The sequence below is a fragment of the Emys orbicularis genome, chromosome 6 (assembly GCF_028017835.1).
Source record: "Emys orbicularis isolate rEmyOrb1 chromosome 6, rEmyOrb1.hap1, whole genome shotgun sequence".
Classification (NCBI taxonomy): domain Eukaryota; kingdom Metazoa; phylum Chordata; order Testudines; family Emydidae; genus Emys; species Emys orbicularis.
Window position 1 is genome coordinate 120,272,500 of NC_088688.1, and position 72,089 is coordinate 120,344,588.

The following is a 72,089-nucleotide window of genomic DNA, read 5'->3' on the forward strand; positions in this document are numbered from 1 at the left end:
GGCATTTAAATGGTCAAACTAATAAGACATTAGGCTAATTTGCTCCTCCTTTCCTAACTGAGAGCCCGCGTGTGTGGATTTATGAATTAAACCCCTGTTGTGTTATGTTTTACTTGACCATTTCAATAGCCAGACTTTTTTTTTAAAACAAGACTGTTTTTATAGATAGCATTTGCTTGACTGAAATTAACAATTGTAATGGCCACTGTCAAATTTTAGTGTCTTTGCATACCATGCCTGCTGATGAATGATACAGGGAAAAAATATTGAGGAAGACGTGACTCATGATCATTTTTCACTAGAGCACAGTAGTCTGGCAATAGCATTGCTGTCAATATTGATTGTCACTGACTTGGCTCCACCAGTTGGAACTGAAGATAACGTGTCTAGAAAAATGTGCTTTGCTGATAAATGTGACTCTTAAAGCATCAGACTTGTCTTCTTGATCTTTGGTCAAATTCTCCATAGGAAGCAAAAGCAGTAGTTCTCTTTTCTGCAACAAAATCAAGTAACTTTGAATGAGTAATGTCAGATGCAGGATACAATCATTCTATATGGATAGTTAGCTGATAATGACTACCAGCACAAAGTGGGGAAAGGGAATTATTGGAGCTGTTCAGCTCAGCATACGGAAATATTTTTACCCATTTGGGAATGTGAATTCCTGGCAAGTGCTCTACTCTTGAAACTTTCATCCCTTGAAGGAACTCTCATTCTTAATACTGCAACTTAGAAACATGTTAGCCTTGCTTCACTAAAAAGCTGGTAACTAGCAGCTAAATCCTGACATCCTTATTCTGGCAAAACTCTCATTGAACAATGGGAATCTTGCCCGAGTGAGGGCTGAAGCACTGGGAGTTTTGCTACTAACTTCAGTGGGAATGGGATTTGACCCTAAATAAGACTGTAGGGTTTGGATCTACAATAACTCAGGTCTATTAATTAACAGATCTAATAAATACTTATTTCTTCTGTGCCTGCTGAAGACGTTTATCTTAAAACAGAGGCCTTTGGTATTCTAAAATCTTCTGATACTGCTTGGATTGTGCTGCCACTGCTCATACTCTTCACCATTTTTATTTAAGCTATCATTCTGGAAAGTATATCAGACAGCATTGTGAGTCACTTCATCTGATGAAGTGAGCTGTAGCCCACAAAAGCTTATGCTCAAATAAATTTGTTCGTCTCTAAGGTGCCACAAGTACTCCTGTTCTTTTTGTGGATACAGACTAACACGGCTGCTACTCTGAAACTGTTCACACTGCCAGACATGCTGAGTAAGTTCTGATGGTCAGCTGAATTCAGTGAAGTGTCCATTTAAGACATCAGCCTGGTCATATGTCAGCTAGTGGAGATTTGGTGTGTGCCAAAGCTGGCAGCCTGTGCCAAGAAGTTATGTCTGCATTGTCTAGCTTCTGTACATTTGTGTCACCCCTTTATTATTTAACACTGGGCTTTCTTTTGGTAATTGTTCTGCAGAGCTGCAATGTGTGTCAAACACCAGCAGTGAGGAAAAGATGGAACAGGCAATAGATTGCTTCCCCCTTCCTTAGCAAAGAAATAGGGATGATTGTGCAAATAAACAATGGCTATTCCTAAACACCCTTTACCAACAAGGGTAGGATTTCGACGGAACCAATTTCTGAGGCCAGCCAAGGCCAAAATGATCTCACCTGGCCAAAAGGAGTCATGAATCGTCCCTGCTGATGTAGCTTTGGGTGCTCAGAGATGGCTATGCGTTAGTCACCCTGCACGCCGCAGGGGCCCAAAGCAGCTCTCATATCAGTACGGTACCTTTCAATGACTATTTACTTGGCCTGATTGTCCTCTAACACCAGTTTGACACTACTGTATCTGCATTGACTTCCACAGGCTCACTCCTGATTGACTATGATGTAAGAGAAGAATCTGGCCCTGGCACACTGTCCTGAGAAGAAACAACATAGAAATCCCAGACTGGATTATCTACACACTAGTGAGGGAAAATGCTCATGTTCTTTTTTTTTTTTTAACCCAGAAGCTCATTTGCAAAGAGAGCTAAAGGCACAGGAAAAAGTGACCTGTTTCCTCCCTCTCTCCCCATACTGGGTATATTGCACCATCCTGTGAGAAAGCCCATCAATGCACTAATCAAGAATAGACCATTATAATATAGACGTCTCACCCTGTGCACTCTTACAGTCCAGCGTGCCATCTGTTCCATACTGTAGTGAGGAGCCTGGTCAGCATTGCAATATGGACGTGGACTGATTGGATTATTTGTATTCTAGGTGTTAGCAGGGTCATCTCATTGTATAGAAAGGTGTAACCCAGAGGTCGGCAACCTGCGGCAAAAGCAGCACACGAGCCGATTTTTACTGGCACGCTGCTGCTAGCCGGGGTCCCGGACACCGGCCCCACTCAGCCTGCTGCCAGCCTAAGTGAATGGAACCTCCGGCCGGCAGCGGCTGAGCAGGCCGGCGGCCGGGACCCCAGCTAGCAGGAGCTGGCAGCCGGAACCCCAGACCGGCAGTGGGCTTAGCCACTCAGCCTGCTGCCAGTCTGGGGTTCCAGCCGCTGGCCCCTTGCCAGCCGGGGTCCTGGCCCCCAGCCCCACTCAGCCCGCTGCCGGCCTGAGTGAATGGAACCCCCGGCCGGCAGCGGAATGGAAATGAATGTGTGACAAACGGGATTATGATTTCAGGTGTGAGATTAGGAGCAGATGAACTGTTATATCCTGATCCTTATCTGCGTATTACTAAAAAATGGAATAATCTCTGAGTTTAAGGGCTACAGTTTAGCCTTTAGTCTTTGATGTAGCTTTACACAGGATCCAAAGGTGTTAAATAATATTCCATATTTGTGCTTGAACCTGCCTCACTCTTCGTATCTGAAACTCAAAGGAGTAGATGGGAAACTAATTTCTTAGGTATAAATTATTCCAAATGCACAGCATAATAAACAATGCACAAAGTCTCAGAAAGTCAGCAGGGAGTTGTCTGCCTATATGTCCTTCTTATATGTTTGCCAGCTAACTCGAAGATTCACATGCAAAATTCCGTGTTCAGGGAGACTGAGCAAAATCCAGACATGCTGTAAGTGGGTGCAACTCCCATGGAAGTTTCTTGCCCAAACTGTGCAGTGCCATAAATGGTGATATGAACTATGTGTCGGGTATTAATGGTAAAGAAATATGATTTGCATTGAATTGGCATTTAATGAGTAAAGGATTGCCAACTTTCTAATCGCACAAACCTAAACACCCTTGCCCTGTCCTTTCTCTGAGGTCACGCCCCCGCTCACTCCATCCCCCCTCCCTCTTTTGCTCGCTCTCCCCCACCCTCACTCACTTTCACTAGGCTGGGGCAGTGGGTTGGGGTGTGGGAGGGGGTGAGGGCTCCGGCTGGGGATGCGGGCTCCGGGATGGGGCCAGAAATGAGGGGTTCAGAGTGTGGGAAGGGCCCGGGGTGGGGCCAAGGGGTTCGGAGCGCAGGAGGGGGCTCAGGGCTGGGACAGGGGGTTGGGGTGTGGGAGGGGATGAGGGGTGCGAGCTCTGGGGGAGAGTTTGGGTGTGAGAGGGGGCTCAGGGCTGAGGGGCGGGAGGCAGTGAAGGGTGCTGGCTCCGGCCAGGTGGCACTTACCTCGGGAAGCTCCTGGAAGTGGTTGGCATGTCCAGTTCAGGGGCAGCTAGGTGGCTCCGCATGCTGCCACTGCCTGCAGGCACCGCCCCCGCAGCGGTGGAGTCAGCACTCGGGGCAGGGTGCAAGGGCAGTGTGCAGAGACTCCTTGGCCGCCCCTGTGCCTAGGAACCGGACATGCCAGCTGCTTCCAGAAGCCACGCAGAGCCAGGGCAGATAGGGAGCCTGCCCCAGCCCCGCTGCATCGCCAACCGGACTTTTGGCCTATTAAAATCTCCCTGATTGCTTTTAATAGTCACCAGGAGATTGAGGCCGATTCCGGTAGACTCCCAGCCAATCTGGGAGGGTTGGTAACCCTAAATGAGTATGTAGAAATAGGCAGGCAGACAGGGGCAACTCTCAGGAAGCTGTAAGTTAAGGCATGATAAGTGTTTAGTTACACCACACAATCAAAAATTACAAAATATGAGAAAGGGATTGTAGAATTTCATGGTATATTAATTGTCATCCAGTGGCCTTTTGGATATTGCATACCATGTTGCAATGACAATAAAGAGAGAAAACATTTTTATTGTTAAAACTAACCTAATGCTGTGTCCAAGGGACACATTAATAGGAGGTCTCGAACTGTTACCAACAGATGCACCAGAGCAGCATGTTTGAACAACAGTATCTCTTTCTCACTATTTTTATCTATACAAAGGAAAAAAAGTTTTTTTTTAATATATATATATATATATATATATATATATGGTTTGTATAGAAACCTCAGGAGCTATACTGCATACATGAAGTCATATAAAGGGTCCTGGCATCTCAGAACATTAGACTCCCACAATGAAATATAGATATAAATATAAACACATCATTGCTGTGGATCTCAGCAAGGCAAACACTGACTGTACATGAAGGAAAGCAGAAATTTTGCCTACCTGTTTATTTTATTTCTTTGAGCTCTTCTATACTGGTCTAAGTTATTTGGGTGATGTATCCTCTCATACAGCAGATGGAGACAGATTACTAAATCTTTTGATGACATCATGCTTCTCTATAGAAAGGTCTAACCATCTTTCTGCAATTGACTATTTCAAAGCAGTTCCCAAGAAATCAAACTGACTCCATCCTTTGATAATCAGTAAAGAACTTTAATACAGTGATAACTCGAACTTGAATTTTCCAAAGAAACTTTGCATTAAACTTTGAACCGGGGTACTCAATTATTTTTTGGTCAAGGTCCAAATTTCTTGGTCAAGGTATAGTCAAGCTCCAGACTCCAGAAAAAAAAAAGATAATAAGTAAATAAAAAGATTTCAGGGTTTGTTCAAAAGCATCTGGTGGCCTGGATTTGGCCTGAGGTCTGCCTATTGACTACCCTTGCCTTGAACCATAAAAAAGACATTGTTTTTCACGGGAGATTATCTGGGCTAGTATATAATACCTTAAAGGAAGAAAATTAACAGAGAGGAAAAATGTCCTCTTTAGTCTTCTATACTATGCTGGCTACTTGAAACCTCCCAAAGCAGCTCACATAAAACTACAGGCGGGATGAGGATTTGACAGTCACCTACCACACTCTCCTGCCTCTATGGATACCTGCACATCTATAATGCTTGGCAAAGGTGTAAGCTGGTGCCCAGGTGTCTGTCTGCCTTACAAATCTCTATTAAAAACAGATTCCTCACTTTCTGTCCATAACAATCGTACTAAATGTGCTTTAAATGTTTCTGATAACATCTTCCCTATAATAAAGTAAGTTTTCCTGCTTAGTACCTTAGTCCACTTTGAGGCAATAGATTTGGAGTCTGATTGTTTTCTAATTTGGCCCTTGGTTCAAAATAAATAGTCTCTGTGATCCATTGACCTCTGCGAGCCGCTCTATGTAAATTTGCCTTTGAATGTCCTGGTAATGAAGTCTTCTTTCCTTCAGATACTTTGGATTAGGAAAGTTTGTTAATAAGGTAAATCTGCTATGAAGAAACAATGCCTGAGGAATCTTAGGCTTGAATTTAGGCAGAGCTCTTGTGAAAAATCAATTACAGCTCTTTTCAAGAGAGCACTTGCAGCTTTCCCACTATTCTAGCCAAACATATTGCTGTAAGTGCCCATTGCTTGGGCACTGTCTGGGCCCACTCATGACTGTTGTTTCTCAGGCCTGGTCTACACTATGAGTTTAATTCGAATTTAGCAGCGTTAAATCGAATTAACCCTGCACCCGTCCACACAACGAAGACCCGACGGTCTGGGGTTGTGTCTGCCGGCCCCACTCAGCCTGCTGACGGTCTGGAGTTCCGGCTGCCGGCCCCTTGCCAGCTGGGGTCTCGGCCGCCAGCCCCGCTCAGCCTGCTGCCAGCTTGAGTGAATGGAACCTCCGGCCGGCAGCGGCTGAGCGGGGCCGGCGGCCGGGACCCCGGCTGGCAGGAGCCAGCAGACGGAACCCAAGTCCGGCAGCGGGCTGAGCGGCTCAGCCCGCTGCTGGTCTGAGGTTCCGGCTGCCGGCCCCTTGCCAGTCCGGGTCCCAGTCATTGGCCCCGCTCAGCCTGCTGCCAGCCTGGGATACCAGCCGCTGGCCCCGCTCACCTCGCTGCTGGTCTGGGGTTCCAGCTGCCCAGCCCCCTGCCAGCTGGAGTCCGGGCCTCCGGCCCTGCTCAGCCCTCCTGCCAGCCTGGGGTACCGGCAGCCAGCCCAGGGCTCTGCTCCTGGCATGGTCCCAGCACTCTGCAGCCCTTATCAAAAATTACACTACAATTAGCTTAAAAACTTGAAAACTTAAAAACTTTGTTTGTATATTACAGTAATCGTTAAAACATGTATAATGTTAATAAATACATAGGTTTGATGAAACAAAGTAGTTGTATTTACGTGCCTGTGCTTAATTTGTGTTTTCGATGATTTACCTTCTAAAAAAATCTCGCATGTCTCGCACCCCCAGAAAGGGCATCTCGCACCCCCAGGGGTTGCATGCACCCCAGGTTAAGAACCACTGCACTAAACTGATAAGATCTGCATTTTAATTTAATTTTAAATGAAGCTTCTTAAACATTTTAAAAACCTTGTTTACTTTACATACAACAATAGTTTAGTTATATAATATAGACTTATAGAGAGATACCTTCTAAAAAAGTTAAAATGTATTACCGGCATGCGAAACCTTAAATTAGAGTGAATAAATGAAGTCTCGGCACACCACTTCTGGAAGGTTGCCGACCCCTGGTGTAACCAATATCCCATCACTTCGATTTAAATAACACATTCAGGTTGCTGATTGTGACGGGATTCGACTCACCACTGTGGCACCTCCTGCTGTCCGTCCTGGGAATTAGCTTGGGGATGCCAGTGCACGCTCCTCAGGTGGTGTTTAGCCCATCGTCACTCCTGTCTCTGCGTCCAGGACCCGCGTCGCTCCCCGGACCGTGTCGCCCTCTTCTGGACACAGCCCTCCAGCTGTGCCCCACTTTCCCCCCTTCCGGGGGATTGACAGTCCTCAATCCAGCCACTTGCCTCAGTGGCAATCTGCAGTCCAGGTTCTTTCCATTCGTCTCAGTGGCAGACTGCAGTCCTTGCACTGGTCACTCCCCACAGCGGCCAGTGGGGACAAAGGGGGGAGCCCGCGCCCACCCACTACTCCAGGCCCCAACCCAGGGACCCTATAGCCAGCAGCTAAGTACTGCCCCTCCTCCAACTCCGCCATCTCCTTCCTTGAGCTACTTCCCCCGCAGCCCCAGCACCTCCTCTGCCCTTGTATCAGAGCCTCAGTTTGGCAGTCGTCAGCCTGGAGCTTTCTCATACTCTGCTCTGTCCATGGGGCTCCAGCCCTCTAAGCAGCCAGTCCTCCTCCCTCAAACTCCAGGGAGTGACTGCCCCTGCTCTGCTCAGCAGCCCCTTCTTATATGGGCCAGCCTGGCCTTGATTGGCTCCTCCAGTAAACCTTCCCCGAATTGGCTGGCACTACAAGCTTTTTCCTTATTGGCTGCCTCCCACGCTGCCTCCCCAGGCTTGCTTTAACCCCTTAGATACCAGTGAGGGGCAGCCGCCCCATCACACTGATCCATATGAAATGAGTTGGTCATCTCAGTTTTCTAGAGGATAAGTGTCCACTTTACAAAAACAATCTTGTACAATCTCAGTAAAGGGGACTAGACCTCAGTGATTCTGGGCACTGAACTACTCTCTCATTCCCAGGTGGTGCTCCCATGATGTCATAGACAATCGACATTAGTGGAGGTGGTGGAGTTAGTGTAAGGAACTGCGCACTGTTGCTGCCCGTGCTTTATTTGTCTGAGTAAATCTGTAGAGGATTTTGGCTTCTACAGCTGTTCTTCTGAAATAACTCTCAGCTTTTTGAATGAATCTGAAAAGATGCAGCCCATTCTTTTTGGTGTTTTAATTCTGCTCAGTGGCAGCTTTCAGCGGTCTCATGGCTGGTGTTACTTGAACAGCTAGACATAATGCACTCTTTGAACTGACGCCACAATATAAAGAAATCCAGGTTATCCAGCATAGGATTATGTTTCCCACAAAAACGATCGTGTTATCTGATTTAAAATTGTCATCTGTTTAATTTAACCTTTTGTTTTGCAATACTGCCCATACCTCTAGTATTTCTCTGTTTGCTTTTCATCTGTGCCTAAGGAACACTTTGGATTAGATTGTATCAGCGCTGAATGAGTTATGTGTTAGGAGATTATTTATTAAACGATCCTGTGGCATTGGAGCATCTTCAAGCAGAATTGCCAAGTTTCCCGAGTAATAATAATAACCTCTGCGTTAAGGGGAAGATTGTATAAGTTATTGCCATAGAGCACTAAGACATTGGCACACAGCTATTGCTTTATCAAGGAAAAAAAGATGAATAAACATTCAGCCTTGAAACAAGAAGACTGAAGATTGCAAAGGAAAGCAAAGATCTCTGATAATAATTAATGAGGATGAGGTAGCTCAAGTGAGAGTCAGTGCCAAATGCAAACATTTGACGAATAAATCATTATGTTGCTGAACCTGACTTCATGAGGGAAAGCAATAAAACTAACTACCTGTTTGCTTTAAACAAAATGCCTTAAAGTTCAATTGGTAAGATTAGAAATTATAAAGGAAGATCAACAAATGGAAGGTTATAAGTAAGGCCTTACTTCACTTGAAATACTGCGGAAATTGTGGATCCTACATTATTAGGCTTCCACCACAGTTTTGATTTTAATTAGCTTTAGGGCTGTCGATTAATCGCAGTTAACTCACGCGATTAACTCAAAAAAATTAATTGCGATTAAAAAAATTAATCGGGATTAATCGCAGGGTTAAACAATAGAATACCAATTGAAATGTATTAAATATTTTTGGATGTTTTTCTACGATGTTTTCTATATTTTCAAATATATCGATTTCAGTTACAACACAGAATACAAAGTGTACAGTGATCACTTTATATTATCTTAGATTACAAATATTTGCACTGTAAAAATGATAAACAAAAGAAATGGTATTTTTCAATTCACCTCATACAAGTACCGTAGTGCAATCTCTTCATCATGAAAGTGCAATTTTCAAATGTAGGGTTTTTTTTACATAACTGCACTCAAAAACAAAATAATGTAAAACTTTAGAGCCTACAAGTCTACTCAGTCCTACTTCTTGTTCAGCCAATCGCTAAGAGAAACAAGTTTGTTTACATTTACAGGAGATCATGCTGCACACTTCTTAATTACAATATCACCTGAAAATGAGAACAGGTATTCGCATGGCACTGTTGTAGCCAGCATTGCAAGATATTTACATGTCAGATGCACTAAAGATTCATATATCTCTTCATGCTTCGGCCATCGTTCGAAAGGACATGCTTCCATGCTGATGACGCTCGTTAAAAAAAAATGTGTTAATTAAATTTGAGACTGAACTCCTTAGGGGAGAATTGTATTTCTCCTGCTCTGTTTTACCCGCATTCTGCTATATATTTCATGTTATAGCAGTCTCGGATGATGACCCAGCACATGTTGTTTGTTTTAAGAACACTTTCACTGCAAACCTGACAAAATGCAAAGAAGATACCAATGTGAAATTTCTAAAGATAGCTACAGCGCTCGACCCAAGATTTAAGAATCTGAAGTGCCTTCCAAAATCTGAGAGGCATGAGGTGTGGAGCATGCTTTCAGGAGTCTTAAAAGAGCAACACTCTGATGCGGAAACTACAGAACCCGAACCACCAAAAAAGAAAATCAACCTTCTGCTGGTGGCATCTGACTCAGATGATGAAAATGAACATGCGTCAGTATGCAGTGCTTTGGATCGTTATCAAGCAGAACCCATCATCAGCATGGACGCATGTCATCTGGAATGATGGTTGAAGCATCAAGAGACATATGAATCTTTAGCGCATCTGGCATGTAAATGTCTTGCGACGCCGGCTACAGTGGTCCCATGAGAACGCTTGTTCTCACTTTCAGGTGACATTGTAAACAAGAGGCAGGCAGCATTATCTCCTGCAAATGTAAACAAACTTGTTGGTTTGAGCGACTGGCTGAACAAGAAGTAGGACTGATCGGACTTATAGGCTCTAAAGTTTTACATTGTTTTATTTTTAAATGCAGGGATTTTTGTACATAATTGTACACTTGTAAGTTCAACTTTCATGATAAAGAAACTGCACTACAGTACTTGTATTAGGTGAATTGAAAAATACTATTTCTTTTGTTTTTTACAGTGCAAATATCTGTAATAAAATATAAATATAAAATGAGCATTGTACACTTTGTATTCTGTGTTGTAATTGAAATCAATATATTTGAAAATGTAGAAAACATCCAAAAATATTTAAATAAATGGTATTCTATTCATGTTTAACAGCACGATTAATTGTGATTAATTTTTTTAATTGCTTGGCAGCCCTAATTAGCTTACGTTGCACAGTCCACAATTCTGCATACATTTTGAGGTTTGCAGCACACTTTCCCCCCCCCATTAGTACTTCTGACTTTAATTACAGTAGCTTTGGCAATACAGTACACCCTCGGTATAATGCCCTTGGCAATAGTGAACCTTGGGCTATGCTGAATCCTGTCCCAGGATCCCACCTGGAGTGGGTGGGGGCAGAGAGGTCCTGCGACATTCTCTACCTTGGGAGAGCACCCTGTAACCCCCATATTCCTCATTTATATATAATTATGATCTTGCATATAAACATGCCATGTAAGGTATCAGGGGAAAGGTATGAGCTGGTGAAAGTCACTGTTCTATCTAAATATGTATAGCATTAGTGCATATGCAATTATGAGGTTGTGCTGTATGGTTGTCAGTAAAACATGCTGTAAGTTGGGGAATCGGCCAGATATTAGCTCCCCAGAGACAACAGCAAGGAAAGTAACCAACACCTGGGCGGGTATCGAACAACCATCAACAGCCATTGTCCGGCAAGGGAGCTACAATGCGACGACTCACTTGCACAAGGCCACACCAGGGGAATTGCTTAAACTTGACTGGTGACTCAGCAATACCCACCAGGCATGCCTGGACTTGTGTTCTCCAAGCACATGGACTAAGGGTATAAAACAGAATACAGTGGCCCCAGGCTTGGCCTTTTCTCCTCTCCCCACCTACGCTGCAAGCAACAAGAACATTCAGAAAACTGAAGGCTCCAACAGAGGAGACTGGCCCAGGTTTGAACTGCAATATCCAGTGGGGTGAGAAAAACTGCTTCATCTAGATGTTACCCTAATAGGATTGAGAGTTTAGACTGTGTGCTTACATTTTCTTTTCTTTTGGTAACCACTCTGACTTTTTGTCTATCACTTATAATCACTTTAAATCTATCTATTGTAGTCAATAAACTTGTTTTACTGTTTATCTTTACCAGTGAGTTTGCCTGAAGTGTTTGGTAAAGCTGCTCAGGTTTACAAAGGCTGGTGTATATCCACTTTCCATTGATGCAGTGGTGAACCAATTAATAAATTTGCACTGCTTGTCTTGAGCAGTGCAAGACAGGTTATTCCTGGGGTACAGTGCTGGGGGGATTTGGCTGGTGTCTTTCTCTGTGTGGTTCATGAGTGGCTCTGGGAGCATTCATGCAATCTAGCTGGATGTGGGGCTCCACGTGCTGTTGTGCTGAGTGATCACAGCGCCTGGAGGGGTTTGCTGCTTGTCACTAGCAAAGCATTGTGAGAGACACCCCAGGCTGGAGAGTTAAGGGAACACAGTGGTCCCACAGTCCCAGGCTGCACCCCAGGGATCCTGTCACAGCGCCCACCATAGCCCAGGGGCTGGAGGAGCTGTTGCCCCCCCCCCCTTATGCTATAACAAGCCTGTGGGTATATCAAACAAATTTGAACCCTTGTTCAAATCCTTTCTTCCTATCAGGTTCGGCAGTAGTTTTGGGGAGTGCAGTGGTGCCAAAACAGAGACTTAGGTGCTTAAGTCCATTTGTAGATCTTGGCCTGGCACTGTGATTCTCAGCATTGCAACACCTAAGTCCCTTTGTGGATCCCACTGTTAATAATTAGTTAGGGTGTATGAAGAAATTTTACTGTCTGTTTCATTAGCAAACACCATAATATAAGGCAATAATCTCATTCTGAAAGAAAACAAACCCATCTGTACTCCTTGTAGTAGGGGTTTTGTGAAATGTTGTTGTTGATTCACAAGTGCTCCACTAGAGGCTGTCATTGTCACACATGTAAACAATCAGGTATATCATAGGACAACAGGTTAACTATTTCACTGGGCCGTAGTGGGAGTGACACAAGCTTCAGTCTATCCAAGCAAGGGTTCTTGCCACTGAGCTGACGAGGCAGCTTGGCTGTCAGAACATAAGAGGCTTTAGTTCCTGAAACTGGATAGGAGTCGAACAAAACAAATACTTGCTATGGAAACCAATTGGTATTGTAATAGTGGACCATCCTTAGCTAATCACCAGCAAAGTCAGTTTCCCTGATCACTGGGATAAAATATGAGCATTTTTATGGAGTTTGAGTTCCCCTTTGGAAAATACAGAGGGCAAATAATGCCAACTTCAGGCCAAGGGTGTTACTGTGCTACCATAGAAGCTCCATGAACTTTATTACACTCATCTGAACACTTCTTGGGTGCTGACAGTTACTAAGCTGCTAGCCTTATACCATCATGCCTCCAAGGCATGTGATAGTTACATCAAGTACCAATGGTGCATCTCTGTGAACATTATTGGTTGGTTATGAAGTGTCAGTGTGATCATCTTATTTATGCTTTGGTTTTGAATAATATTTTGGTCACAAGTGCCTCTCATATGCCCTTAAAAATATAAACATTAACTGGCTAATCAACTAAATATTAAGGGTGGGATTTTCAAAAGCACTCAGCATTGGCCTCTGTTCTCATAAAGCAGTGGTCCCCAAACTTTTGAGGTTTGTGCCCTGTCTGTCTGTGCCCCCTGCCCTCCTCCCAGAGCTGGGAGCGGGGCCATGGCTCCGGGGGAGGTGAGGGGAGGAATGCAGACGGGGGTTAGGGGGCCAAGGCTGGGGCCTGAGGTGGGGCTAGGAGCAGGGCTGCAGCTGGGCTGCTGTGGGGGCAGACAGCTGGGCCTGGGGCCAGGTGCAGCTCTGCTCCTGGCCTCGCCCCCAACCTCAGCCCCAGGCTGGAAACAGAGCCACAGCCAGTAGCTGAGGCTAGGGGCGGAGCCAGGTGTGGAGCCAGGAGGCTGGGGACACGGCTAGGGGTGGGGAGGGGCTAGGTGGTGCTCCCTCCCTACCCCGTGGGGGCTGTCCCAGGCCCCGCCACGCGCCCCTAAAGACTCCTCCATGCCCCCCTAGGGGAGGTGCGCCCCACAGTTCAGGGATCTCTCTGTCATGAAGGGAGCACTTTTGAAAATCCCATCTTCATTGTGCACTCAAAATTAAAAGCCATGGTGCCAAGAGAAAATGGTTCCAATCCTGCATCATGTTCTCAGGTAAGGAGCCCTGTTTACTTTAATGGGACTACTCATATAAGCAAGGACTGCAGGATTGGCCCTGATATTACTATCACAGAATGAAATCTTTGCAGGGGGAATAAAGGGGAAATTATTTTTCTTCCACTAATATTTGTACAATTGGAGTTTTAGTATATTTCATTTTATAATTGATCTAAGGCCATCTGGGGCATGTTAATACAGTATTACAACATACACTACTATGGTGGCTATGAAAACGTAGCTAAACTATAAGACAGAACTCAGATGATATTTGCACTACAGGCTAGGTTGGACCTGGTCTTTCTGTAGTTGTGAAAATGGATTCAGTTAAAAAGTAAGTGGCACATCAGGCTGGTAAATGTGAAACTCCAAATGTACTTTAGGAATATAATCAGGTGGGGGGGTAAAAGAAACATAACTATATAAGAAGGGTCTTGGCCAAAGACCTCAGTTCAGTGACTCTCCTAACTAAAGAAACAGCACACAAAAACATCAAGGTTCAAAGAATTGTTGTGTAAGGGCTTTGAGTACCAATCTTAAAACCTACTATTGCACAATACTGTACCTGCACATAGTTACAAACTCAACCCCCTATGTGCCATGGGTTAGTTTCTATTTCACTGTCTTCTGATAGATTTCCTCCCTCTAGCTAAACACTCCATCACCTGAGATACGCTCTCTCCTAGGAATCTACCCAGGCTCCAGGGCTACAGTAAAACAGTTCAAGTTTAGTTCTGCAAATGTGAAATGTTCATGTTTAAACAAAGTATGATACTTTGAAACGGGGAGCCAGATGCAGAGGAGATGTATAAGGTGATTAGGTTACACATCACTAAGGGAGTGTAAATGAATTGAAGGGACTCGTTTGTAAGTTGATGCTACATACATACCAAAGGACCAGAAGAGAGCAATATAGTAGAAGAAAACCAGCTAAGTGTGTGTGATAAGAGGTTAGCTAATTCAAGTCACCTTTTGGGCTGATGTGTAAATTACACCAAGTTGGACTCCTGTAGTCACTGACACTCACTTACTCCCAGTGAAATGATAAGCTACCTGTTGATGGCAGTGTTTGCTTTCTATGTCTTTGGTGTTGTTTGACTTGTGACATCTTCATTTACTTCCTTTGCCTACATACAGAGAGGTGCTAAAAGCTGAGAATTAATGAAACCATCAGTAACAGACAGGAGGGAGACTTTTCTTCTCAAGAGGCCTGAGTTCAAAACTGAGTTGAGCTTATAAATTAATTGGAGTTTTGGTGATTACTCATCCATAATAGATATTTGTGTACAATATAAAGTCACTGCACATTTGGACCCAAGTGATAGTCCCTTCTCAAGAGAGGTCTAGGACTAGAATAGCAGGCATTTTGCAGCTCAGGAACCTTGACAGTACTGTATGGAGAAGCTAGCACAGTACTTGAGCACTAGCCAGTGCTATGAATCCAATGATCTGGCCTGTCCTTCTTTCATGAGCAGTTGGTTGTGATTTATTATCCATCTCTTCAATGGAACAACAAAAGAAAATCCTCCTGAGGGGACCTTAAATATTTCTTGGTGACGACCGGGGCAGTAAATGTGACCCTAAGCAAAGCTATTAAACTTAAATATCGTATGTATCATTCTGGTCTAGTAAAAAGATTAGATTCTTTGCTTGTTGTTAATGTGAAGCTCTTTTCTCTCACCAAGCACTCTGGCACATAAAAGGAAGGCCCACATTTGGCTCTGTGGAGTCATATTTGGACAGCCTTCCCAATTGCGACCACATTTCTGTGTGCGCACATGGGCACAGATGCATTCGGCTATGTCATGAGTGCCACGTGCTTGTTTTGCATAAACAAAGAATGCACAAGCCAATTTGTCCCAAAGAGAAATATTTAAAACGTATATTTAAATACTGTATTTAGTTTAGAAGCAGTGCACAGAAAACAGAACAGAACAACATACCCGAGCATTCATCTTCATATCTGCTCACCTGCCATGGGTGTCAGCTTGTCAGTTCAGAGAGTGCACCAACTTCTCAGCTTAGTTCTCACACACTACAACTATGAAACATTTCAGACAAGCAGGGAACTGTGAGTAGTGCATCCATTGAGGTATAACTAAGTTGGGAGTTGCCCAGTGGAATCAAACTGGTGTTGTTTTAATCCAACCACTCAAATCCACTCTAAAAGGCTTGAGTGACATTTTGAACTGTGAGTTGATTTTAAATGCTTCTGAAGGTATTTGCGGGCCATGTACTGTACAAAGCCAATAACATAAGTAAAGCTAAGGGAGAAAGTTGCTGGGTCAACTTTTGTCCCTGGATATGTGCGTTCAGCTCATACAATTCCCACTGAAATCAATGGATGCTCATCTTATGGTAGAATTTGATTGACTTTTTATGAATAAATAACAAGGCCGGCATTCCATTGATTACTGTTTTATCTCTAGAGCACCCTAGATGTTCATAGAACTTTACAATCGCCTGGGGACTAAAGGAATAGAGGGGCAGGGTATTGACAGCAGAAGTTAGAGGAAACTGAGTTAGCATCTATGAAAAAGCCTGGATAAACAGGTTAGTTTTGCAGCACCTTCAGAATGTGGGCAGGCTGGGCTTTAGGCAAATAGCTAGTGGAAGTGAGTTCCAGAGGTGAGGACCTGTCGCTGAGAATTCCATCCCTCTGGAACGTTGGGGAGAATGTGGTTCTGTGTAGGTTGTGCAGTGATCAGAGACAGAAGTGATCCTTGAGGTGGGCTTTAGATAGCTTACTGGTAGGTAGTGCAGAGTTCAGGTGTAATATGTTCTTGTCAGCCAGCCCCATTCAGGAGGTGGGAAATGATGTTCTGCACTAGCTGAAATTTCCAGCTGACCCCTGCACTTATTCCACACTTTGCCACAGTCTATTTTTGATGTCACAAATGCATGGATGATGGAGGTGAGATTTTCACAGAAAGAAAAAGGGCGGGGGGGAACAGTCTTTTGGCTAGCCCAAAGGAGAGACAGGCATTTCTGGCTACTGCTGTTATGTGGGAGTCAGAGAGCACAGATCTAGTAAATCTCTGAGCTTGTGGACAGTTTTCATGATGGATGGACAGGTAACCTCTATAGTGTTGCCAGTTCTTCAGGGTGCTTCCACCTCCTAATCATTATCACCTTCAACTTGTTTGAGCAGATTTTAAGCCAACTGGCTTTTATCCAGGCTTCTCTTTCTGCCACACAGTGGGACAGCCAGGAAATTGCTTCTCCGAGGTCAGATGAGAAGGAGAGGTTGAGGGGACTTCCACTAGCCCGCTGACGATGTTGGAGCTTGTACTGCTTCATGCATTCCAATGGTGGGATTACACACGTTGAAAAAGACAGGTAACGAGTTTGAAACTTGAAGGACTCCACAGCTGAGAGTGGAATTGCCCGTTACTAACTTGGGAGATTGTTCATACAGGAATGAGTAGAACCATTTTAGGAGAACTCTATCTGCTCCTGCTACATGCATCAGCAGCACCTCATGCCTGACAGTAAGGAAGGCTGCAGCTGGATCTGGCAGAATTACAAGGAAATGAGGGAAATGACTGGCTCAGAAGAAACCTGTGGTCTGAAAACCCATTCCTGGAGAAGGAGAAGAGGGCTACGTACTTACCCTGCAGCCCAGAAGGATCCTATGATCCAGCACCCCATCCGTGGAACACAGGCAGGAGAAGGAGACTGGGCTTGGGTCCTGCAAGATGGCTGGACTTTGTGGTCAATGCAGAACCTGACCTTCTGTGGGATCGCCTTCCCCAAATTAGAGCTTTAGCTATCAGTAAAAACTTCAGTCTGCCCAGTGCTTGAGCCAATAAGGAGACACACTGTAGCTGCGAAATCATGATCTCAGTACCTCAACCTGGGAACATCTGGTTGTAAATTCCTTTTAGTTTTCATGGGCCTGATCACACACTGAACTGCTTCCCAAATGACACAATCTTGGCAGCCTGTCCTGGAGTCTGTAATCTAAGATCAATGCAGCTTTTGCAATGTATGTGACAAAAAGTATTAGGTAACACCCTAGGGGCTGAACTTTCAGTGCACCCGGCAGGGAACAGTGATTTCCACTTGCAGTGGCATATCCAGTCCTCCCCCGAGAGTCCTGCCCAGTAAGGTAACACCCTGATGGAGGTACTTGCTTTGGTTACTACCTATAAATCAGGGCTCTGTAACCAAACATTCCAGGACCTGGATTATCAATGGTGACAACGATCAGTGTTGATCTACTGCAGTCATGTCCCGACCGCAGCTATTCTAAGTTACTATCTAGCCATAGGCCTGCCAATTTTGGATCAGGATCAGAACTTTGCTAAATGTAAGGGGGCTGTTGTCCCCTTACTAAAACTCAGTGAGGGTGTTTTGGTTGGCTAGCTTGCAGTACCAAAAGAAAGGGGACGGGTAGATGGGAAATCAGGACCCTGAGACTGACAGTCCCCACGAACAGTGGGGAGAGGCCAATGCTCCAGGTCATCCTGATTGACAGGGCAGGCAGGGAGTCAGGGGGCCGGGGGGGTCCCTTCCTCCCTGTGAGTGGGAATTGCCTGGGCCAGACAGAGTGGGGCTGAGCTAAGGAGAAAGCAGAGGGCCAAGCTGAGCTGGGGAGCAGAGCCGTGCCAGCCAGAGGGGCCAGAAAAGCAGCCCAGGGAGCAGGTCAGAGCTGGGAGCAGAGTCACAGAAGCAGCCCACGAAGCAGACCTGTCCTGGGGGCAGAGCTGCAGCAACCAGAGCCAGAGAGGCCAGAGAAGCAGCCCAGGGAGCTGGAGGCAGAGCAGCAGCAGCGGCCGTGCTGAGGCAGAGTGCTGGAGCTGGAGCTGGAGCTGGAGCAGAGGTGAAAGTAAGCCGGTACGCCCCAGTTCGGCGTACCGGCAAGAGCCAGTGTGCCGTATCGGGGTGGCCCGGCTTCCCCAGGGGGCAATTTAAAGGGCCTGGGGCTCCCAGCAGGGGCTGGAGCCCCAGGCCCTTTAAATTGCCACCAGAGCCCCACTGCTGGAGCCCTGGGGTAGGGCTGCGGGGCTCTGGCTGCTATTTAAAAAGTCCGGGGCTCCCGCTGCTTCTACCGCCCCGGCCCTTTAAATAGCCACTGGAGCCCTGCTGCCAATACTCCAGGGCTCCGGCGGCTATTTAAAGGACCGGGGCGGTACAAGCAGGGGAGCCCCGGGCCCTTTAAATAGCCCCCAGAGCCCTGGGGTAGCGGGGGGCTCCGGGGGCTATTTAAAGGGCCCTTGACTCCAGTTGCCTCTGCTGCCCTGGTCCTTTAAATAGCCGCTGGAGCCCCACCGCTTCCCCAGGGCTCCGGCAGCTATTTAAAGGACCGGGGCGGTAGAAGCAGGGGAGCCCTGGCCCTTTAAATAGCTCCCGGAGCCCCGGGCTGCTGCTGCTACCCCGGTGGGGGAGGAGGAGGAGGCACTTACCTTACGGGGTGGGCTGGGGCTGGCTCTGACGCCCCCAGCCAAGAGGCCTTGCAGGCCAGACTTGGACAGGGATCATAACCCCGACGGGGCAGGGGCAATGCTGGGAAGAAGGGTCCTGCCACCTAGAGCTTGAGGGCTTGTGGCTGCCGCCAGAGCAAGTGTCCGACCCGCAGCATCCTTGCAGCACAGCCAGGGCCTGAGAAGGGGCCTGGAACTTGTGAGGAACAGACTGTGAACTGCCCTTACAGTACAGAGATAGTGGTTGTGATGTCCCTGTGCTACAGAGCGGGGTGATGTGTTTTCCTTTAACCTTTCCCATTTTTTCCTTATTTTTTTAAATTGCTGTTTAATAAATTGTATTTGCTTTGAACTGTATGTAATGATCAGTGGGTCAGGGAAGCATCTAGTGCAGAGAGAGGACCCCAGAGTGGGGACACCCTAGTGCCTGCCCTAAGTGGCCACGACAAGGTTGGGGTTCAAGCCCCCCAGGAATCCTGGGCCCCACCTTGTTGGGGTTACGAGGACTCTGCCACACAGGAGAGTGAAAGGGGAGCCCTTGACTTCAGGCAGGCCGCTGGGTAAAGGAAGGGAGAGCAAGGACTCAGATCCTTTCGCTAGTGCATTTCATTGGGGTAGTGTATAACCCAGAAAAGTTCCCCACAATAGCGAGACCATTCCCCTGCTTACATAATGTTCAGGAGACGTTCATAGGTACGTTCAGGACTTCCCCTATTCCTAACCTTGCCTTTGCTACACTCTAACAGGCCATTCTCTGTGTAGGGGAATGTGCAGTGAGAAAGCTTTACACACAGGGGTCAGGAAAGAATTTCTCTCTTCCCCTCCACCTTTCCCCCTCCATTGTCCAGCACTGCATTGCTAATCTAATGTATTACAGGCTTTTTCCTCACCTTCCTCTGTAAGCATTAAGTATTGGTCCCTGCTGGAAGCAGAGCATCAGCCTAGATGGGTCAATGGGTTGATCCAGGATGCTATATCCCAAGTTTCACATGACTCTCCAGCTATCATTCAAACCCTCTGGAAGTGGATAGCTTGGATTATTATTCTATCTGAGTTTAGCTTGCCACACCCTCAATGCTATATGGAGGGACTCTGGTTTGGGATTGACATAAAACTGCTGTGAAAGGTTAATCACAGAAGGGCTGATCTCATTTGTTTACTACATCACAGTATCACTGAAGCAGTAAATATTGTGGGTGAAACCCTGTCTCCAAGGAAGTCAATGGCAAAGCGCCCATTGACTTCAGCAGGGCCAGGATTTTACCCTATGTTGGTGAATTAAATTTAGCGGCGAGATTATTTTTACAATGTTTTGAGTTAACACACAGGAAATAGCCCTGAAGCCCGGACAGAGGTTAGGACAATGACAGTTCTGAGGAAGCTTTTGGATTCTCATGACAAGCCTGTGACTCTTTCGCGCCCACGCTGCTAGAATGACGCCTTATGCTCTTTGAGGGAGTAGCTTGTTTAATGCAATTAGAGGGACTGGTAATGTTAGCTAATGATCTTTGTTATTTGCCCAAGAGCCAGGGATGGTGCTAATGGTATAGAATGTGCTTTATTTTAGCCTTTCCTTGTTGTCTTGTCTTCTAATTCTAATCTCCACCACTAACTCACTGGGTGACCTTGGGCAAGTTGCTTGACCACTCAGTGTTTCAGACACCCCTCTGTACATTGGGGGTACTAATGCTCTGTGAAGTGCTTTGAGAGCTATGGATGAAAAGTGCTATATCATTGCAAAGGTTTAGTAGTACTGAGTCAGGTTTCTGTCGTGACATTCTGATGTCTTCCAAGGGCATTTCCCACTCAGTGCAGGTATTCTCTCTCCCTATCTTGCTTGCAGTTCTTGAGGGTGGTTGTTTGATCTTGCAGAAATGAATGAAACTATGTGGTGCTTAGGTTCCTGTTAAAGCATTACACAACAGCGTGGCCGCTGGGGGTGGGGGGAAAGCAACATGAGGTGACTGGTGTGTGTTTAAATATAACATGAAAAATCCCTGTTCAGCTCCCTCATCCCACCGCCCCCACACACTGCACATTTCTGTAGGAATTTGTAAGTGGTCCACATTATTTCTTGTTGTCTTCTAATTATATACGGGGGCCAGATTCTCAGCTGGTGTGAATGGGCAAAGCCACACTCATTTAAACGGAATCACACCCATTTATGTTAATTTAGCATCTTGCCCTATATGTTACAATAATCCTCTATACAACAGGTTTCTGAGTAGCAGCCGTGTTAGTCTGTATCCGCAAAAAGAACAGGAGTACTAGTGGCACCTTAGAGACTAACAAATTTATTTGAGCATAAGCTTTCGTGGGCTACAGCCCACTTCTTCGGATGCATAGAATGGAACATATATTGAGGAGATATATATACACATACACAGGGCCGGCTTTAAGCCGATTCGGCCGATTCCCCGGAATGGGGCCCCGTGCCAAAGAGGGCCCCGCAACGTCCGGGGCTGCCGGCGGAGCAAGAAAAAAAAAAAAAAAAGCCGCGTCCTGCTTCTCCCCCCTCCCTCCAGCGCTTGCGCCGCCATTCAGCTGATCAGCGCAAGCCTGGGAGAGAGGGGTGAGGAGGAAGAATGTGGCGTGCTTGGGGAAGACGCGGGGCCAGGGCGGGGATTTGGGGAGGGATCCAATGGGGCAGTGGGGGCGGGGCTGGGGGCGGGGCCAGGGCGGGGATTTGGGGAGGGATCCAATGGGGCAGGGAGGGGGCAGAGTCGGGGCGGGGCCGGGGCGGAGTTGGGGCGGGGGGGAGCGTGAGACAATTCGCGTCCCGGCGTGGGGCCCCGCACCTGCTAAAGCTGGCCCTGCTCATACAGAGAGCATGAAAAGGTGGGAGTTGTCTTACCAACTCAGAGAGGCCAATTAAGTAAGAGAAAAAAAACTTTTGAAGTGATAATCAAGATAGCCCAGTACAGACAGTTTGATAAGAAGTGTGAGAATACTTACATGGGGAGATAGATTCAATGTTTGTAATGGCTCAGCCATTCCCAGTCTCTATTCAAGCCTAAGTTGATTGTATCTAGTTTGCATATCAATTCCAGCTCAGCAGTTTCTCGTTGGAGTCTGTTTTTGACGCTTTTCTGTTGCAAAATTGCCACCTGCAGGTCTGTAATTGAATGACCAGACTGGTTAAAGTGTTCTCCTACTGGTTTTTGAATGTTATGATTCCTGATGTCAGATTTGTGTCCTTTAATTCTTTTGCGTAGAGACTGTCCGGTTTGGCCAATGTACATGGCAGAGGGGCATTGCTGGCACATGATGGCATATATCATATTGGTAGATGTGCAGGTGAACGAGCCCCTGATGGCATGGCTGATGTGGTTAGGTCCTATGATGATGTCACTTGAATAGATATGTGGACAGAGTTGGCATCGGGCTTTGTTGCAAGGATAGGTTCTTGGGTCAGTGTTTTTGTTCAGTGATGTGTGGTTGCTGATGAGTATTTGCTTCAGGTTGGGGGGTTGTCTGTAAGCGAGGACAAGTCTGTCTCCCAAGATCTGTGAGAGTGAGGGATCATCTTTCAGGATAGGTTTTAGATCTTTGATGATGCGCTGGAGAGGTTTTAGTTGGGGGCTGGAGGTGACAGCTAGTGGTGTTCTGTTATTTTCTTTGTTGGGCCTGTCTTGTAGGAGGTGACTTCTGGGTACTTGTCTGGCTCTGTCAATCTGTTTTTTCACTTCAGCAGGTGGGTATTGTAGTTTTAAGAATGCTTGATAGAGATCTTATAGGTGCTTGTCTCTGTCTGAGGGACTGGAGCAAATGCGGTTGTATCTTAGAGCTTGGCTGTAGACAATGGATCGTGTGGTGTGTCCTGGATGGAAGCTGGAGGCATATAGGTAAGTATAGCGGTCAGTAGGTTTCCGGTATAGGGTGGTATTTATGTGACCATCGCTTATTAGCACAGTAGTATCCAGGAAATGGACTGCTTGTGTGGATTGATCTAGGCTGAGGATGATGGTGGGATGGAAATTATTGAAATCATGGTGGAATTATTCAAGGGCTTCTTTTCCATGGGTCCAGATAATGAAGATGTCATCAATGTAGCACAAGTAGAGTAGGGGCGTTAGGGGATGAGAGCTAAGGAAGCGTTGTTCTAAGTCAGCCATAAAAATTTTGGCATACTGTGGGGCCATGCGGGTACCCATAGCAGTGCCGCTGACTTGAAGGTATATATTGTCCCCAAATGTGAAATAGTTGTGGGTGAGGACAAAGTCACAAAGTTCAGCCACCAGGTTAGCTGTGACATTATCAGGGATACTGTTCCTGATAGCTTGTAGTCCATCTTTGTGTGGAATATTGGTGTAGAGGGCTTCTACATCCATAGTGGCCAGGATGGTGTTTTCTGGAAGATCACCGATGGATTGTAGTTTCCTCAGGAAGTCAGTGGTGTCTCGAAGATAGCTGGGAGTGCTGGTACCATAGGGCCTGAGGAGAGAGTCCACATAGCCAGACAATCCTGATGTTAGGGTGCCAATGCCTGAGATGATGGGGTGTCCAGGATTTCCAGGTTTATGGATCTTGGGTAGCAAATAGAATACCCCTAGTTGGGCTTCTAGGCATGTGTCTGTACAGATTTGTTCCTGTGCTTTGTCAGGGAGTTTTTTTAGCAGATGGTGTAGTTTCTTTAGGTAATCCTCAGTGGGATCAGAGGATAATGGCCTGTAGAATGTGGTGTTAGAGAGCTGTCTAGCAGCCTCTTGGTCATATTCCAATTTATTCATGATGACGACGGCACCTCCTTTGTCAGCCTTTTTGATTATGATGTCAGAGTTGTTTCTGAGGCTGTAGATGGCGTTGTGTTCAGCATGGCTGAGGTTATGGGGCAAGTGATGTTGCTTTTCCACAATTTCAGCCTTTGCACGTTGACGGAAGCAATCTATGTAGAAGTCCAGTCTGTTGTTTCGACCGTCTGGAGGAGTCCACGCAGAATCCTTTTTTTTGTAGTGCTGGTAGGAAGGATTCTGTGGGTTAGTATGCTGTTCAGAGGTATGTTGGAAATATTCTTTGAGTCGGAGACGTCAAAAGTAGGATTCTAGGTCACCACAGAACTGTATCATGTTCGTGGGTCTGGGGGGACAAAAGGAGAGGTCCCAAGATAGGACAGACTCTCTGCTGGGCTAAGAGTATAGCTGGAAAGATTAACAATATTGTTGGGTGGGTTAAGGGAACTACTGTTGTGGCTCCTTGTGGCATGTAGCAGTTTAGATAGTTTAGTGTCCTTTTTCCTTTGTTTACAATGTGACTTGCCAGATAGCTGAGAGAGGGGCATCTAAGAAAGTGTTTGTGGCACATATGGCATTGTTTGGGCCCACTTCCCTTCCATGGCTGGAGTCCCCTGTACTTTTTAGCTTAGTAGCACTGGGTCAGTTTGTAGTTGTTGCACTGGCTTGGGGAGTTGCCAAAGAGGAGAGTAATTCTCAGGCAGTAGGAGGGTAATGGACTGGCAGTAATTTCGAATGGCCCAAGGCGCTTGTGTTCATTTAGTACTATTAAAGTCCCTATAACACTACAGTAGAACAAACACTACCAAGGAAAACAGTGTTAAAGGGAAGCAATGACCCTTGGATTCTTGCATTTTAATTCTTGCATTTTAAAATTTCCTTCCATGCCTGGAACTCTCTTCCTGACCCCCAATCTACCATTCTGCTCCTCTTTTGTTCAGCAAGGCCCTTCTCAGAAAAACCCACTTCCTCAAGGAGGCCTATAAATGCCAACCCTATTAACGAACTAGAAGGGCAAAAACCAAACACCATCCCTCCACAGCCCCAAAACTCCAACCACAGATCATTCTCCTATGCAACCACATAGCTGGACAGTCTGCCCTTCTCTTATCCCTCTCAGTTACTCCTTGTGCATCCTCCTGTTTTTCTTCTCTTAACCAGAACTGAAAACCCTTCAGGGCAGAGACTATAGGTCTGACTACTCCAGGGGTCGGCAACCTTTCAGAAGTGCTGTGCTGAATCTTCATTTATTCACTCTAATTCAAGGTTTCGCGTGCCAGTCATACATTTTAACATTTTTAGAAGGTCTCTTTCTCTAAGTCTATAATATATAACTAAACTATTGTTGTATGTAAAGTAAATAAGGTTTTTAAAATGTTTAAGGAGCTTCATTTAAAATTAAATTAAAATGCAGAGCCCCCCGGACCAGTGGCCAGGACCTGGGCAGTGTGAGTGCCACTGAAAATCAGCGTGTGTGCCACCTTCGGCACATGTGCCATAGGTTGCCTACCCCTGGACTACTCTCTCACTTCCACTGGTGAAAATGAATTTAAGACTTATTGCAACAATCTGTAACTCTTTAACCCCCCTTTTTGTCCTGTTACTACAGGGGTATTAATGGGCCACTTCACCTTGAATGGCCCCTTAGAATATGTGCTAACTACTTATGCTAGTCTATCTGTTCCACTTAACTGTGACACTGTGGTTTCCCAGACTTGGAGAAGCCCTGTGTAACTGAGCTCAAAAGAGCTAAATTGTCACTCTCACCAACAGAAGTTGGTCCAGTAAAAGATAGTATCTCTTCTCCCCCAACTTGTCTCTCTTACACATAAGTTGTTAGTTCTCTTGGCAGGATACAGCTTAGATGGCAGGATAGGGTGTTGTGCGTCTAAGGCTGGTATATTTCCTGTGTCTTCAGTGGATGTTGGACTAGCCAGCCTATATCTTGGTAGCATTATAGGGTCTGGTTCTGAAGGGCTTCTGTGTGCGGAATGCCCATTGAGGTTCCCTCTGCGGAGATTTTAGGATAGGACCCAGAGTGCACAAACCAGTTTAAATCCCAGCCCATTTGGGGCCCTTTTCCATGGCTTAACTGTATCAGAATATACCTGGTTCTCATGGGAGGCTATTCGAATGCAAGGATCTTTTAGTGTTCCTATGAAAGAACAAAATGTGAGTATTAGTGTGTTGGAAATTTTAGGCTAAATAGCAATAAACAAAGATGTGTATGATATGCCTGTTCTTCTGGCATTTCCACCCACAACTTTTTGGCTCCAATTCACCAGTCTTGGTTTGGGGCAAGTCCAGTGAAGGTGGGAGCAGAGCCTCAGAACTATTCTATCTTACACTGGTGGCTGCCTCTGACTCCAGGAGCTGTTACAACAGCTGGGGACAAGTTGGCAGCAGTGGTCTGGGGCTAGGTGAAGACCAGTGTAGGAGCTGCTATCATTATTATTGTTTGTATTATTGGTGCACCTAGGAGCCCCAGTCATGGACCAGCTGGCCCAATGCCACCCAGGAATTCCCTGATGTGGAAGGAATTTTTCCTAGCTGATTAAGCCAGTTTTACATCTGCTTTGCGTTGCTGGAGTAGCTCAAAACAGACTTAATGGCTGGTGCCTCTAGAGCAGGGGTGGGCAAACTTTTTGGCCCGAGGACCACATCAGGGTTGCGCAACTGTATGGAGGGCCAGGTAGGGAAGGCTGTGCCTCCCCAAACAGCCTGGCCCCTGTCCCCTATCCGCCCCCTCCCACTTCCTGCCCCCTGACTGCCCCCCTCAGAACCCCTGACCCATCCAACCCCCCCTGCTCCTTGTCCCCTGACCATCCCCTCCCGGGACCCCCGCCCCCTATCCAACCCCCCGCTCCCTGTCCCCTGACTGCCCCGACCCCTATCCACACCCCCGCTCCCTGACAGCCCCCCCGGGACTCCCATCCCCTATCCAACTGCCCTCTGCTCCTCGTCCCCTGACCACCCCTCCCAGGATCCCCCACCCCTAACTGCCCCCCGGGATCCCACCCCCTTATTCAACACCCCCCCCACTCCCTATCCCCTGACTGCCCTCCCAACCCCTATCCACATCCCCACCACCTGACAGGCCCCCCGGGACTCCCACTCCCAACCCTCCCTGTTCCCCATCCCCTGACCGCCCCCCCAGAACCTCCGCCCCATCCAACCGTCCCCTCCTCCCTGACTGCCCCCCAGGATCCCCCGCTCCCTTACCCAACCCCCCTGCTCCCTGCCCCCTTACCAGCAGCAGGAGCTCGCAACCGCGACACCCGGCCAGAGCCAGCTGCGCTCCCCACGCTGCCCAGCGGGAGTGGCAGGCCAGAGCGCGGCTCGCACGGCAGCATGGCTGCGGGGAAGGGGGGACAGCGGGGGAGGGGCCGGGGACTAGGCTCCCCGGCCGGGAGCTCAGGGGCCGGGCAGGACGGTCCCACGGGCCGGATGTGGCCCGCAAGGCATAGTTTGCCCACGTCTGCTCTAGAGCTTTGTTTCTTTGGGAGGTGGGGCCTGTATAAGGCATTCGGATAGCACCGAGGAACTGGGATATACTTACCCAGAAAGAAAACAAGTAGATTAGTCTCCATAGTTTTAAAATAGCACCTATAACCGTGCTACCTGTATAGTGCCCAGGCTAAACATTATACTTCTTGCTACTAATTTAATGAGATCATGACTACAAACTATTCCAAACACATTTGCAGGACAAGCTATACAAATGTTACCAAAGTTCACAGGGCGGGTATACGGGAACCTGTGAGAAATTAATACAGTACACCAAATGCTGACCTGCCAAAGGATTGGCCTCATGGCACTACGTAAGATGGGGATTTAGCAGCATTGCCAACTCTCATAATTTTTGTCAGGCGCCTCATGATAATTATTCTTTTCCTTAAAGTTCCAGCTCCTGGAGTCAAGTGGGTATGTGATGATTTCAGCCTTCCTACTTAAAGAAAAAGTAAGTTTCTAGACCTCATGGAGAACGCTTTAAAATGTGACCCCAGTATACCGTAAAGGCTCAAAAAGCAGAAGGAAAATAAAAATCTATAATTTTTACATAATCTCATGATTTTAAATACAATCTCATGATTTTTGGTGAGCCTGACTCATGATTTTTGAACAGTTGGGGTTGGCAATACTGTTTGTGCAGTATCCTTTTAACATCAGGGTCCATTTCTGAGTAAGTGGCAGGCTGTCCCAGTACACAATATGCTGCTGTGTCATCATCCTTTCCTGCTATTCTGCTTCCTTAATTTGCTTTCAGTCTTTCTTTTAGGATTCCTGATGACTTGAGGAAGCATCTCTCCCATCCTGCTTTGCATTTTGTACCAGGAATAGAAAATGTCTGTTTCGATTTTCTTTCTTTCATGGCTTCAAGTATCAGAGGGGTTGCCGTGTTAGTCTGTATCCACAAAAACAACGCAGAGCCCGGTGGCACCTTAAAGACTAACAGATTTATTTGGGCATAAGCTTTCGTGGGTAAAAAGTCACTTCTTCAGATGCATGGAGTGAAAATTACAGATACAAGCATAAATATAGGCACATGAAGAGAAGGGAGTTATCTTACAAGTTGAGAACCAGTGATGACAAGGCCAATTCAAAGAAACGGAGGAACCACCTGATCAGCATCCTGTACAGCAAACAGGAGAAGATCAAGAATGAGCTCTCAAAACTGGAGACTTTCATACAAAACCAACCTTTCTCACAAACTTCCACGTGGCAGGACTTTACAAAAACAAGACAAGCCATTTACAATGCACACTTTACTTCCTTACAGAGGAAAAAGGACAGTAAACTATCTAAACTCCTACCTGCCACAGGGGGCTACAACAGTGGTACCTTTAACTCACCCAACAATATTGTTAATCTATCCAACCACACACTTAGCCTGGCCGAAGAGTCTGTGCTATCTCGGGTACTCTCTTACTGCCCCCCAACCCCCCCCCACACACATGATGCAGTTCTGTGGTGATCTGGAAGTCTACTTTTGCCATCTCCGACTCAAGAAATACTTTCAACACACCACTGAACAGAGCTACCAACCCTCCTACCAACAGTACAAAAAGAAGAATTCTGTGTGGACTCCTCCTGACGGTCGAAATGACAGACTGGACTTCTACATAGAGTGCTTCCGCAGACGTACACAGGCTGAATTTTTGAACAAACAGCATCACTTGCCCCATAACCTCAGCTGTACAGAACGCAACGCCATCCACAGCTTCAGAAACAACTCTGAGATAATAACCAAGAGGCTGACAAAGGATGTGCTGCAGTCATCATGAATAGGTCGGATTATGAACAGGAGGCTGCCAGGCAACTCTCCAACACCACATTCTACAGGCCACTATCCTCCGATCCCACTGAGGATTACCAAAAGAAACTACACCATCTGCTCAAGAAACTCCCTACTACAGCACAGGAACAAATTTACACAGACACACCTCTAGAGCCCCGACCAGGAGTATTCTATCTGCTACCCAAGATCCATAAACCTGGAAATCCTGGATGGCCCATCATCTCAGGCATTGGCACTCTTACAAAAGGATTATCTGGCTATTTGGACTCTCTCCTCAGACCCTACACTACCAGCACTCCTAGCTATCTTCGAGACACCACTGACTTCCTGAGGAAACTACAATGCATTGGTGATCTTCCTGGCCACCATGGATGTAGAAGCTCTTTATACCAATATTCCACACGAGGATGGACTACAAGCTGTCAGGAACAGTATCCCTGATGAGGCCACGGCACACCTGGTGGCTGAGCTTTGTAACTTTGTGCTCACCCACAATCATTTCAGATTTGGGGACAACATAAATTAATGGAGATATCCTATCTCCTAGAACTGGAAAGGACCTTGCAAGGTCATTGAGTCTAGCCCCCTGCCTTCACTAGCAGGACCAAGTACTGATTTTGCCCCAGATCCCTAAGTGACCCCCTCAAAGATTGAACTCATAACCCTGGGTTTAGCAGGCCAATGCTCAAACCACTGAGCTATCCTTTAAGTCAGCAGCACTGCTATGGGTACCCACATGGCCCCACAGTATGCCAACATTTTTATGGCTGATTTAGAACAACGCTTCCTCAGCTCTCATACCCTAATGCCCCTCCCCTTTTGTGCTACATTGATGACACCTTCATCATATGGACCCATGGGAAAAAGGCCCTTGAGGAATTTCACCTGGATTTCAACAATTTCCACCCCACCATCAACCTCAGCCTGGACCAGTCCACACAAGAGATCCACTTCCTGGACACTACAGTGCAAATAAGTGATGGTCACATAACCACCACCCTATACCGGAAAACTACTGACTGCTATTCTTACCTACATGCCTCCAGCTTCCATCGAGGACACATCACATGATCCATTGTCTACAGCCAAGCCCTAAGATACAACCGTATTTCCTCCAATCCCTCAGACAGAGACAAATACCTAAAACATCTTTATCAAGCATTCTTAAAACTACAATACCCACCTGGGGAAGTGAAGAAACAGATTGACAGAGCCAGACAGGTACCCAGAAATCACCTTCTACAGGACAGGCCCAACAGGAAAAATAACAGAACACCACTGGACATCATGTACAGCCCCCAGCTAAAACCTCTCCAGTACATCATCAACGATCTACAACCTATCCTGGAAAACAATCCCTCAGTCTCACAGATCTTGGGAGACAGGCCAGTCCTCGCTTACAGACAGCCCCCCAACCTGAAGCAAATACTCACCAGCAACTACACACCACACCAAGAAACACTAACACAGGAACCAATCCCTGTAACAAACCCCATTGCCTACTCTGTCCCCATATTTACTTTAGCGACACCAACATAGGACCCAACCACAGCAGCTGCACCATCAGGGGCTCATTCACCTATACATCTACTAATGTGATATATGGCATCATGTGCCAGCAATGCCCCTCTGTCATGTACATTGGCCAAACCGGACATTCTCTACGTAAAAGAATAAATGGACACAAATCAGACATCAGGAATGGTAACATATAAAAGCCAGTAGGAGAACACTTCAATCTCCCTGGACACTCAATAACAGATTTAAAAGTAGCCATCCTGCAACAAAAAAAACTTCAAAAACAGACTTCAAAGAGAAACTGCAGAGCTACAATTCATTTGCAAATTAACACCATTAATTTGGGCTTGAATAGGGACTGGGAGTGGCCGGCTCACTACAAAAGCAATTTTCCCTCTCTTGGTATGGACACCTCCTCATCAGTTATTGGGAGTGGACCACATCCACCCTGATTGAATTGGCCTTGTCATCACTGGTTCTCCACTTGTAAGGTAACTCCCTTCTCTTCATGTGCCAGTATATTTATGCCTGTATCCAGGGCCGGCTCCAGGCACCAGGCAACCAAGCTGGTGCTTGGGGCGGCACCTGGAGGGGGGCGGCGCGGCGCTCGGGCCGCCGGGGAGAGCGGGGCCACAGCCGGGCTCGCCGCCCTGCCCCCGGCGCTCTGGCCGCTGGGGAGAGAGCCGAGCCCCAGCCGGGGCTCGCCGCCCTCTCGCCGCCCTGCCCCCGGCGCTCTGGCCGCTGGGGAGAGAGCCGAGCCCCAGCCGGGGCTCGCCGCCCTCTCGCCGCTCTGGCCGCTGGGGAGAGAGCCGAGCCCCGGCCGGGGCTCGCCGCCCTGCCCCCGGCGCTCTGGCCGCCCGGGGGAGAGCGGAGCCCCGGCCGGGGCTCGCCGCCCTGCCCCCGGCGCTCTGGCCGCCCGGGGGAGAGCGGAGCCCCCGCCGGGGCTCGCCACCCTCCCCCCCGGCCGCCGGGGGGAGAGCGGAGCCCCCGCCGGGGCTTGCCACCCTCCCCCCGGGGCTCCAGCCGCCCTCCCCCCCGGTGCCCTCCCCCCGGCCGCCGGGGGGAGAGCGGAGCCCCCACCGGGGCTCGCCACCCTCCCCCCCGGCCGCCGGGGGGAGAGTGGAGCCCCCGCCGGGGCTTGCCGCCCTCCCCCCGGGGCTCCAGCCGCCCTCCCCCCCGGTGCCTTCCCCCCGGCCGCCGGGGGGAGAGCGGAGTCCCCGCCGGGGCTCGCCGCCCTCCCCCCGGGGCTCCGGCCGCCCTCCCTCCCCCCCCCCCCCCCGCGGGGGGGGAGGGGGGGCGGCCGGAGGCTTTTTTGCCTGGGGTGGCAAAAAAGCCAGAGCCGGCCCTGCCTGTATCTGTAATTTTCACTCCATGCATCTGAAGAAGTGAGGTTTTTACCCACGAAAGCTTATGCCCAAATAAATCTGTTAGTCTTTAAGGTGCCACCGGGCTCCTCATTTTGTTTCATGGCTGTTCCCCGTAGCATATTAATCATCAGGTTTGGGTCCATTTGATTTTGAATAAGGTTGTTTACACAGGAGGTCTGGCGGTTAGTATTGCTGAGATCTGAGTGCCATGCTGTGTACAAATGGAGAGTGGGTTTTTTCCCTGCAAGGGGAGGAGAGTTAGTTCTCCAGGGTTTAATCCTGCCAGGTGCTGAGCACTCTGACCTTGATCCAGCAAAGCACGTAAGCCCTTGCTCAGCTGTAGCTGTGCTGCTGTAATGCAGACATACCTTAAGTACAAGCTTTGCTGGATTGGAGCCACAGTGCGCCGCACCTGGTAGGATCAAGTGCCTTGTGGTATAGGAAGTGTATCTTGCTTTGCTTGAGACATTAGTTGAGTGTTATTTATGCATGTTGACTAGCAAATTGAATCTGCCTGGTTCTGCTTTGCTGTGGTTATTGGGAAGGTTCCTTTCTACACAAGGGGTTTAATTGCAGTACTGCAGGTACAGGTCTTCTGTTGTAGTTTTGTCTCATTTGATGCATGTTACAGTTATATTTGGGCCCTAGCTCCTCGTTAGTAGGATGAGACTGGGTTATACTACTGGATAGTTTTATCAGTCATCTAACTGGTAGGTAGTTGGTTAGAGCTGTCTAATTGTTGTTTTCTGTGATGAAGGCGATAGACTCTGAGTTTCGGTGTGTGGTGAGGGAATCAAGTAATCTTTTGGACTGGAATGTTTAATTGTTTGCATTTAATGAGTATAGCACCATATACCCCTCTCAAACATTTTATAGATTCTAAATCTGCCTCCTGTCATTATGCCTAAAATGTTTCAATAATTACAAAGCTTTTAAGATGCACCCCAAACAAAAAACAAATTCCTATAGATCAGTTACATTTGGGAAATAGTCTTAGATAAATGTGGCTTCAGTTCTTTAGAATACAAGCATAAGTTTGAGTAACAGTAAAAGGATTGAAGAAATACAGACAGTAGCAGTCAATTACCAACAACAACAACAAAAGCTAAGGATTGTTCCACTAAGCCCCCTAAAAGTGATCAGCTGCAGTTACAAGTGCAGTCGCTAAACCCAGGGAATTCACTCCACCCAAATCCACCACTACAGTGAGCACTAGCAATGGGTAAATTACATAAAATTACTGCCAAAGATACGCCAAATATGGAACACAGTTGGCTAGCCAAATACGACCAGATAGTATTGGCTGATTTTCCACATTCTAGATACTCAGATTTATTTCAGAGGGGTAGCCGTGTTAGTCTGTATCAGCAAAAAGAACGAGGAGTACTTGTGGCACCTTAGAGACTAACAAATTTATTTGAGCACAAGCATAAGCTTAAATTTGTTAGTCTCTAAGGTGCCACAAGTACTCCTCGTTCAGATTTATTTGCTCATCTGATTCATTCATCATTAATTTGCCTGGTTCTTCTCTTGTTCTGCCCAGGTTAATGCTAGAGAGTGCTCAGAGTGTTGCCTGGCTGGTCAGCGCTCTCTGAAAAAGCACCAGTTGGTCATTCTGCCTTGTCCTGACCATGCAGAGATGGAGAGAGAAGATCTTCTGCCCAGTGCCCCCCACTCCTCATCTCCCTTTGCTTGGGTATGGAGTGGAAGAGGACTCCTGTCTTGGCACTCTGTCGCTGGCCTTCAAAAACAGGAGGGTCCTATTTAGCTTATGGGGAGGGTAGCAAGTATCCAGGGATACAGCATCGTGCCAACAAAATGGCAGAGCAGGAAGGCTTGGGAAGGAGGAGGTTAGGGGGATCTCCAAATATAAAATCCCCTGATACAAATATTGCCCGAGTCTCAGGCTCTGTGCACACCCCTGATTTATACCCTTTTTGACATCATCACAGAGGCCAAGGACCGGATGGGTCTGGGGGCTGAATGCCCCTCCCCTTCAAAAGAAGGTCCTTTCCAGTTAGGGATGAGGCATAGTGGCAGATCAGTGTGAGAAAGGCTGCCCTGCTGCTGCCTAGGAAGTGTAACTGCTTTGGGAACAAAAGCCTTTATTCTCTAGGGTTATCAGTTGGGCGCCTTTCATAAGAACTTAAATTCTTCTGATAAGAACAAATTATTTCTCAGTGCTGCGTTGCTTGCTTGGTACCAGTCTGTTCTCCTGAGCTTGGGACAGGAGAGCCAGCATTGTTCTTCGCAAACACAAAAGCTTTTAAGGGAAAAAACAAACCAAAACATGCTTCCTCTGTTTATAAAGGCCCAAGAAATACTTTAAGGTCCTGCCAATTATTGTATGATGCACCCTTTCTGGGACAGAGACATATTGTGCCTTTAGTGGATCAGACTGCTGCAGACTCTGGATGAAAACTGAGCTGCAGACTTAATTATGAGGAGGCCGATTTTGACTGGGAATATTTTGGTGAAATATTCCCAATGATGCAAACAGTCATTCCATAATGTACCTGTTGGGGCTTAGGTGTACTGTCTGCTTTCTGTACTCTGTTGCAGAGGGGTCAAGCCTGCCAGGAGCGTGACTCAATAGCCCTCCACACATCATGAAGCATACTCGTGCTATTTTGCCACCATCAGTTTCTTCAAGAGCAATCTAGACCATTCCTGATTAGTGTGTCACACAGGAGGCCTTCTTATAAGGCTTGTTGCCAGTTGGCCTGAACTGAGATTCTGGTGCTGGTACCTATTTAGGGGGATAGGAAATCCAGGCCCAGCTGAACTCAGTCATTGAGAACACACTAGTCTAGGAGCTGGCATCAAAGCACCTATCGGAGCTGGGCATCACCCCGAGTGGCAAAGAGTTCTGGGAAAAGGCAGTCCAATATAAGGCAGCTCAGGACAATAGCAGTATCTAAGCATAGCAACTGATCATTAGAGGGTGAATGCCCTTGTAGCTATGCCTCTGGTCATGTCATCTGTAGAGATTGACTCTGTGACCTCTGGAGCTAAAAGCCCGAGTCTCTACTGTGTGAGCTAAAGAACCAGATACGATAGTTGGGAGGCAACAACAGAGCCATAAACCCTTTAAGTGGTCCAGCCACTAGTGGGAACAAAGACACAATTGGCCAGCATGTCACACCCTCAGCAGAAGGTGAATGTGAAGCCAGTGTCCTGGCTGTCTTCTAGGAGCTCCTCTTCTGACCAGCATCACGTCTCCCTCCCTCAGTCCCCATGTGTATACACTGCATGTTTATCCTCTCAAGGAGTCATTTGTCTGGCAGTCTGGAAGATATCCAAATTCTAAGGGTTAATATAATAAATAGACCCCTTTAGAATTGTTCTTATGGTCTGAGTAGGTGGTGAGCTGCCAATGAGATAGATTGACATTTTGGTGGCATTCTATTAAAATTGTAATTGGCATCATAAGGACGCTATATTGGTATCTGCTTGGATAAGGAGCAAGCCTTTGATATTCGCTTGTGTATTTTTACACATACAGTATTGTCTGGCAAGAAAGCAAGCAACTTTCCATTGCATCTTTCACACTGTAAATTAGGGTGTTTTGGATTTTTTAGAGAGAGCAGTCATACAAAAACCCCTTCAAACGAATGCAATGAAGCATGCACGTTGTTTCAGTGAATCTGCAGCACTTAAACAAAAGTAGGGGGAAAAGTAACGCTGAATCCATCCTTATAGAGTGCTGGGCCTGAGTCTCACTTACAGGAGGGCCCATTTACACTACTCTGGCAATGTAAAGGAGCCTTAATGTGGGTGCAAATTTTGGTAGCACCTACACAGTGAAATTTAGCAGGCAGGAATTTAATAGCAAGAAGTGTTGTTAAGTGAGGGGATTGGAACCTTCGCAGGCATCAAGCTATAGGCAGGACTTGATATTTTTACTACAGCTGACCTTGACCACAAAGTTGGTGCTGGTGGGAGATAAAAAAAAAACCTTTGAAAGGGTTTGGATTCAAATATCCTGTGCTCTCCCATGTTTGGCTCTCACTGCCAGCTCTCATGGACGCTGACATCTGAACATGGGAAGAAGAGCGTTTTTCTCTCCTTTGCTTTTCCTGCTTTACACACCCAACCTCACATCACAGCCACTGTCTTTTTGCTGAGGTCTGGACAGACCTTTCTTGAGGAGTCCAGTGGCAGTGTTCTACCAAAGGAGTTGCTGTTCAGTGGTGCAAAGCTTCCCTCTTTCACAGCCCCAAGACCTGCTGGCCCAGGCAATACGAGGCCAAAACTGGAAATCAAAACAGTTATACCCATCTTCAGTATGGCTGTGCAGAGCACTGCCACAGAGCCACTGGGTTGGCCAAAGAGTACAGTTTGCTCCACTAAACTGAATAGGACTGATCCTTCTCCACTGAAGTCAAGGGGAGTTTTGCTATTGTTGTTAATGGCAGCAGAAGCAGGCTGGATGCGTATATACAAGATAATTGTAGTCTGTATGAAAGCTGGTTTCCAAAACTGAATCAATTGAAAGTATGCCTTATTATTTATACAACAGTAGAGTCTAGAGGCTGCAACCAGGATTGGGTCCCCATTGTGTTATGTGCTGTACAATTGCATATAGGAGTCTACATTTTAAAACAACCTGAAATGATTTTTTTCTGGACTTTTCCCTCATGTTTCTCTTCCACTTTAGTTTATGAGAGGGGAACAGCATTAAGAAACAGAAATAGCCAGGTTAAAGAATGTAGTGCTTAACTAAGAGAACAGGAAGATATCGAAGAGAAAATAAATCAGATGAGAAGTTCTGCTGGAAGAAAGATGGGTAAAACCAGCTCTTCTCCACCTACGCATCAGTTTGGCAACTGCCACTTCACAACAGGAAGTGGCTTTAAATCACTAGTGAAGTAAGAAACAATGTTGGAAACGAAAGAACAAGCAAAATGTGCACTCCCATGTTCTCAAGGAATCAGACAGGATGAAATCACATTTTTAACACTGTAATTGTTAGCTCGTTTTCCTGTGAACAGATTCTGCAGCTACATTACATCCCTGCAACCCCTGAATGTTTTAGAAGCCAATCAAAAATCTAATTCTGAACAGAAGACTGAGATCCAGAGGAAATAGGAAAGATTGAGCTGATAAGTGGGTATTTAGCCAAGTTATACCATGTGGGGGGGGAGAGGACATGCTAACGGTCTTCAAGAAGGTCAAGATTTAAAAAAATAGGGGCCTTAAGTTAGTTTAGGGTCCTAAATCTTTACTTAGATGCTAAAATAACAAGCCTGATCTTCAAAAGCTCTAAGGGAGCCTAACTTTAAACATTTGTGTCCTGAAATCTCTGCCCAAGACCCCTTGCAGTTCCAGCATGAGCTAAAATCACTCTGATATCAATGGGAATTCTGACAGCATAAGGGCTGCAGGATCAGGAAGGGAATGGAAATCTTCACTGTGGTCCCAGAAAGTGTAACTAGATGAAACGAGCAAAGGAAATTTAGGGTGACTACTGGGAAACAGTTCCTGATAAGGAGGCCTGGTAGAATGGGGGGTAGTCACCCCAGGGAAGTGATGGAAATCCCATTGCTGAAATAATTCAAAGCAGGACTCTACAAAACACTAAGGAGTATTTTGTATTGGCAGCAACCCTTCACTGGCAGGGGCTTTTCAGCCTTAAACTTTTGTGAAACAAAGTGAGTTTGATTAAAACAAAAAGGCCAATGCTGCCCCTGCTGCCTCGGGTTCGAGCCTGGATTGCTATATGGGAGATTGGCTATGGTTCACTGAAGTTTGAAGAGTCTGCTGAGATCCTCAGATGAAAGGTGCTATTCGGGAATCAGACATAGTGAAGGGCCTCCACAGTTCCAGCAGCTCATGGTAAAAGGATTTTCATTCATTTTGTTAGTTTAGGCTTTATTTCAATTTAGAGTGTAAGCTCCTTGGGGTGGGGGCTGCTTCTTAGTTTAGCACGACCATGGCCGGCTCTAGTGTTTTTGCCGCCCCAAGCAGTGCGCCAAATTGCCGCCGCAGACGGCGGGGGCGGTCCGTGTGCCGTTAGGGCGGCACGCGCGTTTCCGTGGCGGCAGCAATTCGGCAGCAGCTTCTGTCTTCAGCCGGAAGACAGAAGCCGCCGAATTGCCGTCGCGGGCAGCTGAACATAGAAGCTGCCGCCGAATTGCTGCCGCCGCGGAAACACGCGTGCCTCCCTAACGGCACACAGACTGCCCCCACCATCCGTGGCGGCAATTCGGCGCGCTGCTTGGGGCGGCAAAAACACACCGACTGCCGCCCCTTGCAGATTGCCACCCCAAGCACCTGCTTGGAATGCTGGTGCCTGGAGCCGGCCCTGAGCATGATGGAGTCCGGGCCATGACAAGGGCTTGTAGGCACTACAGCAGTACAAACAATAAATAGTAATAAGGAGATATAAAGTAATAAATGTGTTAGTTGATCTCAAACCTATACAAGGCAAAAGAGACACTGTAGTGTGGAAGGTGTATAGATGAGGATTTCCAGATGAAATAAATGACTACAAAATGCCTGCCTGTCGTCTGGTTCGTGATAATGTACCTAGACAATGTCCAGAGAACAAGTGTAGTATTTAATAAAACTGGATGTGCTATACAACCATGTTCAAAGAACTGTTTCCTTTCATTCCACGGGGCTGCTAAAGTTAGCATAACTAGCATTGTCACTTTCTTTATGAGACCATCCTGTATTTGGAAGTGTCAGGTTGGCACTGGCTGTGCTCTCACATGGCTGATTGTGTTTTGGTTGTTCTGGAAAGTTTGACGTCAAAAAGTTTCAAAAACTATCTCTCGACTTTCCCTGCAGCTGAGCACACACTCATTAGGGTTCTTACATTACTCAGAGGCTCAGATCTCTGCAAGTGTTCATTGGCATAATTCTAGTGATGTCTGTACATCTGCACTGCTTTACACCTGCTGAGGAGCTGGCCCATTAGTTTCGCTTGCTGTTTTAGGTGCACAGAAGTGGCTTTTTGCTAATATAGATGCCTATGTGCTCGTAGAGGTCAGATTTGAGACTTCTATGGAAATTTGGTCTTTCGGGGGGTCATTTGAAGTGATAAGTGAAGCAGAAAATCTCAAAGCAATTTATAGACATTAGTTATCAGACCTTACAATAACCTCATCAGGGAGGTAAATTATAATTATCTCTCTTTTGCATAACAGGACATAGACACAGAGAGAGATTGTGGCAGTGGTTTGCCTGAGGCGCCTCAGAAAGTCTGTTGCAGACCTAGGAAAAGTACCCAGATCTTCTGATGTATAACTCTGTGCCTCAACTACAGGGCCATCTTTCCTCTCAAATGCATATACAGTCTGAAGGTAAAATGATAGAAATAAACTATTTTGCTACAGTAGCTCAGTGTTCCATTTCCCCAAATATGGGGCCCTTCCCCCTCCCTTTTCACTGCATAGCATACATGCACTCAGAGAGAATCTTTCTAATTGCAAGAGAACCACACTCTGGACTTAATGTTAGTAAATTGCATTGTAGGGAATATTTGGTACCAAAGAGAGAGATTCGTTTTTGACATTGGCTTTCTTTGGCTTAGCTAAAATGCAGCAAAGGCTAAAGAATTAACAAGTTGGCTGTCATCTTCTAAGTTGTTAAATGATGATTGTTATTGATTCTCTTTCTTCTTCATGTCAGCTCTGGCCAAAAAAAAAAAAAAGTTAAACAAGACAGAGTATTTGTGGCTAAATCACTTCTTCTAGTGTGTGGCTTGTGTTCATTTTAGGACTTCTGAGGATACCCTAAAATGGACACTTGAGGGATTCCTCACCCTTGACCTCCATGTCCTAAATTAATCAGTTGAGCAAGTGTTGCTGCTGGTAGTGCTGATCACTGCTACCTATAATCAAGCATTCCTAAGGATTTGCGTGTAAGACTCTGTTTTGCACAGCAGGGCAGTTTCCTCATGAATTTCTGCATAATTTGGTGTTGAGTGACTGCCTCTCCATAAGGAGGTTTTTATGGTCTGTAATCTTGACACAACCAACTACTGAACATCCTGGAGGGGAAGAACTTGATGAAGGTGTGTGTGTAGAAGGGCCTATACAAGGGTTTCACAGGGCTGGTCTACCCCGGGGGGGGGGGGGGGGGGATCGATCTAAGATACGCAACTTCAGCTATGCAAATAGCGTAGCTGAAGTCAAAGTATCTTGGATCGAATTACCTGGGGTCCACACGGCGCGGGATCGACGGCTGCGGCTCCCCCGTCGACTGCGCTACCGCCGCTTGCTCTGGTGGAGTTCCGGAGTCGACGGTGAGCGTGTTCGGGGATCGATATATCGCGTCTTAACGAGATGCGATATATCGATCCCGGATAAATCGATTGCTACCCGCTGATACGGCGGGTAGTGAAGACGTACCCACAGATTCAGAGATTTTTTCAGGCCAGAAGGGACCATTAGGTCATGTAGGCTGATCTCCTGCACATCACCATAGAATTTCATCCAGTTACCCCTGTATTGAGTCCAGTAACAACTTGTGCTTTGACTAAAATATATCTTCTGGAATGGCATCCACTCTTGATCTGAAGACATCAAGAGATGCAGAATCCACATTTCCCTTTGTAGTTTATTCTAATTGCTCATCACCCTCACTGTTAAATTTGTGTCTAATTTGAATTTGTCTGGCTTCAACTTCCAACCCTTGCTTCTTGGTCTGCTTTTCTCTGCCCTTCAGTACCCAGTAATTTGTCCACATGAAAGTACTTACACACCATAATCAAGCCACAAACCAATCTTCTTTTTGATAGGCTAAACCGATTGAGCTGCCTCATTCTCTCACTGTAAGGCATTTTCTCCAGCCCTTAAAAAAATGTTGTGGCTGTTTTCTGAGCCCTTTCTAGTTTTTCAACATCCTTTTAAAAATGTGGACACTACCACTGTATGCAGTTTTCCAGTGTCAGTCTTACCAATGCCGTAAACAGAGGTGAAATCACTTCCTGCTCTAGCGCCTTACTCCTGTTTACACATCCCGGGATCACATTCGCCCCTCTTGCCACAGCTTTGCACCGGGAGGTCATGTTCCGTTGCTTGTCCACATCATTGAATTACTTGGATCACGGCGTGGAGAGTTCGCTTATACAATTTGCAGATGACACTGAGAGGAGTGGAGTTACAAGCACATTGGAGTACAGGATTAGAATTCAAAATGACCTTGATACATTGGAGAATTGGTCTGACAGCAACAAAATGAAGTTGAGTAAAGAAAAGTGCAAAGTTCTACACTTAAGAGGGAAAAATCAAATGCACAAGTACAAAATGGGGAATAAATGGCTAGGTAGCAGTACAGCAGAAAAGGATCTGGGGGTTATAGTGGATCACAAAATGAATATGAGCTAACAGTGATGCAGTGGCAAAATAAGCCAATATCATTCTGGGTTGTATTAATAGGAGTGTCATGTGTAAGGCATGGGAGGTAATTGTCCCGGACCTCAGCTGGAGTATTGTGACTTGTTTTGAGTGCCACACTTTTAGGAAACATGCATAAACTGGAGAGAGTCCAGAGGAGAGCAACAGAAATGATAAAAGATTTAGAAACTCTGACCTCTGAGGAAAGGTTTAAAAACCTGGGCATGTTTAGACTGAGAAAAGAAGACTGAAGGGGGACTTGATAACAGCCTTCGAATATGTTAATTGTTCTCTATGTCTGCTGATGGTAGGACAAGAAGTAATGGTCTTAATCTGCAGCAAGGGAGATTTTGGTTGGATGTTAGGAAAAACTTTCTAACTATAAAGATAGTTAAGCTCTGGAATAGGTTACTAAGGGAGGTTGTGGAATCCCTGTGACTGGAGGTTTTTAAGAAGAAGTTAGATAAACACCTGTTGGGGTGGCATAGGTTTACTTGGTCCTGCCTCAGCGCAGGGGCTGGACTAGATGGCTTCTCAAGGCCCCTTCCAATCCTACATTTCTGTGATTCATGCTGAAACACTGGACACATCAGTCCAATGAACTGTCAGCCTGCTCCTTCCTTAGAGCCATGAGGGTGACTCCCACTGACCACACGTGCTGTTTCTTAATCTGTGCCCTTCTTGCCTCCTCTCTGTTGTTCAGTACTTGACTCAACTTCCTGTGTCACCCTGGGCAAGTCACTTAGCCTCTCTGTGCCTCAGTTCCCCATCTGTAAAAACAGGGATAATAGTGCTTTCCTATCTCACTGGAGTGCGATGAGGATAAATACATTACAGATTGTGAAGTGCTTTGAGATCTAGCATTGAAAAGTGCCATATAAGAGCTAGGTATAACTAACTCCTAACAGACTTAAGCTAAATTAAAATAAATGTGTCCCCAGAGTCTTTAAAACCCCTTTAGTTAAGCCAGTGCAACTTAGGTGTAGGCAAGCCATTAAGCCCAGATCCACAAAAGTATTTTGGCTCCTAGCTTCTATTGACTTCAATGACAGGAGCTTAAATACCTTTGTGGATCTGGGTCTTAGTCTGTACAATAATTGTGTGAGCTTTACTCTCCCCCCATCTCAGACTATGGATACACATCCAGATCCCTCTTCAGCAAAGCATTACGCATGCGCTTAGCTTGAAGTCAATGGGATGTAAGCTTATCCTTAAAGGGAGGCACATGCTTAAGAGCTCTGCTGTATCTGAGCCCAAATGTTGCGATTCCTCCTCACTTGTTTAAATTATAAAAAACACAAATATCTATAGAATGAAATGAAAACATATCCATGGGGAGGCTCTGAGGTCTTCTGGCTGTATTGAATGCGTGTCTTTGAACATGCCCTGTTGCAGAAAATACTGAGTGAGTGTCTAGGGGTAGCAGTTTTGTACTGATAGCTCTTGAAACCACATGCGTGCTGGAGTGGGAGTATGTCGGACCATGCTGAGATAGTCCTAATGACAACATTAAATGTTGAGCAAAAGTACCAAGAGTGATGTAGGGAAAGGAGGTGACAGGGAAAGGAAAATGCTGCAGAAAGTGGTGAAGAGTTAAAAGAAAGTTAATTCCTTAGTTCACATTGGCCTCCATGTGCATGTGTCAACAAGCCACTGGGCCGAGCTCTGCCACAGGAGGCCCCGTTGGAGTCAAGCCAGCAAAGGTGAATAGCATGTAGCTCTTTACAGATTGTTTGGTTTCATCCAGGGGGAAAAAATGTTACTGAAATGTTGATGTCAACAGTGCTCTACAGACTAGAGCGGTGAGGATTCAGCCATCTGTGTAACCCTGAGAGTCAGTCAGAGACAGGTATGCAGCTGGATTTGAACACACACAGCTTTCTAAGCATCAGGCAGACCCCGCCCCAATTCCTCGCTGCCACAGTCTTCAGAGGGACCATGGCTAGGCTGTGCCAGCCTGCTCCCAGGGCCAGACGAAATCCTGAAGTCCTGGGAAGAGCAGGCTGCCTCTCCTCACTCTCTACACTGGCCCTAGCACCTAGGCAGGTTTGAATGTGCTCCAGTGAGTGCTGAAGGGTCAGTGTTTGTACAGCGCCTAGCACAATGGGGTCCTGGTACATGACTGAGGCTCCTAGACACTATAATACAAATAATATGATGGTGGGGAAGTAGCTGGATTCCTTTACTGTTTATTTCCTGACATTTTAAGGTCTGTTTGGTTTTTTTTAATGGTGCGGGGAAAAGGAAGAGTCATATTAACTTTAACCACACTCTTTGCTGTGGGAGGATTGCAGTGCAGAGTAGACCTTAGCCGCTTTGCCTAACTGTGTCACTTCTTGTTCCTGCTTCAACCACTGCTCTTGCTTCCTGCAGCAGAAGTTAAACTCAGGGGCTTTTTCTCAGTAGCTCTGTTAAATAAATAAATAAATAAATAAAATATCCCTGTATTTGGGGCAGGGATGGAGGGAAAGGAAGTGGCGCTAGTGCCTTTAAGCCACCCGTATGGTCTCTATGATCTGGGGCCATGCAGCAGCCTTCCTGGCCCAGGTGTAATTTAGAGCAGCCTCAATGCTTCTCTGACTTGCACTCAGCTTCCCAGCGCCTCCTATGGGAAGTGGATACTAGCTATAGTGCAGTGCCAGCACGGTCAACTCTCATGATTTTAGCATGACTGTCATGATAGTTGGTGTTCTTCTTAAAGCCACAACTCCTAGAATCATGTGATAACATCGAATCTCAGTGTTCCTTTTAGAAAAGTCACTTTCTAGCCCACATGGCTGAGAAGCTTAAAAACATGACGAGAGGGCACCCTTCGGCCCAGGAACTAGAATGCAAAGAGAAAAACTCAAACTATTTTCAGAATCTCATGAACGGTAAGCCAGTCTCATGATTTTGGGAGGCCTGACTCCTGATCTGTGAAGGCTTGGAGTTGGTGATACTGAGCGCAGTCTGGTCATGCCCCTGACACATCAAATCCACCTCTTAGGACAGGAGTGGGAGCAGGGCCATCATAGGGCCCTTACACCAGTTCCACACCCACTGCAGAGGCTCTCTGTTCAAGGGGTACATTGACAGCTCCCCTTTACAATGCCAGAGCAGCAGAAAGGGGCCTTAGTGTAATTGAGAATCAGGCCCTCAATTTATTTTCCCTCCTGAATAGATGTTAGCTTCCCGAATAGATGTTTAGTCTTGACAAGGCACAGAAAAGAGTTCAGTGAAATGCCTGGGTTTTTTTAAGCAGTTTTTTTTTTCTAATTGCAGTCATCCGGCTTGCTAATAAATCCTGGCATTCCAGAAATCCTTTCTTTTTATTCTGCATGTACACAAATACTTGACAAACAGAGTATTTTAATACAAACATACCACAGTCTGGTAAACATAACCCCAATTAACGGAGTGGCAGAGTCCAATTCACCATTCTCTCTCTCCTTTAATCCTGCCCACTCCATTCAGATTCTTTCCAGTAAATGATTTGTTCTCTGCCGGTCCCAGACAGCACATAGCACTTATGCTTTATTTTGTACTTCCATAGAATCTTTCATCCATGGCTTTCACAGCAATTGGTAGCTCATTCACTAGCCCTTCCAACACATCCAGGAGGCAGGTAGCATCCTCCTCAATGTACAGATAGGGAAATGGAGGCAGAGAGAGGTAAAATGACTTCCCTGAGGTCACACAATCTCTGAGTAGCAGAGAAGGAAATAGAACCCAGTTCTGGTGACTCCCAGACCTGTGGTCTAATCGCATAACAATCCTTCCTACATTTTCCTATTGAAAATTCCTTTGGGCCTGGTTCTCCACCGCTTTGCCCATTGCGTAGTCACTTACAGCTAGGCAAAGTGAGTGTGATGAGCGTGTCGAACGCCACTGAGTCAGGATAGTAGCATTTTACGCTCATGTTGCACTGGTGGAATGGACTAAACAAGGTGCAGGGCAATGGAGTCATGTGCCAGCCCAGGTTGCTCGTATTTGCTTTGCTTTTAGGTGCACTCTCCACTTCTGTAGGAAGGGAATGTCTCTTTTTAAATAGGAACTCTATGTCCATCAATGGCATTCTACCTGCAGCGCAAGAACTCCTCAGCAGGACAGGTGGGATTCTGAGGCTCCCGAGGCTAAGGGAAGGGATAGAGTTTTAGGTAGGAATTGCCATACTGGATCAGACTTGAGGTCCATCTGGTCCAGTATCCTGTCTGACAGTGGCCAGGACCATGTGCTCTAGAGGAAGGTGTAAGAACTCCATAGTAGCAGCTCTCATCCTGGTCTCTAATAGTTAGAGATTGGCTTAAGCCCAGAAACACGAGGTTTAATATCTCTTCCAAAAATGCTGTGTTGATTATGGTACCTCTGGGTATTCTTGTTATCCATGTAAATGTTCAGGGGTTTAATGGTATTCAAGAAGGGACCAGACTCCATGACTTTCTGGTTTTACACCCATTTTGCAATGACAACAAGGGTAAATAACTACAAAAGGTGCAGGTCCAGGGAAAAGGAGGCCCCTCATGCTTCTAAATTAGAAGCAGGCAGGGCCAGCTCAGGCCTCCCAGTTTGAGAGGGCCCCAAACTGAGCGCCCTTGCACTCTAATGCACAGGATTGCAGTGCCTCTCAGGTTCAGACTGGCCACCCTTCCATCGTGGGCCAAACCGGAGGGGCACTGCAACCCCCTACACCAGGTTGCAACACCCGGAGTGGGGAGCTGGCTCCATCCCCATGGGACAGGAGTAGTCACTGAGGGGCGAGTGCAGGGGATGGGGCTCACTCTCCAACACCCCATCTTCTCCCTTGGGCCTCCCTTCAGTGATAATTTTTTGGAAGGGGGCGGGGGGCTCAATATCAGATTTTGCCACAGGCCTCCAGAAACCTCTGAAGCCAGGTGCAAACATTAGTTCTCACAATAATTACATGAGGCCAAATTCTGAAGGGGAAACTCTCACGACCGCTAATGGGAATTTTACTTAAGTAAGGACGGAGGAAGGATTTCTGGGTTTGGCCTGTATTTTTTTTAATTCCAAAGCTCCATATTAAACATGGAAATTCTCATTTTGCTGCAAGGACCTTCAACCTTTAGAACAATGCCACTGCAGCAATCAGATAGTTAACTCCTTGCATCCTTTCCAACAGATCTTTATTCCTTTTTAAAACAGACATATAAGTGTAGCTCCTTGCAAACAGGACTGGGAGAACCACAAAGGGATGTTTTAGTTCAGAGAAGCATCATCCAAAAGTTTAGATGCTTATCTAAGTGGCACTGAAATAAGACTGCAAATCTCACAATTATCTGTGAGATTTCCCCCCCGGTTCTGACTTGTTTGGAAATACTGTGACACAAGCTTTTCTTCCCTTATATTGATACCGGTATTTACAGATGTGGTCCTTGATGAATCCAGGAAGTGGAGAAGCATATGAAAGTAGAATGAAAAATAGTTAAATGAGAAGATTGTAAGTGGGGTCCTAGTTCATGAATGGGGCTTCTAGGAACTACTGTAACTGCAACAAACAAATAATAAAACAATGAGTATTTTTATAGTTCTCAAAATGAGATTTGATTTCAAGTGTAGGGGAAGATTCAGATCAGTCTGTATTTTAGCCAAATCACTTTGCCCATCCTTACATGTTACCTATTGAAAGACTCATGCACTTCTCAATATTTTGTGGGTTTGGTTTACATGTTAGACTTCCCCATTTTGCCCCAGACGCAAAGCAAATTAAGAAACACAGTAAAAGAACTAAAAAAGAGCCACTGTGGCTTAACAATCATGTAAAAGAAGCAGTGAGAGATAAAAAGGCATCCTTTAAAAAGTGGAAGTCAAATCCTAGTGAGGCAAATAGAAAGGAGCATAAACGCTGCCAAATTAAGTGCAAGAATGTAATAAGAAAAGCCATAGAGGAGTTTGAAGAACGGCTAGCCAAAAACTCCAAAGGTAATAACAAAATGTTTTTTAAGTACATCAGAAGCAGGAAGCCTGCTAAACAACCAGTGGGGCCCCTTGATGATCGAGATACAAAAGGAGCGCTTAAAGACGATAAAGTCATTGCGGAGAAACTAAATGGATTCTTTGCTTCAGTCTTCACGGCTGAGGATGTTAGGGAGATTCCCAAACCTGAGCTGGCTTTTGTACGTGACAAATCTGAGGAATTGTCACGGATTGAAGTGTCACGAGAGGAGGTTTTGGAATTAATTGATAAACTTAACATTAACAAGTCACCGGGACCAGATGGCATTCACCCAAGAGTTCTGAAAGAACTCAAATGTGAAGTTGCGGAACTGTTAACTAAGGTTTGTAACCTGTCCTTTAAATCAGCTTCTGTACCCAATGACTGGAAGTTAGCTAATGTAACGCCAATATTTAAAAAGGGCTCTAGAGGTGATCCCAGCAATTACAGACCGGTAAGTCTAACATCTGTACCGGGCAAATTAGTCGAAACAATAGTTAAGAATAAAATTGTCCGACACATAGAAAAACATAAACTGTTGAGCAATAGTCAACATGGTTTCTGTAAAGGGAAATCGTGTCTTACTAATCTATTAGAATTCTTTGAAGGGGTCAACAAACATGTGGACAAGGGGGATCCAGTGGACATAGTGTACTTAGATTTCCAGAAAGCCTTTGACAAGGTCCCTCACCAAAGGCTCTTATGTAAATTAAGCTGCCATGGGATAAAAGGGAAGGTCCTTTCATGGATTGAGAACTGGTTAAAAGACAGGGAACAAAGGGTAGGAATTAATGGTAAATTCTCAGAATGGAGAGGGGTAACTAGTGGTGTTCCCCAAGGGTCAGTCCTCGGACCGATCCTATTCAACTTATTCATAAATGATCTGGAGAAAGGGGTAAACAGTGAGGTGGCAAAGTTTGCAGATGATACTAAACTGCTAAAGATAGTTAAGTCCAAAGCAGACTGTGAAGAACTTCAAAAAGATCTCACAAAACTAAGTGATTGGGCAACAAAATGGCAAATGAAATTTAATGTGGATAAATGTAAAGTAATGCACATTGGAAAAAATAACCCCAACTATACATACAATATGATGGGGGCTAATTTAGCTACAACAAGTCAGGAAAAAGATCTTGGAGTCATCGTGGATAGTTCTCTGAAAATGTCCACGCAGTGTGCAGAGGCGGTCAAAAAAGCAAACAGGATGTTAGGAATCATTAAAAAGGGGATAGAGAATAAGACTGAGAATATATTATTGCCCTTATATAAATCGATGGTACGCCCTCATCTCGAATACTGCATACAGATGTGGTCTCCTCATCTCAAAAAAGATATACTGGCACTAGAAAAGGTTCAGAAAAGGGCAACTAAAATGATTAAGGGTTTGGAACGGGTCCCATATGAGGAGAGATTAAAGAGGCTAGGACTCTTCAGCTTGGAAAAGAGGAGACTAAGGGGGGATATGATAGAGGTATATAAAATCATGAGTGATGTGGAGAAAGTGGATAAGGAAAAGTTATTTACTTATTCCCATAATACAAGAACTAGGGGTCATCAAATGAAATTAATAGGCAGCAGGTTTAAAACAAATAAAAGGAAGTTCTTCTTCACGCAGCGCACAGTCAACTTGTGGAACTCCTTACCTGAGGAGGTTGTGAAGGCTAGGACTATAACAGAGTTTAAAAGAGAACTGGATAAATTCATGGTGGTTAAGTCCATTAATGGCTATTAGCCAGGACGGGTAAGGAATGGTGTCCCTAGCCTCTGTCTGTCAGAGGGTGGAGATGGATGGCAGGAGAGAGATCACTTGATCATTGCCTGTTAGGTTCACTCCCTCTGGGGCACCTGGCATTGGCCACTGTCGGTAGACAGGATACTGGGCTAGATGGACCTTTGGTCTGACCCGGTACGGCCTTTCTTATGTTCTTATGTTCTTATGCATATTTCCAGCTCTTGGAAAGTGACTGGTGTTTGTTTACTATCAGCTTTGCCACCCCACTTTGAAATCATCCCCAGTTTCCATTGACAGGAAGATGAGCTTTTAATAATTAAATACATGCCTAAATTCAAGGTCGCTGAATGTGTTTGCTGCTAAAGACACCTGTGCCCCAAGGGAGGGTTAACCCAACTATATGTTGCAAATTGTGTAACTGGCTGACTACTTGGTACACAGAGTAATCTGCAGGCTTCATTAAGGGTATGTCTACACTTCTCGCTGGAAGGTGTAATTTCCAGCTTGAGGAGACAAATGCCAAGACTAAGGGTATGTCTACACTACGAAATTAGGTCGAATTTATAGAAGCAGGTTTTATAGAAATCGTTTTTATACAGTCGATTGTGTGTGTCCCCACATAAAATGTTCTAAGTGCATCAAGTCGGCGGACCGCGTCCACAGTACCGAGGCTAGCGTCGACTTCCGGAGTGTTGCACTGTGGGTAGCTATCCCACAGTTCCCGCAGTCTCCGCTGCCCATTGGAATTCTGGGTTGAGATCCCAATGCCTGATGAGGCAAAAACAGTGTCGTGGGGGATTCTGGGTACATGTCGTCAGGCCCCTCCCCCTCCGTCAGAGCAACGGCAGACAATCGATTCGTGCCTTTTTACCTGGGTTACCTGTGCAGACGACATACCACGGCAAGCATGGAGCCTGCTCAGCTCAGCTCAGCTCAGCTCACCGTCACCATATGTCATCTGGGTGCCGGCAGACGTGGTACTGCATTGCTACACAGCAGCAGCTAATTGCCTTTTGGCAGTAGACGGTGCAGTATGACTGGTAGCCGTCATCAGCTATCTGGGTGCTGGCAGACTTGGGACTGCATTGCTATACAGCAGCAGCTCCTTGCCTTTTGGCAGCAGATGCTGTATTATGACTGGTATCCATCATCGTCGTACTCCTCAGTGAGTTCAGTCAGAGGCGCCTGGGCAGACATGTTTTGTCTCCTGGAGACTCAGTCCTGCCGGCAGTCCTATTGCACCGTCTTGACGATGATGGCTAGCAGTCGTAATGCACCATTTTCTGCCAAGCACCCAGAAGATGCCGATGGCTATCAGTTATGCTGCACTGTCTGCTGCCAGCCTAAGATGTAAAAGATAGATGGACCAGATTTGTTCTGTATTCATTTGCTTCCTCCTCCCTCCGTGAAATCAACGGCCTGCTAAACCCAGGGTTTTGAGTTCAATCTTTGGGGGGGCCATTCTGTGTGACAGTTGTTTGTGTTTCTCCCTGATGCACAGCCACCTTTGCTGATTTTAATTCCCTGTAAGCCATGTCGTCACTCGCCCCTCCATCAGACAATAGTTTCGTGCCTTTTTTCAGCCCAGACGCCATAGCACTGGGATCATGGAGCCCGCTCAGATCACCACGGCAATTATGAGCACTATGAACACCACACACATTGTCCTGGAGTATATGCAGAGCCAGAACATGCCAAAGCAAAAACAGGCGAGGAGGCAATTGCAGCGCGGCGACGAGAGTGATGAAGAAATTGACATGGACATAGACCTCTCCCAAAGTACGGGCCCCAGCAATGTGCAAATCATGGTGTTACTGGGGCAGGTTCATGCCGTGGAACGCCGATTCTGGGCCCGGGAAACAAGCACAGACTGGTGGGACCACATCATGTTGCAGGTGTGGGACGATTCCCAGTGGCTGCGAAACTTTCGCATGCATAAGGGCACTTTCATGGAACTTTGTGACTTGCTTTCCCCTGCCCTGAAGTGCCAGAATACCAGGATGAGAGCAGCCCTCACAGTTGAGAAGCGAGTGGCGATAGCCCTGTGGAAGCTTGCAACGCCAGACAGCTACCGGTCAGTCGGGAATCAATTTGGAGTGGGCAAATCTACTGTGGGGGCTGCTGTGATCCAAGTAGCCAACGCAATCAAAGGCCTGCTGATATCAAGGGTAGTGACTCTGGGAAATGTGCAGGTCATAGTGGATGGCTTTGCTGCAATGGGATTCCCTAACTGTGGTGGGGCGATAGATGGAACCCATATCCCTATCTTGTCACCGGAGCACCAAGCCACCAAGTACATAAACCGAAAAGGGTACTTTTCAATGCTGCTGAAAGCCCTGGTGGATCACAAGGGACGTTTCACTAACATCAACGTGGGATGGCCGGGAAAGGTACATGATGCTCGCGTCTTCAGGAACTCTGGTCTGTTTCAAAAGCTGGAGGAAGGGACTTTCTTCCCGGATCAGAAAATAACCGTTGGGGATGTTGAAATGCCTATAGTTATCCTTGGTGACCTAGCCTACCCCTTAATGCCATGGCTCATGAAGCCGTACACAGGCAGCCTGGACAGTAGTCAGGACCTGTTCAACTATAGGCTGAGCAAGTGCAGAATGGTGGTAGAATGTGCATTTGGACGTTTAAAAGCACGCTGGCGCAGTTTACTGACTCGGATAGACCTCAGCGAAACCAATATCCCCATTGTTATTGCTGCTTGCTGTGCGCTCCCAAATATCTGTGAGAGTAAGGGGGAGACATTTATGGTGGGGTGGGAGGTTGAGGCAAATCGCCTGGCCGCTGATTACGTGCAGCCAGAGACCAGGGCGGTTAGAAGAGTACAGCAGGGTGCGGTGTGCATCAGAGAAGCTTTGAAAACCAGTTTTGTGACTGGCCAGGCTACGGTGTGAAACTTCTGTTTGTTTCTCCTTGATGACCCGACACCCCCCCCCCCCCCGGTTCACTCTACTTCCCTGTAAGCTAACCACCCTCCCCTCCCCCCTTCGAGCACCGCTTGCAGAGGCAATAAAGTCATTTTTACTTCACATTCATGCATTCTTTATTAATTCATCACACAACTAGGGGGATAACTGCCAAGGTAGCCCGGGAGGGGTGGGGGAGGAGTGAAGGACAAGGACACACTGCAGTTTAAAACTTTAAAACTTTAACTCTTATTGTAGGCCAGCCTTCTGATGCTTGTGCAATCATCTGGGATGGAGTGGCTGGGTGGCCAGAGGCCCCCCCACCGCGTTCTTGGGCGTCTGGGTGAGGAGGCTATGGAACTTGGGGAGGAGGACTGTTGGTTACACAGGGGCTGTAGCGGCAGTCTCTTCTCCTGCTGCCTTTCCTGCAGCTCAACCATACGCTGGAGCATATCAGTTTGATGCTCCAGCAGCTGGAGCATCGACTCTTGCCTTCTGTCAGCAAGCTGATGCCACCTATCATCTTCAGCCTGCCACTTGCTCTGTTCAGCCCGCGATTCAGCCCGCCACCTCTCCTCTCGTTCACATTGTGCTTTTCTGCACTCTGAGATTGACTGCCTCCACGCATTCTGCTGTGCTCTGTCAGCGTGGGAGGACATCTGGAGCTCCGAGAACATATCATCCCGAGTCCGCCATTTTCTCCTTCTAATCTTCACTAGCCTCTGCGAAGGAGAAACATTTGCAGCTGGTGGAGGAGAAGGGAGAGGTGGTTAAAAAAGACACATTTTAGAGAACAATGGGTACACTCTTTCACGTTAAATTTTGCTGTTCACATTACACAGCACATGTGCTTTCGTTACAAGGTCGCATTTTTCCTCTTATATTGAGGCCTGCCGGTTTGGTGTGAGAGATCACTCACGCAGTGCCAGGCAACAGAATTCGGCTTGCAGGCAGCCATGGTAAGACACAGTCTTTTGGCTTTTTTAACCTTCATAACATGTGAGAATGGTTTCAAACAGCAGCGCCCTCATTTCCCATACCAAGCACCCATTGGATTGGCCATTTAAAATGGGTTTGCAATGTAAAAGGAGGGGCTGCGGTTTCAGTGTTAACATGCAGCACAAACCCAACTAACCCCCCTCTTCCCCACACACCCAATTCTCTGGGATGATCACTTCACCCTCCCCCCCACCGCATGGCTAACAGCGGGGAATATTTCTGTTCAGCCGAGCAGGAACGGGCACCTCTGAATGTCCCCTTAATAAAATCACCCCATTTCAACCAGGTGACCATGAATGATATCACTCTCCTGAGGATAACAAAGAGAGATAAGGAATGGATGTTGTCTGCATGCCAGCAAACACCGGGACCATACGCTGCCATGCTTTGTTATGCAATGATTCCAGACTACGTGCTACTGGCCTGGTGTGGTAAAGTGTCCTACCATGGCGGACGGGATAAGGCAGCCCACCCCAGAAACCTTTTGCAAAGGCTTTGGGAGTACATGAAGGAGAGCTTTCTGGAGATGTCCCTGGAGGATTTCCGCTCCATCCCCATACACGTTAACAGACTTTTCCAGTAGCTGTACTGGCCGCGATTGCCAGGGCAAATTAATCATTAATCATTAAACACGCTTGCTTTTAAATCATGTGTAATATTTACAAAGGTACACTCACCAGAGGTCCCTTGTGCGCCCTCAGGGTCTGGGAGCACGCCTTGGGTGAGTTCGGGGGTTACTGGTTCCAGGTCCAGGGTGATAAACATATCCTGGCTGTTGGGGAAACTGGTTTCTCCGCTTCCTTGCTGTGAGCTATCTTCATTGTCTTCATCAAAAATAACAGGAGTACTTGTGGCACCTTAGAGACTAACAAAGATTAACAGAGACTAAGGTGCCACAAGTACTCCTGTTATTTTTGAGGATACAGACTAACACGGCTGCTACTCTGAAATTGTCTTCATCATCATCTTCCTCATACTCCGAACCCGCTTCCCTGTTGCGTGATTCTCCATTGATGGAGTCAAAGCACAGGGTTGGGGTAGTGGTGGCTGCACCCCCTAGCATGGCATGCAGCTCCACGTAGAAGCGGCATGTTTGCGGCTCTGCCCCGGACCTTCCGTTTGCCTCTCTGGCTTTGTGGTAGGCTTGCCTTAGCTCCTTAATTTTCACACGGCACTGCTGTGCGTCCCTGTTATGGCCTCTGTCCTTCATGGCCTTTGAGACTTTTTCTAATATTTTTCCATTTCGTTTACTGCTACGGAGTTCAGCTAGCACTGATTCGTCTCCCCATATGGCGAGCAGATCCCGTACCTCCCGTTCGGTCCATGCTGGAGCTCTTTTGTGATCCTGGGACTCCATCATGGTTACCTGTGCTGATGAGCTCTGTGTGGTCACCTGTGCTCTCCACGCTGGACAAACAGGAAATGAAATTCAAAAATTCGCGGGGCTTTTCCTGTCTACCTGGTCAGTGCATCTGAGTTGAGAGTGCTGTCCAGAGCGGTCACAATGAAGCACTCTGGGATAGCTCCCGGAGGCCAATACCGTCGAATTCCGTCCACACTACCCCAAATCCGACCCGGAAAGGCCGATTTTAGCGCTAATCCCCTCGTCGGAGGTGGAGTAAAGAAACCAGTTTAAAGGGCCCTTTAAGTCGAAAAAAAGGGCTTCGTCGTGTGGACGTGTCCAGGCTTAATTCGATTTAACGCTGCTAAATTCGACCTAAACTCGTAGTGTAGACCAGGCCTCAGAGTAGCTAATTCCGGTTGTTGCTCTTGTAGCCATGGTTACACTCCATGGGCTTGTCTACACGGATAGTGCTGCACTGGTGCAGCTGCACTGCTGTAGCGCTTAGTGAAGGTGCTACCTATGCTGAGGGGAGAGCTTCACTTCCCCAAGAGCAGGGGCGGATTAAGATTTATTGCGGCCCTGGGCACAAAGAACACTCCGGGCCATGATAAGAGCTACCCAGGGAGCCTGGGTCGCTGTGGGAGCCCTGGACCCTCCACCTGGGTGGCGTGCCCCGGGGGGCAGGGAATGGGTTGGGGGATGGTCTTGGGCCCCCCATTCCCCCACGCAGGGCAGGAGGTGGATCTGGGGCTCCCCACAGTGGCTCGGGCTTCCTGGGTGGCTCTTAGCACAACCTAGGGTGACCATACGTCCCATTTTGGCCAGGACAGTCCCCTTTTTAAGCCCTGCTCTGGACATCCCGACCTTTTTGGCGAAACTGGGCATTTGTCCCATTTTGCCAAAAAAGGGCTTGGGGGTGGTGGTGAGTGGTGGGGCTCGGGCCAGCTTTGCGTGGGGAGTTGGGAGTGGGGAGAAAGAGGTGCTCTGGCCAGCTCCACGTGGGGGAAGGGGGGGGGCTCAGGCCAGCTCTGTGTGGAGGGACAGGGGGAGGGAGGAATATGGTCACCCTACCACAGCCGGGTTCCGGCTTCCGGCCTGGCCGTGGGGCAGGGCCTCATGGGGAAGAGGAGCAGGGCACAGGGGCCCCAGTGGGAAAGAGGAGGAGCAGGGGTGGGATCACAGTTCTGGCACTCCTACGGGGGCCCCCAAATTGACTGGTTAATCCGCCACTGCCCAAGAGGCAGTAGCTGTGTCAACAGGCGAAGCCCTCCTACTGACATCGCAATGTCTCCATGAGGAGTTAGGTCAGTATAACTACATCACTGGGGGTGTGGATACAGTAGTTATCCCGACATCGGTTGATAGTGTAGACCAAGCCTCTATTTAATGGGCTTGCTCGATTAGAGCAAGCATGGGTATGTCTCCTTGAGCTGGGAATTGCACCTCCATCTTGAAGTCTAGACATACCCTAAAATCAACAGCCATTACATGGGCCCAGATGTTTGTAACAAAAGGCTCCTGGGTCTTCTGTTCACAAAAAGTTAATTTTTTTTATATAAGGAGATGTCCTATCTCCTAGAACTGGAAGGGACCCTGAAAGGTCATCAAGTCCAGCCCTCTGTCTTCACTAGCAGGACCAAGCACTGATTTTGCCCCAGATCCCTAAGTGGCCCCCCCCCTCAAGGATTGAACTCAGAACCCTGGGTTTAGCAGGCTAATGCTCAAACCACTGAGCTATCCCTCCCCCAGTGCTTGTCTGAACTGGGGTCTATATGAACAGAAGATTTTGTCAGGGAAACTGCTTTTTTGCTTTATTGGCTATAAGATGCAGCACAATGCAGATGAATCAGATGGTTAAAACTGGATCCTAGCCATAAAACCACTAGTACAAATGGGAGACTTTGGCAAGGAAAGAGTCTGCACAGAAAGAACAATAATTATCAGGTTGTCAGTGTTGCCAACACTCATGATTTCATTGTGTGTCTTGCAATATTTGGTGTTTTTTTTTCTCAAAAGCCCTAGCTCCTAGAATTGTGTTATTTCATGAGAATCTCAGCTGTAATTTTTTTTTTTAAGTGTCTAGCTTTCGTGGTGATTGAGAAAAGCTTGAAAATGTGACCCGAGTTTGATCTAAAGCTTCAAAACCGGAAGGCAAATAAAAAGAACCCAATTTTTTTTTTTTAATCTCAGGGTTTTAAAAGCACCTAATGATATTTTGGGGCCTCATGTATGATTTTTGAATGCTTGGGGGTTGACATCACTGGATAATATATTTATTAGTAGTATTATTTTTTATTTTTTTATTTGTATTGCTGTATAATAAAGGAAGGAAAGAAGAGTGATCGGCTGATGAGAGCTAAAATAACATTAAGCAGAGATATACACTGCAGGCTGGCTGAACAACAGAAGAGGAGGAAGAGTTCCCGATAGTGCTGGACCAAGTGATATGTGAAGTGGATTATTTGAGCAGATCTCAATGGACATGTGGACAACTGCCAGGGAGGACAAGGCTTTAGAATCAGAAATAAAGCTGGTGAGGATAACTTACAATTAGCCAGAGCCCATGGGCTGATTGTTGCCTGTACATGCTTTGTAAAGAGGGAGGAGCACTTAATTACATACAAGAGCCATGCCAGCAGGTCCTTGATTGACTAACTCCTGACAAGAAGAAGAGATCTAAAAAATGTGAGAGACTGTAAAGTGATTTCTGGGATAGCACACAGATTGTTTGTAATGGACTTTTGGGTGAAAAGGGGTTAGTGGGGACAAAAGATGTGTTGTGGAACAAAAGATAAAGTGGTGAAGGCCCACAGCTAGGGAAGTTAGTCTGACATTTAAGGATGGAGTTCTACGGAGGTTGGATAACCACCAAACCAACCATGAGGACACCAATGAGGCTTGGGGAAAAATACTCAAACATGTTACAGAAAATGCACACATTGTCTGTGGCCAAATGAAAGGAGAGAGAGTTCATGGTGAGGAGACATGGTGATGGTCTGAGGTAGGAGGCAGTAAAGAAGGAGGAAAGGTGTAAGTGGTGGCGGAAAGTAAGAATGTCAGAAAGTTGTAAGAAATACAAACTGATAAAGAAGAAGGCAAAAAGAGCAGTTGCGGAAGCCAAGAGTCAAGTACTTAAAGCCTTATACGCAGGGCTACTTACAAAGGAAAGGGAGAAAGGAATATACAGATTAGCTTAGATCAGGCAAAGAAGCATGGACGACTTGGGAGCTATGAAGTATGTCAAAGTAAAAAACGGAAGAGTACTGGTGGAAGATGGCGAAATTGGTAGGAAATTGCAGTGGTTTTATGAGAAACTGCTTAATGAAGAGAACCTGAGGAAACCATTGAGGGAGGTGTGCATAAGCAACAGCATCACAAGACCTATCACTGCAGTGGAGACTCTGACAGTGCTAATGATGATGAAATGTGAGAAGGCAGTGGGACTGGATGGTGTACTAATTGAGGCATTTAAAACATTAGGCCATGAGGGAGTGGTGGTCATGACAAACGTCTTCAATTTAATCCTCTGTATTGGAAAAATGCCTAATGAGTGGAGGAAGAGTACATTGGTTCCTATCTTCAGACGCAAAGGAGATGTGCAAGAATGTAGTAATTAACAACCCTTCAAGTTAATGAGTCACAAAATGAAATGGCAGGAGAGAATTATTGAGAGAAGACTTTGTGAGGAACTGGAGCATGCAATAATCAACAACCAATTCAGGTTTATCCCAGGAAGGTCAACAATAGATATGGTGTTTGTAGTCCAAATATTGCAGGAGAAATACAGGGATAACGCAAAGAATTGCATTAAGTATTTGTGGACTTAGAGAAGACTTAAGACAGAGTTCCTAGAGAATTGATATGATGGTGCCTGCGGTCACACAATCTGCCAGAGACATATGTTCAGATTATTATGGACATGTAAACATGTACATGTAGTAGTATAACAATAGTGGAAAGCAGCTGCAGCTAAGTCATTCACTGTGAGGGTAGGTCTACATCATGGCTTAATCTTAAAACCATTCCTATTTGTGATTGTAATGGACATCTTGATGCTGGGGATTAGGGGAGAAACTCCACAGAGCACGCTTTTTGCTGATGACGTTATGTTGTGCCGCAAAGATAAATATGAATGGGAAAGGGATCTAGAACTATGGAGGACTGCATTAGAAGAAAATGGTTTATGAATCAGCTGGCAAAGACAGAACACATGCGATGCTTCATTGAGTGGGACAATGAGAAGCCAGTAAAATTAGACGGTATAGAGTTAAAATCTGTGCAACCATTCAAATACCTTGGTTCAGTGCTGAGCCTGATGGGAATGTGGATGAGGAGGTTGGACATTGCATGAAGAGTGCTTGGTGCAAATGGAGGAAGTTGACGGGAATTCTCTGTGAAAAGAATATACCAAGTAAGCTAAAGAGCAAAGTGTATAAGAACATGATTAATTCAATCATGACGTATGGGTCGGAATGCTGGCCAGTGAGGAAGAGAGAACAACTACTACTTCACACTGCTGAAATGAGTCTGTTCAGGTGGACACAGGGTAAGACAAGAGCTGACAGGCTATGCAATGAAACAGTACAAGCCACGATGAAGGAAGCCCCGTCCTGGAAAAGCTGAGGGACTATCAACTGAGACGGTTGGATCATGGGAGATAAGATTCAGGACATGTTGACCAGAGAGTACAAGATGTATTAATCACAGGAGAAAGACCAGAAAAAGGTGGTTTGGGACACTGAAGGAGGACATGAAAAGGCCAGTATCAGTTTACGCACGCAATAGGAATGGTTGGAGATGGAGAACAAGAGCCACAGACCCTGACTAATGGGACAAGGTGAAGGCGAAGAAGAATATCATTTGTATTACTGTAGAGCCTAGGGCAGGGGTGGACAACCTGTGGCTCCGGAGCCATATGCGGCTCTTCAGAAGTTAATATGCGGCTCCTTGTATAGGCACCTATTCCAGAGCTGGAGCTACACGTGCCAACTTTCCAATGTGCTGGTGCGGGGTTGCTCACTGCTCAACTCCTGGCTCTGCCACAGGCCCTGAGTTTGGCACAGGGCTGAGCACATTGTTTCTGCTAAACAACAATCAGTAACAGTAAGAGCAATGGTATCTCTGATTATTGTTGTTTGTAACCGGGCACACTCCACTCCTGCCTTCTCGCACCACAGAAACTGCACCGACTCCACTGGCTGTGTATCCACCTGTGCCATTTATTTATCTTCCCTCCACCAACACCTGTACAGCCTGTTGCAGCAATACTGTTTACAGTATCTCCTGTGCTGTTGGCCCTTTCCCCAGGGCCCAAGAGGAGCAGAGGTCCCCCTTCTCTGAGATCTCTGTGAGACTAGGGTCAGCTAGTCCTCTCTCCCCACTTCCTTCCTGCATCCTTCTTATCAGCCTTGAGCTGATGGACTAATTGGCTCTTTATCTCCCCCAGGTCCCCCACATGATTAGATAATTAACTTCCATTACCCCAATCAGCCTTCTTGCGGTGGGAGAGGATGAGGGGGGACTAACAGGGGCCAGACTAATCAGAGTGCAGGCTCATTGGTTAATTCCCAGCACTCTGTCACACTTACAAAGATGGGCTGGGGTCCAAAAAGGGGGGCAGTGCTATTTGAATAATGACAGAATAATTCTATTCTACGTGGTTTCCCAGAGAGCTGCCTGAAAGGAGCGCAGCAGGTGGCTCTCTAGGTATGACATCTATGATTATTTAGGTAATGCCCTAGGTGCATGTGGTGCTGCACAAACATGCAAGAAGGCAGGTCCCCATAGGAGCTCACTATCTAAATCAGCCCGGTACAGTTTGCACCTCTGGGAAAAGGTGGAGCAGTCAGCAAGTGGGAGGGTGTTGCCACATCTGCAGAGTTTAGAATGGGAGGACAGGCTTGGGTGCCAGTGTGCTCCCTTTCCTCTTTTGGGGATCTCTTTAGTTTCCCGCTCCCTCTGCTGCACCTCTTCTTGGCACCTGCAACTTGCCTCCAAAGATCCTGCACGTGCTAATGGCCTGCCTGGCCACTGATGCATGCACCCTAGCAGGCTTGGGCACAGGAAATGGCTTTTGTGCTGTGACGGACAAGTACAAAACCAGCTGGGGAACGTTAGCTCAGCTAGAGAAGCTAGTGACTGGGAGCTGGTCAATCACACAGGAGTTCCTTAGAGATCCTGTGGAGGGAAAGGCAGGGTAGGGACCTACTCTCTGGATGAATGGACAGGCTGTGGAGACCTGGGCCCAGATTCTCATTTACCCCCTTCCTGCACATGGGGCAGCAATAGGTCTGGGGAAGGGTGGGGCTTTAAATCATCTGTGCAATCTCTCTGTTCTGGGGCTACACCAAGGCCTGCCTGGCCCCCTCTATAAAGTTAGAACAGCCTCAAAGCTGTTCCAACTTCTGTTCTGCTTTCCACTGTTTGCAGAGTGATGCCGAATGCTGGTTAATTTGAACAAGCAGAACTTCATTAAACCCTCTGCTCTGCTCTGTCCAGGTGGCAGAATTGCTTCCACCAGTTCTATTTCCCTGGTGTGCCTTCAATAACAGTCCCTCCAGGGCACATGGGCCTCTGACTCCTGTTCCCCCAAGCATGATACACCCATGACCCTCTCTGGGCCCATGGGAAGCAGAGAACAGCTGTGATGCAATACACTCTGGCTATGCCCTGATCTGTTCCCTATGCCGGAGTCTGGGATCAGGGCCAGAACAGAATCTTTAGCTAGCAAGGGAGGCTCCACTTGCAGAGGGTATCCTCAGAAGTCTAGTTCTGGCAGCATGGTATGAAAGGCCCTTAGAGTGTGAGAGAATCAGGCCCTTACTATATAAGTTGGAAGCAGTGCAGAGGGGGTGGGTTTGGCTCGTTTTTGTGGTAGGGATGGGCACATTGCAAAACTCTTTGTTAGGATAAGCTTTGGATTGTTATCTCGCCTAGTAAAATATTTTCTGGTTTCAGTTCTCACTCCCTCTCCCCTTTCAGTGCTTCCTGCCTTTCTCACATCTTCCCTCCAGCTCAAACAAGTCCTTTTTCTTTTCCTAGGAGGGCACCCTCTCTTTGATCCCATGGCCTGCTCCCTGCTTGGGTAGCCTCACTGACAAGCCCCCCTCCCCAACTACTCTATTCAAACCTTTCCTGCTGTGAGGCGTTTCTGGTCAGCTCTGCTTTAGAAGCTCTTGCCAGCCTTTGGCTGTGAATCACAGTGCCCCAGAGATTTGAGTGCAGCAGTCAGCCTGTGGCTCAGCAGAGAGGTTATTTGGGTGGAAATCCCATTATGGGACCTTAGAAGTAGAGAAGGTGTCATATATAAAAGATCAATGTGCTGTTAAAATAGGCAAGCAGCGTGGAGAACTGAGCCTGCTGGAAGGAGAAGACATTTCCAGACACTTTTGACCCTTTCACGTGACAGATGCTTTGTTAATCAAGTGTTGCACTCGTTTGACCCTGTCTACACCAGCAGGGAACAGAACTCCACTTGAGTCTAGACCAAAGGGATCTAGAGAGAATACAATTGTCTCTATTTTCAGGTGTAGACAGGACCATAGCCGCATTGACCTTAGCTTGTCCCTGGAGTTAAACCAGGGATGAACCCAGTTTCTTTGCCTGGGAAGGACATCCATTATTTTACACAGACGTTCTGTTTGTACAGAGCTCTCTACCCTTTATCGCTTGTTTTAACAGTAGTTTCACATCCACAGATTACTGTAACAGGAAATGAAATGAAAAGAAAAGTGCATGTCCTTCTTTGTTATGATTTTAACAAGTGAAAGACAGACCGCATTCAGGCTGCTCTGCAGTTAACAGAGTTAATCTAGAGTCTCTTATGTACTGAATGTACAGAAAATGTTTTGTGGTTTTCATAGGGAAAAGGGCCTTTTAAGTTCTTATGAATGGACTGTTTTGATTTCTATTTGGAGAAATGTTGCTTCTCAAGAGACATTTCAAACAGCTACACTTCTGATTGTGAGAGTTTGACCTGAGTATGAAAAGAAAGGCCGACATTTTAACAGCTTGTATGTGTTCTGAGGACAGTGGTCTCGATCCTGGGCTGATGGGTGTGTTACAAATGCAGAAGGCGACACATCGAGAGAGTGCAAAAATAACAGGAGTACTTGTGGCACCTTAGAGACTAACAAATTTATTAGTACTCCTGTTATTTTTGCGGATACAGACTAACACGGCTGCTACTCTGAAATCGAGAGAGTGCTGATTCTGGCAGGAGGCTTTATCAAAAAGGGGTGTTTATGGTCTGAACATCATCAGGGTTGGGTTCGGTTTGATTCCTTGTCACAAGGAATTGTACAGGTGTCATATTGTTTCCAGAGGCTGATATTAGGAAGCGGAACCCTTAGTGGAAGTGGCAAATATCAGTTTGCAAACACAAAGGACTGCTATAGCCATGGTACTTAGTATAGGCAAAACACAAAATATGTCTATAATTGCCCCATCTTCTGTGTATGCTAGCCCCTGCTAAATCGAAGGGGGGAAGAGACAGTTCACTAGCAATGTCAAACACTGTCTAGCTTGTCACTGAACCATAGGCTGCGATCATTATTATTACAAATAATAATTATTTGTACAATTGTACTATGAAGTGTAAACTGAAATTGCTGCAGTCTCTTGTCGTCAGCATCTTGCTATGTACATGTGAGACATGGACACTAAGGAAACGGGACATTAAGAGACAATCTGCCTTCAAATTGAAATGCTACTGGCAATCGTGGCACGTTAGCTATACCTTACACACAACCAACGAAAAGGTAATCGCCCAAATTTACACCATAACCAGAGTGACACCTGACATCAGCAAGACAATCAGATGAACAAAACTTGAGTTTTCAGGTCAGATGAGCAGAGGAAGATTGCCAAGGCAAGCGTTGCAGGGGCTGACGCCAGGGGTAGGGGACGAGTGATGTGATGCGGCTGTCTGGATGGGATGCAGTATGGTGCACTTCTCAAGGCTGTGTGAAGACTGCCAAAAGCGTAGGAAGATTGCTGCCAATGACTCCCAAGTGTTGTGTTTACTGTTCATTGCAATGTGACTTTATGGTGCGTTACACTACAAGAATAATCATATTAAATCAATTTTGTGTTATGGTAACACCTAGAAGCCCCAGACCAATTGTGTTAAGAGGAGAGTCTATCAGTATGAAACTACCCATATTATGATCACATTTGCTTACTCAATGTTACCATTCCTGGAGAGATCTTCTGTGGATTATCATGGCCACATGCATTGCTGGGCACACCAGCATACAGTCATGTGAAGGACTTATCAATAAGGCTTAACATGTCCTGTAAATGCACCCCCTCAAATTTTGCAATTTCCAAGAAGGTGCTCCATCGCTGACCTGCATCTGGTGCCCCTCAACATGGGGCCCTCACCTCTGGAGTTCTGCAGCCCTCACTCCTCTCTCCTACTCCTCCCAATATATCCAGGGAGCTCTTGGGGGTGGTGGTGTGACAGCATGGGGTAGAATGCCAGCCACACCCAGCTGACACCAGCTCTATATATCCTTTGGCTAAAACACAAATGGCACCATCTCTCCACTGCCCCATTGTGTGGGTGCCTTCAGGAGCTGGTAAAGAATAACTGGCTAAAGCTGAACCTGGGCAAGATGGAGGAGATGCTGGTGTGAAGCTGGAAATACTTGGAGGAACTCATCTGCTCCATAGCGTCGCCCTCCATCCAGGGTATCTGTACTCCTGTCATCAAGATGGTCTGCAGCGTAGGGGTCCCTCTGGACTGTTTGCTACTAGTGGATACCCTCACAGCTATACCTGTTTCTAAATATGGTCTCCCATGGACAGTGCATTTTCCAGTCAATCTCAGATTTGGCCATGGTGACTCATACACTTGTTATTCCATTTTCATGAAATGAAAGCTACAGGCTTCATTATCTCTCTTCTTGGTTCCCAGCAATGAAGCTGCCAGCCATAGAAAAGTGGCAGTTGGTTTAGAATTCAGCAGCCTGTTTTCTCAGCAAAGCAGGCTGCTGAGCGCTCTCACTCAGAGCTCTGCTCGCTGCACTGATCCCCATGGAAAACAGGATCAAGTTCCTGTCTTGGTTCTGATTTCATTAGATTTTGAGATTTTAAGGCCAGCAGGGACCATTATGACCCACAAGTCTGACCTCCTATCACAGCCCATAGACCCTCACCCTGTGATTCTTGCATCAAGTCCTTAACTTTTGCTTGCTATTACAAAGCCCTCCAGGCAATTAACACATGCTATTTGAGGGTCATTCCTGACACCTCGGCCTCCCACAATAGGTACGTTCCACTGAACAACTGAACTGACAGCATCTTCAGAACAGAAAACCAAACTTCCTTTGACCCAGCCTGTGGTCAGCGACAACAGAAGATTCTGCCACCAACAGGGGAAGGAGAGAGACAAAGATAAGAACGTGAAATATGTATTTTTGTAAGATGCTCGGATACTGTGGGGATGAAGAGAGAGTCAGTCTAGATCTTTGAATAGAAAAAGCCTTTCTCTGCTTTGGTCTCCTAATTGAATACCAGTATTTATTTAAACTTTATTTATCCAGCCCAGAGACTCAGATCCCAGGATGAGTTTGCAGGACTGACAGTTAGAAAATCATCTTCTCACATGCAAAGGGGGCAGGTTTAAACTGGAAATCCCTGAGAGACAATAAACATATGAGTTCGGGCTGCCGCTTTTATGCAGTGACTCTTCAGGATAGGACCACGCGTTAAAGCTGCCCTACCTCTGAAAATCCCTGAATAGGGAAGCAGGGCTGACTCCCCATGTCTTCGTGGGGGCTGAGTCCCACCTTGAATGTGAGAGCCCTTAGCAGGCTCAGGGAGTCTAAGGGTGGCATGGAATCAACCAATCTTAGGGTATGTCTACACTACCCACCGGATCAGCGGGCAGAGATTGATCCAGCGGGGGTTGATTTATCGCGTCTAGTCTAGATGCGATAAATCGATCCCCGAGCGCTCTCCCGTTGACTCCTGTACTCCACCACCGCGAGAGGCGCAGGCGGAGTCGATGGGGGAGCGGCAGCAGTTGACTCACCGCGGTGAAGACACCACGGGAAGTCGATCTAAGTACGTCGACTTCAGCTACGTTATTCATGTAGCTGAAGTTGCGTAACTTAGATCGATTTCCCCCCCAGTGTAGACCAGGCCTTACTTTAACATCAGTCTGAATCAATCTTCCTTTTATACTCCCTAAGGCGGAGAGCATGGTTTAGTGGTCTCGAAATCACTTGAAATTCTCACAATCCCTGCAACCAAACCTCAGCAGGGTCTATTCAGCCTTTGCTCCTCCTCCTAGATTGCATTCCAGGCAGCTGATTGCATTGCGGTCTCTCACTGTGGTCTTAAAAACTGAAGTCCTGTTGTCCCACATACACTTTAAAGTCCCCTGATAATTAAAATCTGGGGATTTGGCTCACTGTCTTTGGCCCACACTGTTGTGCAGCACCCTTGATTGTAAGTTTCTTGGGGCAAGGACCATCTTCTTGTACAGCAGCTCCCAAGGTGGGGTCCTGCGTCGTGACTGGGGTTCCGACATGCTACCAAACTGCAAATAATAAATAGGAATGCTGTGTTCTAGTTGTCATTCTGGGCTGCTGCCCTGCACTCTAGGGAGCTGCATTTCAAGGAGTCGTTTTTATGTCTTTCTGGAATCCTTGCGCTACGTAAATGGGAGATCGAACATCATTCAGGATTTTGCCTATACAGTAACATTTTCTTGTTTTAATTATTTATTTTACAGACATCTATGTGCATTTGTAAATGGCAACGCTTTGCCCAGATCAAATTTGGGAATAAAACTCCACAAAAGCATCGGTGTCCCCCTCCGAATGCTTGGGGACAGAAAATGGTAGTTCTACACGGCTCTAGTGTCAGCTGACTCCTGTTGTGGCACTGATGACGTCCAAGCCCTGACAATATTCATGAGACACACTTGATGAAAGAGACTGCGCCAGCAATGCTTCCCAAGACACTACTGGACCCCGCAGCCACAGCTCCTAGAAGCCCCTTCGTGGCAGTTGTTTGCTGATTTCACAATCGGGGGGGGGGAGGCGGGGGGAGGTTGAGTGTGTTAGTCCCCTATTTAAATGGGCTCCATGAACTTGAACTTGACCCAAAGCTCACTAAAAGCAGAAGAAAGACTCACACTGACTGATGGGCCGTGAATCAGGTCTTCTATGCCTCTGGCCCAGCTCTACCAAGGGAGGAAGCAAAGTATTATTCAGGGATGCAAATTGAGTTCAATGAGACTACTGTTATGTTTTAAATCTGCTCATGTGAGTCAGCGTTTGCAAGATTGGGGCCTACGGGTGGAACATATTTACAGCGAACTGGAATCTGCACAAATCCCTAGTATTGAGTTTACGGCGTGTTAATGCGAGACACAAGTAATGAGGGTAAATGAGGATGATTTAAAAAAAAAAAAAAAAGACAAGATTGTGAAACTTTAGGTATTTCAGTGGTTCTGACAAAGTTAATGTAATGGTTGGGAACAGAAGGTCATCTCACCTAATCTTTATAGTTCCCATCATATAGGCAGCACAAAAACATGGGTTGGAGACAAGATCCCCTTTACATCTTTGCTTCAAAAAAATTTTTTGGGTTGAATTCTGCAGCAATAAAGAATGAAGTTGATCAGTTCTGTCTCACTAGCAGATGTTGCTATGGAAATGGGTAAAATATAATAGCTCTTAAGGATTACAAGGATGCACTGAACAATAGAGGAAAAAATGTAACACATAACCTGCCTTGAACAGTGCTAAACAATAATGTGGATACACAGCTAATTTAGAGGGGCCAGTCTGTTACTATTTATTTGTTGCACTATAGTTCTTTAGTTATGACTATTCAAAGCATTTAGAGGAAGAAAATGGAAAGTGATATCTTTTATTGGACCAACTTCTGTTAATGTGAGAGACAAGCTTTCAAGCTACACAGAGCTCTTCTTCAGGTCTGGAAGCTTGCCTCTCTCACACTAACAGAAGTTGGTTCAATAAAAGATATTACCTCACCCACCATGTCTCTCTAATATCCTGGGTCCAACATGCTACAACAACACTGCATACAGTAGTTCAAAGCATTATCCATTAAACAACTACAAAACAAAGGCTTCCATTCAGCAGTGCTCAGTCTGTAACTCCTTCACAACCTGAAGTTTCTGTGTGAGCTGTGTCTCTCAGCAGGGCCAGCTCCAGGCACCAGCTTACCAAGCGGGTGCTTGGGGCGGCCACTTCGGAGAGGGGTGGCATGTCCAGCTGTTCGGCGGCAATTTGGCGGACGGTCCCTCGCTCCCGCTCGGAGCGAAGGACCTTCCGCCGAATTGCCGCTGCAGATCGCGATCGCGGCTTTTTTTTGTTTTTGTTTTTTTGTTTTGTTTTGTTTGGCTGCTTGGGGCGGCCAAAACCTTGGAGCCGGCCCTGTCTCTCAGATGCGTATATAAGGGAAAAGACAAGATTTACCGAGCTTGGCTGAGCAGATGTGGTTCATGGCAATGACTGAGGGGCTGCAAACTGCTAACTTAGCTGAGTGAGGACAGACCCAGGGTAGCTTTAGCAGGAGATAGGATGGATGAAGATAATGACGTTTTACCAAACAAATCTGTATACAGTAGACCACTCAACAGGAGATGGGGATGAGTTAGGGCTGTTAGCATACTGGTTCTTTTAGGGCAAAATTCACTCCAGCATGAAAGGCACATGCAATGACTCCATGTATCACTGAAAGCCAAATTAAGGACATTTACTTCACTGCATAAAGTACATGAGATAAGGCTCTGTGTGGGTAGAGTGCTGCTGTCTAGGAGGTAAAATCCACACCTAGTCCCTGGCCAGAGTGTGGGGCTGCAGCCACTACTCCAGCCTACATCCTAGGCTCTCCCCAATCACACTCCCTTTTTGTCAGCCTATGTGGTGCCCAGGCAGACTGCCTTCTGCATCACACAGGGACTACTGTCCCCCCAGTCCATGGCAGCTTTGCTCCTGTTCTTCCTCCATGGCACAACAGTAGGGCTGGACCTTCATACCAGTGGTAAATTTCCACCCTGAGGGAGCTAAAGTATCACACAGAACCTTGCAAGGCCCCTCCTAGTTAAGCTGTGACTCCAAGGGTACGTCCACACTGCAATCAGAGGTGTGAGTGCATCACATGCAGACATATCCTGGCTCAAATAATAACAGCAGCAGAGCTGGCCTGCAGCAGCATGGGCTAGCTGCTTGAGTATGTACCCAGGCTCCCAAGCGGGGTTTTACACTCCATGTTGCCGTGGCTTCACTTCTATTTTTGTTAGAACTAGCCAGATCAAAGTTAGCCTGGGTATATCTACACATGCTGCAGTCACATCTCGGACTGCAGCTTACACAACCTCAAGAAGGAGCAGGGCAACTAATGTATAGATAGTACAAAGATAATGTCATGAATAGATAATAAATAGAAGCAAAAGGCACTCCAAGTATAGTCCATAAACAACTCCATGGACTGAACCTGTTTTTATTTAAAGAAAAAAAAATTACTCGAGCACTGAGATCACTCATTACTGTAGAGTATGTCTAATGGGCTCTAATGATTGGATCCTGGAAATTTATAAGGTAGTAATTATTCTACTTGGAAATTAGAGACCACAGTAAATATTGACAAGTCTGTTCCCTCAGTGTGCCTGCCACACTGCCATTAGCGTTAGTGGAAATTACACCAAGAGGGTATCTAGTGTGTTGATGTTTTCTTAACGGTGTTGCCAGGTCCTTAGGTATATGAAAATTCAAGGTTAATACCCTGACCCCTTCCCCCATAAATTCTTGAGTTTTCCCCTTCAATCCACCACAACAGAATAAAATCTGTTTTAATCTAGTGCTTTTCCTACTGGCTGTCAAGTATCAGAGGGGTAGCCGTGTTAGTCTGAATCTGTAAAAAGCAACAGAGGGTCCTGTGGCACCTTTAAGACTAACAGAAGTATTGGGAGCATAAGCTTTCGTGGGTAAGAACCTCACTTCTTCAGATGCAAGTAATGGAAATTTCCAGAGGCAGGTATAAATCAGTATGGAGATAACGAGGTTAGTTCAATCAGGGAGGGTGAGGTGCTCTGCTAGCAGTTGAGGTGTGAACACCAAGGGAGGAGAAACTGCTTCTGTAGTTGGATAGCCATTCACAGTCTTTGTTTAATCCTGATCTGATGGTGTCAAATTTGCAAATTAACTGGAGCTCAGCAGTTTCTCTTTGGAGTCTGGTCCTGAAGTTTTTTTGCTGTAAGATGGCTACCTTTACATCTGCTATTGTGTGGCCAGGGAGGTTGAAGTGTTCTCCTACAGGTTTTTGTATATTGCCATTCCTGATATCTGACTTGTGTCCATTTATCCTCTTGCGTAATGACTGTCCAGTTTGGCCAATGTACATAGCAGAGGGGCATTGCTGGCACACGATGGCATATATAACATTGGTGGACGTGCAGGTGAATGAGCCGACGATGTTGTAGCTGATCTGGTTAGGTCCTGTGATGATGTTGCTGGTGTAGATCTGTGGGCAGAATTGGCATCGAGGTTTGTTGCATGGGTTGGTTCCTGAGTTAGAGTTGTTATGGTGCAGTGCGTGGTTGCTGGTGAGAATATGCTTAAGGTTGGCGGGTTGTCTGTGGGCGAGGACTGGCCTGCCTCCCAAGGTCTGTGAAAGTGAGGGATCATTGTCCAGGATGGGTTGTAGATCACTGATGATCTGTGAAAGTGAGGGATCATTGTCCAGGATGGGTTGTAGATCACTTTTAGACTGGTTTAGTTAAAACAGTGCAAAGTCCTTTAATTGATTTAAATCTGGCTAGTATCCCTTTAATTTAAGTCAATTCCTTATCGAGTTAAAGTGAATATATATAAACCAGGTTTAAATCGAGTGAAGATAATCCCATGGGATTTTGCACTGATTTAATTAACTTGTTTTTAAAATCCATTTAAATTAAGCCTTTATTAAGTTAACTTAAGTGCAACTTTGAATATAGACAAGGTCTTATTTGCTGCATGGCTTTGGACAAGCCACTTAATCACTTTATCAATTATCCCACCTATAAAATGGGCCTAATTGTACTACTTTTCCGCACAAGAATGTTGTGAAAATGAATTAGTTATTGTTTGCCTTGAGGCTGAAAAGTGCTAATCCTTATTATCATTCAAAAAGAGCTTGGGAAACTTTAAGGCCTTATCTACACTACCAAGTTTTGTCGCAAAAAACTGCCTTTTGTCAACCAAACAGTGTGTGCATACACACTGTGATGCAACTTTTGTCGGAAGAAATGCCCGGTTTTGGCGACTAAATACATCCACCCCGATGAGAGACTTATGTCTTTTTCCTCTACATTTTTCTGGACAAAGTGCCAATGTAGACACCACGCTTGATTTCATCGCTTTTATTGGCCTCCAGGAGGTGTCCCACAATGCCCATCGTAACCTCTCTGGTCAGCGGTTTAAACTCCACTGCCCTGCAGCCAGGTAAACGACCATCCACCCGCTTAGAAGTCTTGGTAATTTTTGAAATTCCATTTCTTGCGTGGAGAGGTCTCCTCGCATCTTCCCAGGTTACCATGGCGGGTTATCGCACTAAACACTCTCCCACTTGGACCGCTGTGGAGCTGTTGGATCTGATCAGAATATGGGGAGAGGAGGCTGTGCAGTCCGAGCTGCGCTTGAGCCATAGGAATTGGGATACCTACAGGCACATTTCTTGAGGCTTCAAGTATCAGAGGGGTAGCCGTGTTAGTCTGGATCTGTAAAAAGCGACAGAGAGTCCTGTGGCACCTTATAGACTAACAGAAGTATTGGAGCATAAGCTTTCATGGGTGAATACCCACTTCGTCAGACGCATGTCAAACATGCGTCTGACGAAGTGGGTATTCACCCACAAAAGCTTATGCTCCAATACTTCTGTTAGTCTATAAGGTGCCACAGACTCTTTGTCGCTTCTTGAGGCTTGTTCGAAAAGGGCTATGATCAGGACACGCTGCAGTGCAGAGCAAAGATAAAGGAGATGAGGCAGGTGTACCATAAGGCAAGGGAGGCAAACCGTCACTCCAGTGCTTCACCTAAGACCTGCCAGTTCTATAAGGAGCTGGATGCTATCCTTGGTGGTGATCCCACTTCCACTGCTAAGAGCCCTATGGATACTTTGGAGGGAACGGAGGCGGCGGAGAGAGGACCTCACCCAGAGGACAAAGTTATTGATGAAGAGGTGGAGTTAGACAAGGATGTGCCGGTTCCGGCAGGGTGGCCCGGTGGGGCAGGCAGCCAGGAACTGTGCACCACTCCAGAAGTGTCTAGCCAGTCACAGCAGTCACTCTCCAGGGAGCAAGAAGCAGGAGATGAGATGCCTGGCAAGTGGCTGTGGTTTGTGTCGTGCGGAGGTGGGTTCAGAGTATAGAAATGTGGCAGGCTGGCTGTGTTTCTGTGAGCTGCACATTTCCCTGTGTAGCTAATCAGTACAGCAGAACAGGGTGTTGATGCACGCCAAGATCTCTCGCCGGGAATCCTGCAGAGAGATCTCCAGGAAAGTTTCCTGGAGGTACTCGGTAATCCTCTGCCGCAGGTTGCGTGGCAGAGCAGCTTTGTTCCTTCCCCCATTGTAGGAAACTTTCCTGCACCAGTCGGCAATCACTTGTGCAGGGACCAAAGCGGCACATAGGCGAGCAGCATAGGGAGCAGGGTGGAAGCCACAAGCGTGGAGTAGATGTACCCTCGCCTCCCTGCTTGTCCTTAGCAGTGAGATGTCTGCTAGAATGACCCCTGCCTGTGGAAAAGTGTGGGAAAATTTTAGAATTTTTTCAGATTGCTGCACCACAACCCTTTCAGAGAGTGTGTGCTCTTTTCCCCATGTGCAGCACCCCACCCCCACGCCAACACTCACCATGCTTTGGCTGTTCGCAGAGATGTGTGCCTGGTTCTGCATGGTGTAAGATCGCAAATAGATGTCCCACAGGAATGTGAA